Source organism: Gouania willdenowi, chromosome 18 (assembly GCF_900634775.1).
Source record: "Gouania willdenowi chromosome 18, fGouWil2.1, whole genome shotgun sequence".
NCBI lineage: Eukaryota > Metazoa > Chordata > Actinopteri > Blenniiformes > Gobiesocidae > Gouania > Gouania willdenowi.
In genome coordinates this window covers 9,218,327-9,290,415 of record NC_041061.1, presented here as the reverse complement: position 1 = coordinate 9,290,415, position 72,089 = coordinate 9,218,327, and the positions used below count along the sequence as shown (strand labels likewise).

The 72,089-nt window shown below is 37.4% G+C and overlaps 1 protein-coding gene across 1 annotated transcript; it reads right to left on the bottom strand.

Annotated features, from left to right (window-relative positions):
• Nucleotides 1-19,202: 19,202 nt before the first annotated feature.
• LOC114480465 (protein Dok-7-like) lies at nt 19,203-70,705 on the bottom strand. The gene is made up of 12 exons (XM_028474618.1): nt 70,570-70,705; nt 70,399-70,444; nt 68,507-68,737; nt 65,110-65,310; nt 51,975-52,094; nt 44,966-45,064; nt 43,938-44,635; nt 38,809-38,857; nt 36,414-36,502; nt 33,746-33,812; nt 22,642-22,788; nt 19,203-20,139 (listed from the first exon to the last, which is right to left on the bottom strand). The coding sequence occupies exons 1-12, from the start codon at nt 70,621-70,623 to the stop codon at nt 20,003-20,005; spliced, it is 1,938 nt and encodes a 645-aa protein (XP_028330419.1). The 5' UTR covers nt 70,624-70,705; the 3' UTR covers nt 19,203-20,002.
• Between the last annotated feature and the right edge of the window lie 1,384 nt (nt 70,706-72,089).

Here is a 72,089-nt window from a genome sequence, read left to right as displayed (position 1 = left end):
CAATGTAGGATTAAACATTCAAAGACATGCATCATAAACTCCAGCATGGACCTCATTACTACTCAACCAGAACCAACCGAGAACCCTGAAATCTTAATCACTCAGAATGTTGTTTCATAAACACTGTAGCCATGATTATTCTGATATTCTAAACCACTGATTCATCACTCAACCATCAGTTCATCAGGTCCCACTGGAAACCATAAATGTGAGCGATGAAGTTTTAAACTGACGTGGATGTGTGATGTGTAACAAACACAGAGCACAGTTACAGCGTATGGGGAATTGTGCGTCTCAGTGCTGAGTTGTGCAAATTCTGCTTCAAACCTTCGACTGGAATATCAGTCATAGATGTGAGCAGCAGCTTCAGCATCAGCGTATACACCATCGTTTCAATCCACTGGGCATGAAATGGGATCTAAACACATTGAGAGGACCACTGTGTCCACAGATTATCTACAAATGAGTCGATGGGGAAAAATAAGGATGAAGTTGATGAGTGTGTGTGTGTGTATGTGTGTGTGTGTGTGTGTGTGTGTGTGTGCTAGATGTAGAACAATGTAGGAGCATCTTGTGCATGTGTTGGTTTCTGTAGATATTGTGTTCTGTCTTGTTTATTTAGATCAGTGGTTATCAACCTTTTCAACCCGTGAACCCCAAAATAAAGGTCCCAGAGACCGGGGATCCCTACTGTACCTGAAGGTGGTTGACCACAGATATGTGGAGACAGGGCCATCTATAAGGGGGAATAAAGGGGAGAGCTTTATGGGTCCCATCCATGAAATCAGTAAAATGATGGTCCATTGTTCTATGAATCTGTGATAACCACATTTATTTATATATCTGAATAATATCCAGGAAGTTTATTATTTGCACCATAGTATATAGTCATCTTAAAGATGTAAATCATTGTTTTAATCAGAAATAAAATTTGTTAATAGTGGAAAAGGTGGTTTAAAAACCATAGAAATTGGTTAAAAGTTGCAAATTAGAGTGGTAAAAAACAAAGAAAAAAAAGTGGTAAAAACGTGTTGAAAGTGTCAATATTGGCTTAGAAGTTGGAACAATTAGTTTAAACTGGCAAATACTGGGCGTGACAAATTGTGAATGTGGTTATTTTGGCAAAAATAAGCACGAAATATGGTGTAAAGAGGTTCAAAGGGACAATAATGTGCGACACTAGGTGAAAAGTGGTGGAAAGGGTTTATAAGCACCGATAAGATCATAAAAGTGGTTGAACAAAAAAAAAGCGTAAGTATAAGTAATTTATTTATAAAGCGCTTTTTGCAGATAAGTTCACAAAGTGCTGTACGGAGCAGTGGAGAAATTAACACAAGTGCAACATCATAATAGCATAATAAAACATGGGTGCATATACATCATACCAGCAGCATCATAAAAGGATAATACAACTTTAAAATGCAGTTAACTAAAAGCTTTCTGAAAAGCGGTGTTCAACAGTTTCTTAAGAGTCCACACAGTTAATCTCCCTGAGAGACTGGTGCAGGTTATTCCAGAGTCTGGGGGCCACAGCCTGGAACGACAGGTCTCCTCCGGTTTTAAATTTAGTTTTTTGGGATCTTTAGGAGACCCTGACCTGAACACCGAAGGCTGCGCCCTGAAGTGTAGGGGCACAACAAGTCTGAGATATATTGAGGGGCCTGACCATGTGATGCTCGGAAAGTAAGAACTAATATTTTGTATTCTTTTCGAAACTTAACTGGAAGCCAGTGCAGAGTAGAAAGAATGGGGTAATGTGGGATGTTCTGGGAGCACCAGTTAAAAGTCTGGCAACAGCGTTCTGAACGATCTGGAGTCTGTTTAGGCTCGACTTATTATAACACGGAAAAACAGAATTACAATAGTCAATGCGTGACGATATAAACGCGTAGCAGAAAAGGCATTGAAATGTGATGGAGAAGTGAAATAATGTAGCAAAAATGCATTAAAAGGACCAAAAATATGGCAAGAAAAAGTGATGAAAGTAGGTTAAAATATGGCAAGTTTTGTGTAGTTGCAGAAAAATGGTTAAAGGAAAAAGCAAAAATCGTCTCAAATTCTTTGAAAAAAAAATATTCTTAGTTTCTTGAAGGCATCTGGTTGAGAACCCATGATTTAGAAATGTGTGTTGCTCTGTGTGGCTTTTTATTAGGCCTTGTGAAGGTTTTGGTCATGTGTTTTGGGCAACCCAGTGGGTTTATCTTAATAATATGAATACCAGTCCAATTCTACCTCAGCTACACAGTCCTTGATTTTGTTTTTTTTTGCCTTTTTGTTTTCATCTGCACTCGATCACTCATTTGATTCGTTGCTTATCTCTGACGAGCAGAGGTTGAAATTTTTGCTGGTGTTTGTCTGTGAACAGTCTAACTCAATAACTAATATGAATAAAATGGGATAAGGAATGAGTGATTTATTTTCCGAGTCGTCTTAGTGTCCGTGCCAGCTGCTACATGTTTAGCACTGAGGTGGTAGCGGAGGCTGCAAAGCTCCAACAAAAGTTGTCAGCCATTTTGGAGGGACTGTATCAGTTTGTGTTCATCTGAAATGCATTTTAAAACAGAACATACTGTACATTTCATCAGTTTCGTATGCTGTTATTTTTCCTGGCTGCGGTCGGGCGACCATTGTGGACCGATCCGTGGCGGTGTACTTACCAGTTCATTGAGCGATGAGCAGCTCAGCCTCGCTTTATCATCCGAAGCGTCTCTATAAATAAGGTCTGACGCTGCATTAGTATGAAATAATGAATCGCTGCCATCCGATCTCATGTCTCACAACTCTATACTCTCGGCTGCTCGCTTCAGTGCTTTTAATGCATTCGCGGGCAAATGTGTTCTTCATCACCTTTATCTTAACCGCAACTTCACAAATGGAATTCCTCTTGCGAAGGCGCACTCTGCAATGATAATAGAACACTCGTGATGAAGCGAATGCTAATGGCTGTCGGGCTCACTTGCGTTAGCAGCGTTGCTACTTAGCATTATCAGACTCGGCCTAAATTAAAACTTAATTGCATTGCATTCCTGACACTCTTAAACAGGTTGGACGGTCTTGTAATTGACTTGAAGGGAATAACTAATTCGTATTCACGTACCACTGAGCCCTGCCCCGAATCGTATTTACTTGCCATCACGTCTACCATTAATGGATGAAAAATTTGCATCCCCATAATGAATAAAACCCACGAGTTTCTGCATTAGAGCGGAACACAAAGACACTTGTCTTGGCGTGTTCTTTGTCCTTATTGAAGACAAGTATGAGTCATGCACTGGGATACTTCAAGCTCACCCATGTGAATGAAAATAAAAGTGGATAAGTTATGCATGTTAAGGATGTGCCCACTCAGAGTATAAAAACTAATGAATGAGAACTCAGATGTACATTTCCCCATTGATTAATCCAGGCCTTCTCAACCTTGGGGTCAGGACCCCATTTGAACCCATTTTTACTTATTTTTACCCTTTTTCTGCAACTCCATCAAACTTGCCATATTTTAACCTAATTTCATCACCTTCTCTGCACATTTTTTCACTTTCAAGTAGGGATGGGAATTGATAACAATTTAGCGATTCCGATTCCATTATTGATACTGCTTATCGATTCGATTCCTCACCGATTCTCTTATCGATTCTCATTGGGTGAGGGAATTAAATAATACAAATGGATTTGTTTGTTTTAATTATTATCTTATCTTTGTCCCTTTAATTTCCTGCAGGAATGTCAGCTCTCTTTTAATCCACCAGGTATAGATTGTTTTCACTGGATAATAATATATACAAAAGTGCTGAATTATCGTTATTACAACATATGACACATTTTGGCTACAAACATTTTAGAATATTTATAGTACTCCTTTTGAACTAGAACAACTCGATCCAACACTAATTCAGACATAAAACAAATAATTCTTCTGTAAAAAAGAACATATTAATCAAAAGTACAGCTGCACTTAAGTATTTAAATGGTAAAGCTTTAGTTTAGCCTTTGTTTACATTTCTATAAATGGACCTTCAGAGACGCCGTCCCCGTTGTTACAGCGTAAACACAATATACATGACCTGGAGGAATTTATTGTTACGTATTTGTGACGTAAGAGGATCCGATAAGCGGAATTGAAATACAAGCAAACAAACGATTCCTAGGAATTGGATTATTGGGAACCGATTCTCAGTATTAAGTTGCTTATTTTTTGCCAACTAAACCACATTCACGATTTGTCATGCTGATTATTTGCTAGTTTAAACTAATTGTTCACTTTTTAAATTACTTGATTAATTAGAACCTCAAACATCAACGTGGATGATGCTTTTCATTATCCCATTGATGGAGAATTTAAAACATATACTCAGAAATTGGAAAATGAAAGATGACACAGATTAGGGATGACGTGGCCAAATAACCTAGAACATTTTACAACAGTCCGTAAATACAGTAGCATCTGCATCAACAATGTGAAAAAGATTTGATCTTTTTTCAATTCTTAGTTCAAAGTGCTGTTACATGATCAAACCCTTTCATTTTCAATGTAGGAAATAAATCATAACTTGAGTCTTATTCAGAGCCTGAAAGCATTTTTTTTATTTAAGAAAAATGTTTACAGAAACTATTTAATGGGCTTATTCTTTTTCCACCTCCATCTTTTCATAAAAACTGCTTGATAGAGAATTATTCTCCTTTTCTCAGCTGATTAGAGGAACAAATACAGTCAGTTGATTATTAGTTGATTAGGCTTGTTATGAATAATCACACATTCAATATCAGATTCTTTCTTGAGTTTTGTTGAAAGCAAACCAACTGATTAGAAGAAGAAGTTTGAATTTTATGCTCATTTTCAAAATAAAAGCTCCTGACCGTAACATTGTGTAACTAAATTCTTTCTGAGCATCCACGCAGGATGCTTTAAATCCTCAGAGGGATTACTTTCTACGCTAAGGGCAAACATTCTTAATTGGAAGAGACGAGGCAGCCATGGAACGAGAAGGATAGTGCATCAGAGACCATAGTGCCACCTTTTCTTCAATGAATTACTTCATTAAATGGCAAGTATCATTATTGGCCATGTGTTTATTTGGTAATTAAACATCCTGATTTTCGCTTTAGGCAGCATCCGGTTTTTGAATTTTCCTATCCGTGTGCAGTTGTACGGCTGTATACATGTATGTAAACAAACGACGTTTCCAAAGCACATCAAACTGTCTCTAGCAGAGAATTACATTTCACCTTTCAATGTTGGGAAGTTAGCGTGAGTAAGGAATAAACATTTAGCTTGAGGGAGTCAGTCAACCATATCACTATGAACCTCATCTGTGTGTTTATCAGCGTACAGACATATACTGTGTATTTAGAGACCAACAGTTTACCGTTACTGTAAATACACGTGGTTCGCCCTATACAGTATCAGTTAACAACACACCTCAACAATCAGACTCCTGGATGTGTCCGAGACCCGGAACAAGAGGCTGAGTCTGGATCAGAAGGACAACAAGTGTATTCTATTTATCTGTCGACATGGCAGAGGCAAAATCCTCAGCAGAGAAGCCCAAAGGGGAGCAAACTGGCCACTGGGTGGGGACTATGCGCTGATCTTGTCCTTCTTCGCTTGCCTCTACTTAGTTTCTTAGTAATTTGCTTAAATCCAATGGTTCATACGTGATCTGAGGTTGTGCCTGAACAGGAATGAAGACAAGGAGCCAGTGGTTCTCAGACTTTTCTTCATGGGGCCCCTATTGGAGAATAAAAGATTTTCAGGCTCCCACTTCCCATCACAACCAAATTGTGACAATTTTTTACTTGTGCAATCACATATTTTAGAACAGTAATGATAAAGTTATTTTAATGCAAAGTAAAACCAATGAGGAGGTTGTTTCTCATGGAGAGAACTAACAATAAATGTAAGTCAGGGGGTCTCAACGTGACCCCATTTGGGGTCGCAAGACATTGGGAGGGGGTCGCCAGGTGCCTTCAAATAACTAAGAATTCTTTTAACAGTTTGAACCAATTTTGTGCTTATTTTTACCCTTTTTCTGCAACTACACCAAAATTGCCATATTTTAAGCTATTTTCGTCGCTTTTTCTTGCCATATTTTTGCTTCTTTTAATGTATTTTTGCAACATTGCTCCCATTTCTGCCACCTCTCCATCAAATTTCAATGCCTTTTCTGCACATTTTCGGCACTTAAAAACCCTTTCCACCACTTTTCCCAGCTAATGTCATTATACTGACCCATTAGTGTTACTTTTAATCTCTTTTCACTATATTCCATGCTTATTTTTTGCCAATCTAACTTCATTCATGATTTTTCATGCCCAATATTTGCCAATTTTAAAGTAATTGTTCCAATATTGACACTTTGAACCTTTTTTTTATTTTTTATTTTTTATTTTTTTTTTTTACCACTTTTAACCAATTTCTGTGTACAGTGGGGGTACCCGGTTTTGTGGACTGAAATGGTTGAGGACCACTGATCTAAGTCCTAGATGCCCAACCTGCGGTTCATGTCTTCGTTTATTCACACTCATGAATTTAGGTTTATTGCGTTGACACTTTAAGGCTCTCTGTATCCTCTTCGGTGTAGATGCTGGTGTGATTTGAGTGCTAAACCATGACTGTGCAAAGACAAGTCACACCACCGAGCCCAAGGATCAGCAGTCAAGAGCTGTTTGCTCTCTCATTGGGGACCAAGTGTCCATCTGCTCTTTGCTGCATGACTTTGGATGGATTCACCACTTTACTTCCAAAGAGTGAAAAAAAAAACGTATGGTTTTGACTGTCAAGCTTGCAGAGAATCAGAACATCTATCACTAATTTTGAAATTATAATATATACATACATACATAGATAGAGAAAATAAAGGATTACATAGAAACAACAATCATTAGATTTTGTGCATCCCTTATCTTTGAAGAACTCATAATAAGACACTCTCTTACAAAAACCCGCATATTTTAGCTACAATTACTCCTTAGAAACTTCATTAGACTGCGACGAGTAGCATCATCATTGCATAGGTTCATTATCTAAATCTGTATTTGCTGAAAACACCCACTTATCTGTGTGTGCGCAGAAAATAATTAAGAAGTAGAGAGACTACAGAAGACGGTCCTAAATAACAGCTCGTGCGTCAGCCTCCTCTAAACAATGACCCTGCCATGTGACAGTTTAGGGCATTCACACTCTTAGATTACTCCGTGCGACCAGTCTGTATTCACTCAGTGAAAAAGTTCATCACGTTTTCGGATGTTTAAAAAGATGCACACACACAAAAATCTATATTGAGATTGTCAATAGCAACTTTTCCTTTGAAGCATGGCTGTTGTTGTTGACTGAACTATTTAAAGGGCACCTATCACAAGCTCTGTCAAAACTTCATTGATAAATTAATACAGGAGGTTTAGTCGAGTTTTTGACTGGGAAACAACTTTCCTACACATTTTATGTTGTATAGTGTACTACTTAGTATTTCTACATCAGCTATGTTGCATTTTTGGATGTTTTACATTGACTGGTTGGATATTTTGTATAACACAAAAAAGGCCAGTTATATACTGTATGTTGGTAATTATTTTATAGTTAGTCCTTACGTTTCATATTTCTAAACCAATGTTGGTACCAGTTTGTTTATGGTTCGAAATGGCACGCCCTGTACGCCAGCGGTCCCCAAACCTTTTTGAACCATGGACCAGTTTAATGTTGGACAATGTTTTCTCGGACCGGCCATTAAGATTTGGCCAAAAAAAAAAAAAAATAATAATCAATGTGAATCCACTGTGTATAGAACTTTATTAGCAGCGTCAAGGTTAAACATGCCTTCAACAAATAAAAATATAAAGTGCATGAAAAATACAACTCACCATTACGCTAAATCAGTGGGAGCCCAGAGCTTGTTTCTCTGCAACGAGACGGTCCTATCGTGAGCTTGGTGTGTGGGAACGACCTGTTGCAATGAATCCATATTTCAAGTAGGACAATTGTCTGTTAAATGCAGCTTTCTTTTTTTGAAGTCGTAGAATCTTCTACTGTCTTCTGACTTTTACCCTGCGCAAAGACGCTTGTTTTTTGTTAATTTTGTAATCTTGGAGATTTCGCTTTAGCTGTAATAAAAGTTACCGGCCGGTCGGTGACTGAGGCAGGCACCTTGACACGCGTCAACAGTGAGGGATAGACAGATGAAGCAGAGAGAATGCGGTCATTTTCCAATATCGTTCAGGCTCAGATCATAAATACATCAGAAATAATGTAAATTATGTATTCTTTCTGTTGCGACCCGGTACCAATTGACCCACGGACCCCGGGGTTTAGGTACCTCTGCTGTACACTACAAACTCAATGAGTATTTACTGTCTGCTATATGCTATGAATATGATTATAAGATGAGCGTTCCCACTGACGTATACTTCAAAGTTTCCTAAGATGCATTTCAAACTTGTGACAAAAACCTGAAGCACACTGAGGCTAAATATCTCTGTTAATTCTCCACCTTTCAATGTTATGAAAGCATTTTAATTGAGAAAGTGACCAAGTGGAATATGAACATGAGCTCATTTTATCCATAAATCTCACGGAAACACCTTTCATTCCAACATTTCAAAGATTTTCTGAGACCCGCCAAAACTTCTGGTTAAAGCTGATACCCGGAGGATGAAAAGAGAGAGAGAAAATTCATAAGTCAACGTCTCGACGTCCCTCCCTAAACAGCTCCACCTCCTTCCGCTGCGTCTGCCAATCTACCAGAAGCCACGCCTCTACTTTTGTGCACGCGCATGGCGGAACATAACAACAATGTTTACCACACCAACACACGTGTAGTATTGTTTTTCACTAAAACATGTTTATTTAACGTCCATGAGAAATGTCGCCAAATCAGGGTCAGAAACTCCGGATATCAGCTTTAACTTCAAAACAAGAGCCCTATTTACAGAAGTGTTCAAAAAAAAATAACGGAAGACAAGAAGAGATGCTTTTGTTTTGAAAAGAGGATGTTTAATGTTTAGTTTGAAGCCGGTCCCAGGACAATTTTACATTCCGCTCGCAATGCATCATGGGGCAGGTCAGTATTGGTGCACTCTTAAAAACAGTCCCGATATAGTATAAATCCTGGTATTTCTCGCGTACTTTCTTTTCATACTATCTAATGTGAACGCACTACATACTAATTTTGACGTCAAACTTATTATGAGCAGTACGTTAGTATGACATTTATAACACAGCCTATGTAATTGCATAAGGCCCCAACGAGCCACTAGGGGGCCCCAAAGCTGAGTCTTCATCCTCATTTGAGGAGAAGGAAATGGACCTGTCTGTATCTCCAATGTACTTAAAAATAAATATAGGTGATAGATAAAAATAAAATATAACATCACTTGGTGTGGTTCATGATCAAAAATCATTGGAGATTGGACAGCAGCCTACAGGCATTATGGGATTGATTGACTGCCACCCATTATTAAGCACTTCATAGATCATTTATTTAGTTATCAATGTCTCCAAGTAGCATGTACGACTATTTCTAGTAGCTTCCTAGCTGCAACCTCTTTAAATAACACAATATATTCAAGGTTGAGTAAAGGTGTCAGGCTGAATAAAACTGTTTCCATGACTATTTTGCACAAAGACACAACCACTGAGCTTTGCTTGGAAGCCCTAATCAAGGCAAACAGCAGGAAAGCTATGGAGCATGAACCAGTCGTGCATTTTAAACATGACACACACTTTTTCACTGACATATTTGCAGTGCACGTGAGTCCCAGTTAACTCACATTTTGCTGAGTAATGATTCTGTTTTGTTTTTTTTTTATCACTAACCCTAACCGTTTCAAAAACACCAAGTCTGTGTGTGATCAGAGCCTCTGATTTCATTTTGCCTTCAACAGCCAATCAAAGACCACAATCCTGCTGCATACTTGTGTGCAGGGATTTCTTCTGTTTACTTACTGACATGAATACTGATATTTAAAAAGTTTTAGGGAGCACTTAAGGACATTTTTTACATACTTGCATGCTCTTCCAGCTTCATGAATGTTTTTTTTATTTAAATTAAGGGCACATTACATGCTTGGACATATTTATATGCAGTTCATTCCTGGTTTCATTGCATGATAGAGATAAAAAAAAAAAAAATGTGGAAGGTAAAGACGGACAATCCAAATTTCACTCAGAGAAGAGGACAGCAAATGTAAAAATTCACATTTAAAGTGTAATGTGGATATCAAGGGAGGGGGTCTCAACCTCCCTCAGCCTTTTCTGTGGAAAACGAGGCTCAAATTGCAGATGCGCTGAGCAGAAAAGCTCTACATAAGAGACGCTTGTTTTCTTTCATCTGCAGTGTTGTACTTTACTGGAGCGAAATGGTCAAAATTTGCTCTTATTGGATCCTTTTTACTCATTCCTGCACTTTCCTAACCATTAGTTTTCTACAAAAGCTTGTTCTGATCGTCTTTTTAGGGCAAAACTTTGTTCTTCTTGTTGTTGTGTACACTCGTTAAAATCGCTGCTACTCTTTTATTTGTGAACGGATCAGTGTGTTAAATGTGTTAGGTATAACCTACTGTATGAATGTGTACGCATCGACGCTCAGAGCCCGATTTTTGAAGAGTTGATTTCTCATTTGCGACTCAAATATTATGAGAATTGGTGGTATATCAAATCATTGGCACATATCAATATATACGTACGTGTCACGAGCCCCTCGCACCCCATTTTTCAACTGACTACTCCTCCGTTAGTTCTTATTAGATCGTAATGCAGTTTGCTATGAACTCTATGAATTAATATGATGACATGCTCTGAGCCCCTTTTATGAAATGGCGCTCGGGCGGCCCACCCTTCATTTCTGGTAATTTCCAAATTTATGGGAACATAGTTGTGTGATAATTGTTTCAAAGGTAATTCAACGTAGATTACCATTATGCCGTCAATTAGGGCCCTGAGGGCACACCCCTCTTTTTTTTTGGCAATTTCCATTATAGTCGTTTTATCATTTATTTGTGAGTCAAATATTGAGACATTTGGTGGTACCGAATCATTGACGCAAACCAATATGTGAATGGAAACCATTACTTCGTTTGTGTCACGGGGGTGCCAGGGGGCCCCCGTGGGCCCAAAATGATAAACATCTGCTCCTAGAAATTAAAACTATGACAAAAAACCTGATGCTTACTGAACATTAAATAATCATTAAATATACACCAATAAATTACTGCAGAAGCTTGCATTACTGTACATCATCCCATGCTGACTCTGAGCTTTATAGAGGGGTTTCACCGACGTCACGTTCTGGCAGTAACCTGGATGCGCGGCCATTTTAGCAACAATCGGAGCTAAACAATACATGACGGAGGCACTCGGATGTAAACACTGCGATAGATAAACCACAGAAAAGAATTTAAATGAAAGTGTTCCTGAGATGCGTTCAGGGTTCCTCGGACATTTTGACGAGTTTTCAAAATCTGGCCGGACTGTCCGGACAAGACGTGAAAAGAGGACGTACAGTCACCCTAACTTCCGCCATCTCTTTGGACTTGACGGAGCAGCAGCTCTACTCTGAGCTCCTCTCAGATGTCTGAGCCCACCTTGCAGAGAAACCCTGATTTGGCTGCTTGTCCTCCTGATCGTTTGCTCTGTTACCACAACAAACACGGACAATCCCAGTCAATCAGCAAGTCCAGTGAGCGAGTTGCAAAAGCCCCCGCCACTCCTTTCATTCCGATACCAATATACTCCTCACATCCTTTTCAGAATGATTCCCAGAATCAGCAAGTCTTCTAAGCATCATTGGTTCCCTGCTGGGTTGAGTCATACTGTCACGCAGATGCGACTGTGATAATTAGTTTGCATTGACAAAAAAACTTTTCAGATGTTTCCTGTTCGACACAAAGTTTAGTTGAGTGAAGGCGAAGAGCAGAAAAGTGGAGCTAATGCAGATGTGAGTGTAATTTGAGACGATATTACTGATCAAACAGCAGGAACCAGTGTTTTCTCTCTTTTAGAAAGAAGTGAACTGTGAGGAAACAGAGGATGGAGAAAATAATGGAGGAAGAAGAAAAAGCCTTTTCCACCTCTAACTAGTCATCAAACGTGCATCCATTTTCAGACTGGAGAGTGTTTGTGTTTTTCTGTTGCTGAGAAAGATCAGTGCAACATTCGGTGTGTTACGCATCGATCCCACCCAAACACAGCGTACTACAGTAACCCATGAGAGGTCAGACGTGTGCTCGTGTACAGTAGATGTTGGTCTGCTTCAGAGTAAGTGCAGCGCACACGTTCTTTGGCGCCTCCGTCGTTTCGCCCACACAGCTTTACATCCAGTGAGTGAATCATGTCTGTGAGGTGGAGGCACAGCCGGTGGCTGATTAATCACTTTTGGATTTACAGATAGAATTTTGTTGGATGAAGTGATTACACCTAAATGTGTTAATCAGGAACCGTTCAGAAGTGTGATCCTCTACAGGGTTCTCTCATTTTCTGTGATGGCAGAAAAAAAGATTGATATTGCGGAATTTACTTCCTGAAACGGAAATGGATATATTATTATTATTATTATTATTATTATTATTTTTTTTTTTTTTTTTTTTTTTTTTTTACAAAATCAAGTGACATTTGAAATATGACATGGACTATTGGACAATAGCATGCATTCAAAACCAATTTTCAACCATAAACGAATGGGCAAAGAGATACGTACGGGTACATGCAGGGACTGGGACATTCAGCCCTGGTATTTTCTGTTACCAGGCTATTGGTCAGTGATGCTCAACATGTGTTTTTTTTTTTACATATTAATTTGAATTATCATTCCCCCTGAAAACCTTAAAATGGGGAAACTTTTAACCCCTTTTTACCTATATCCATTTGCCATTTTTCAATTTCCTTTGTCCAATTTTTTCCTCTTTTCAAAAGATTCTTACACTTTTTTCAATAAATATCATTTTAATCCATTTTAGAGAGTTCTTTTTGACCCTTTTATCCAATTTTTGCCCTTTCTATATTTTGTTGCCCAATAAATATCACTTGTTTCCCTTTTCTCCTACGTTTTGGCTGTTTCTGTTTCACATTTTAGCCCTTTTTTGACTATTTCTTGCCACAATTTGCCCATTTAATCTCCCTTTTGCCTTTACATACCACCTGGTTCTTCTTTATTTGCCCCTTTTTGGGGCATTCTTGAGTGCTTTTGGCTCATTTTAGTCACTTCTCACTCTTTTCTTGCCACGTTTGGACCATTTTTGGCCACCTGTTACCATGTTTGCCTCCTCTCACTCGTCCAAAAAAAAACGTAGCGGACCGGACAGGGCCCACTTCTAGTCCTGTCCACCCCTGCCTACACGACACAAACTACCGTAAATATTCACATGTTTTGGGACAATATCATGCAATTCTGCAATATTTTTCTCCTTAAAGCAGATACTAGCTAGTGAAGCAAAAACTAACTGATGCATGTAATGTATCATTTTAGTGCATACTTTTACAGCAAAGACATTTTTACTACTTTTTCTGTCTATTTTTGCCCATTCTAATTTGCAACTTTTAACCAATTTCTGTGCTTTTTAAAATCCCATTTCACCACCTTTTCTACCATTTTTTGTCCCTTTTAACCCATTTTATTTCAGATCAAAATAAGTATCTAAATCTTTAAGAAAACTATATACTATACTATACTATACTATACTATACTATACTATACTATACTATACTATAATAATAAATCTTCTGCATAACGGTGGATATTATTCAGATAAATAAATAAATGTGGTTATCACAGATTCATAAGGACAATTGAGCATCATTTTGCTGACTTTATGAATGGACCCCAAAAATCTCTCCCCTTTATTCCCCCTTATAGATGGTACAGGTACAGTGGGGGTTCCTTGTCTGGCACCTTTATTTTGGCCGTCGTGGGCTGAAACGGTTGAGAAGCACTGGCCAATCCAATGCTCTAAAACTGTCACTGTTGAATTTCGGGTGTTTTATTTTTACCCTAAAATAATTCTTGTCGCGAGCCAATTATAAAAATATTTTGAACAAGGGTGAGTGAATGAAGACATTAGGTGAGCTAATGTAGCGTCACTGATGCGGGATGTCGTGCGTACATTAAATGTGTGTTTCGTGAGGTCCTGCAGAGCTAATGTCTATGTTTGCATCCCTAGTTGTCCTTAAACCACCATCAACACCCAGGCTACTGGAGTCCTGACTCTAATGTCATTAAAATCAAACTGTGATACACTATTATCAGCACATGCACCCATTGGAGAATAAAATGAATGCTAAGTGCATTAAGTAAAGGAGGGCGAAGGCTGCAAAGGGAGGGAAATAAACATGATTAAGGCTTTTCCTCCATACGATGCCTTGTAGGCAGCCACTGCAGGAGGCACTTTGTGTGCTTGTGTGAAACATTAGGGATAATAATTGAGTTGGGCTGAACAAGGCCGATGACCAGAGCCGAAAGGTCAGTGGTTGGAGTTTATTGGGTTGGCGTTTGGAAATGCTACCAGACCCTGGAGGCTTTGACTATTTGCAACAAATCACTTCCGACAAGATAAAGCCATCAGCGGCTATTTGTGGCTGCATAACGTTTACGGTGCTTTGGAGCTGTGAGGTTGTAGGTTCAAGCGTCAGCGCACAACGTTTTCATAAAAGAGCGAGTTTCATCATTTGGTGAGACCAACACAACAACAAAGAAACTGAAAACAAACACTTTCTGTTTGTCTTAAGTCACAAGCTAAGATCACTGTGATCAGGAAGGATGAGTGGAAAAACTTATCACGTGATCTCAAGCTATAGATTCTCATGATTTATTTGTTATAAGCTTCCACTGTGGTGGTTGCTCATTTTCCAATTCTCCATTTAAAAAAAACAAAAAACAATTGAGATTCTAGTACATGTAAGTACAGAAACATTACATCAAGACCCATTTTCATTACACCAACAATCAAATCTAAAAATACATGATATATACATTAAGATTGGTTAAAAAAAAAGATTTTAAAGAATTTTTAAATATGTGTAAAGTTGACATGTCTTTCACGTCCCACAATTTGTTCCATAAGTGAAAAGCTCTTTAAAAAAAAAAAGTGACATTTTTGTAAATAGCTTATATCAGGACGATTGGTGACTAAGTCTGAGTTTGAAGCAAGTGGTGTATTGTACAAGTGGATATGATGGGAGAATTTGATCTTTTCTTGAAGTAATCTCGGTTGGCCTGTTAAAATAATCATCTTAATAAATATTGATAAATTATATAATGCACTTTAGTTTCAATGAGGGGTCATGATAGTCAGTATTTTGTGTCATTTCAAAGGTCATTTGTGCTTGAACTGCTACAATTTATTCCAGTTTGATGAACAATCTGTTCAGAGGACAGAAACAAATAGTACATTATTATTCTAAATTTCCTTTTGGAATGAATGGGAGCTTGGTTCTGTTCGATCGATGTCGAATAACATTGCAATAAAATGCTGTAATCCTGCAAACTTAACTAACCACATATTTTCATCATATAAATATAAATATAATTATAAATAATATTTATTCCACGTCATTTCAACGAATTTTCAGGACGTCCCACGCACTTTGGTCTAAAAAAATTCAGAGGTTTTAATCAATTGTTCCGTGATTATTCACACTGTACATTTTTTGTTTGATCGGATTAATAATTTTTGAGATTAGGCCAGTTTAGTATTATTTTTTAATTAATTGTTTTATATCCCAAAAAAGGGTAACCTTTATACTATAAATTAAACACATACATTCCCTAATGCAGTTATGGGCCAATGAAAATTGTGAAAAAAGTATTTTTTCTGATTTCTAGAGACTGTCACCTAGCAACCAATGCATATATCTGACTAATCATTAGTGTGAACAGTCTATGTACATAGATCAAATTACAGTGAGCTGAGAAATATGCAGAGTTGTTTACAAGCAAACTTTTTTCCAATGTTGAGCTGTATTATATAAAATTTCAGTTTCAAATGTGATGTAGTTCCTGAGATATTGGAAGTTAAAAATAGAAGAGAAATAAGGATACGCAAAAATGGCCATATCTCAAAAAGTATTCATCCGATCAAAATAATAATTTACAGTGTATCTTGGTAAACATTTCAGAATTTTTTTTTTAGACCAAAATTTGTTGAAATCACATGGAATTACCTTATTATGAATACAATACTGAACAATTCAATGATGTGACAACTGTCAAAAATGATGCTGATTGCCTGAAAAAGGGTGATGGAAAAAAACAAAAACAAAGAATGTATTAATTATTGCTAAAAAATATCAAATCAGGTTCCTGAAAAAACAGAAAATATCTTACAATTACTGTAAAGTCTGCATTGATGCTTAAATCTACAGTCTTTGTTTACTATAGGTTGACATATATCAGTACAGTGTATTTTAATACATCTAAAAACTAAATTGTTTCACCCACAGCTGACTGAGTGTTTTATCCTCCGACAAACAGCGTCTGATGAGGACGTGCGCTAGAATCTAATCATCTTCTGTGCACCCAGTGAATCCGAATCCATTTAAAACAAGAGCGCCGCAAAAATGAAACAGTTATTTGTCTTAATGAAAGCAGTTCAAGTACAAAATGATGAAATAGATGTAGCATATCATGTAAAGGTGGAATAGATTATAGGATGAACACTTAAAACAAAACAAAACTTTTGTCTGCGCAAGATAATGATTCATTCCCAGACCAAAGAATTTCAAAATAAAAAAGAAAGGAACGGTAAACAAAGCTGATACTTTGTTATCCTTGTCCATCAAAACATCAGGTGACAAGAAGAGTAGGTGGCGACAGTTTGTCACTTTATAAAAATGTACAAATATTTACCCGTGTTTAATTTGAACGGAAGCATATTGCACCAACAATGTTTTTCATGTTTTTTGAACTATTTTTTGACTTATTCATTAATTTTCAGACACATTTTTTTCTATTTTTCTTGTCATTTTCCACCCGTTTTTTTTTTATTTTTTATCTTCTGAGGGCATTTGAAACAACAGATACATGTATTTCTTTGAGAGCAAACATGGCCAGCTGGATTGATTTAATAAAAACGTACCTTCAACTTGGTTTGACATTAATTACTATTAGTCTATCAACTTTGAGGACTTTCATCCAAAAAACAGAGGAAAAAAACTAATTATTCAGAAAAAAATGATTTTTTTTTTCCCCAAAATGAATGCAATATGCTTCCATAAATTTGTATAAATATTTTTGGTATATTTTTTCCTCCTCTTTAATCAAGCATTAATTATTTCAGCTGTGGAATCCCGTGTTTATCATTAAAACACTTTCACTATGAATTGTTTCACATTTAAACATCACCATATTTTCATTGAATTATTTAAAAACGCTTTAAATGTTTTATGAGTTCTTTCTGGGCGATCAGTAGATGCCTCTGAGGAAGACTGACAGTTGGCAGGAGATCAAATTAAATTACCTGAAAAAAAGTTGTCTGAATAAATTAAAGCATAACGTATTATTTTAAAAAAAAGAAGACAAAATGAATTTGCTGAAATTATTGTTTTTGCGTTGCTTCTTGTTTTTATCATGTTTGATGGTGAGTCTCATGGACACTCCAGTTGAGAACCACTTCATTAATCAATGTACGGTGTGAGGTCAGGCCTTAATAAAAGCACACAAATGCAACCGTACATGGCATAAGTCCTTTATGTAATCCATCACAGTTCTAGAAAAACTTAACACTTAGCATTTGTGGTGAAGTATTTACAGTAGAAATAGTTAAACATGGAAAAACAGTCACTGAAGTCATTCGTTACATAATACACATAATACACATAATGGGGGGAACAAAACCAGTGTTGCATCTAAAAAGATAGCTTGAAAAAAAAAAAAAAAAAATCAAACATTAATAAATAACTGCAATAAAAAGCTCTAGTGTGCACACTACAGTAGATAAGGAATAACAACGTGGGAGACTTGGCCAATGATGAATGGTTCAGGGGGAAAACATTTCAGATGTCTTGTTTTACACAGCATTGAAAACGAGCAGTGGAGAGGCAGGAACCAGGAGTGGATTTCAAAAAGCTTCTTCTCAGCTTTGCATTAATTACCACGGCTGCCTCTCACTGTTTCACTCATCTGTGGGAATTTTTAAGCAGAAGTGAACTGCAGGATTTAGATTCTCATCTGCTGTTAAAGATGGAACCATGGTGGGCACTGTGCGCTGATGTAGGGCCTCCAATTTTCACTTTCAAAATTTCCAAAAATTGTGTTTCAGGATTTACCAATTTCCATCTCACGTGCGCATCAGGTTACACTTTTCTGTTTTGTTTCCATTTCACCATCTTTTCCTGCTTAGAAGACTTTACTTTGCTGGCTTTTAAACTTCTAGAAATCATACTAAATATGCTAAATAGTTATTCATTTTACATTTTTCATGCTTCAGATGATTAATTGCTATTGCGAGGCGCATGTTAATGATAGGCTGGGTGATTGGCTGATGCTGGGTAAATGCTAATGTTAGCTAATACTATGCTAATGCTAGCTAATGCTAATGTTAGCTAATGCTAATCACTAGTCTTATCGTAACACGTAGCAAGGGTTTGAACAGGATTGTGTTTTGAATAGGACTAACAATATTTGTTCTTTGGTCATATTTTCTAAACATTCAATCACCCGTTTTTCGGTGAATATATATCGTGTAAATGTAATTTATTATCCCAAAACATCCATGTGAGACATTTCTGTGTCATGTTGGGGCCTGATTTTTAGATAAATTGGGTCGTCTGCCTTTTCCGTTTAAGAACGTGAATTCTGTTTTCCGTGATCGCAGAAAATCAGAGGCCCTACTGATGTCGCGGGGAACTCTCAGCGGCCAACCTTAATAAGGGGAATAAGGTTAAAAATCATTATTTGGTGCCAGGGGGGAGTGGGTCAAAAATTCAGCCATGACATTTTCTTTCCAGACCAGACGTTATCAGCTGACACTACGTAGAAGCTGTTATTAAGTCTGTGATGCTCAACATGTTGATCTTTGTCTTATCATTATTCCCCCAGAAAAACCTTCAAATGGGAATACTTTGAACAACTTTACACTCTTTCCTTGCCATGTTTTTGCCACAAAAAAAAACGTAGAGGACCGGACCGGCCCACCAGGATGATGCCCGGTATGCCAGATGGCCAGTCCACCCCTGTTTGGTGCCAGTTTCATCGATTAGATCTTGGTACTTGGTTTTCTTGAGCTGGTGGATGTCGGCGAGTCTTATCTTCCCAGAAACAATGTTAGTTAAACTATGACTATCCTTTTTTTTTTTTTTGGACGTTCTCAAGAGCAGAACGGTGGCGTGGTTATTTCCACCATGTACAGAAAGACCGGCCTTCTCTTCAGGACCACAAGCAGCTTCTAGTCGGATGCTTTATGCAGGATGGACGGACAGTTGTTGGATCTTTTATTATTCTATAGGAAACAAATTCAAGCATTTCGCCCCAAAAAACACGGAGCGACAGCATTGTAGCTAAACGTACACGATGAATCGCCAAACACTGAGGAGAACATAAGCATCTCCACCGGTGCTGCCACCCTGCTTCTTTCTTCTAAACCAGGACCCAAACAGGACATTGCATGTTACTGTATGAGGGATGGTCCCAGCGAGCCCCAAAATGTTAGCTTTAAGGGCTTTAATCTGAGACGATGACTCAGCACATTGCAGGGACTTCTTTCTCCCTGTCTGCTGGAGGCTCCAGGACTGACATAATGGCATTAAATTAGATTTCTGTAGTTCAGAAAAAAAAAAGGGCTGAGGATGAAATGTTGCTCCTGGTCCTTGTGTTAAAACACTGAAGACGCTTCAGCTTTGTCAATTCATTAGTGAGAATTCACATCTGAACACTTTACAGGTGAAATTTCACCACAAGAAACTCACCAAAGTCACTTTTACACCGACTTCTATATTAGCGGGAAAAAGTTTTAGATTATTGGGATAAATGACCCTTTAATTGGGTAAGGCTTTCCTGCTGAGATCAGCATTTCTGGGAAACACGAGTCAATGTGGCGTTGCTTTTCTTCTCAGCTCCAAAGCGTGCAGGCCCTCCTGCCGACCCAGTGCATGCTGGGTACCCACTTTGTGAGCCGTCTCAGTGGCTGTGATGTCAATGTGGGCGTATTTGGTTGAGCTCTTTCCTGTCGAGACACGAGAGTAGAAAGAAATACTTTTATATTCCAAAAGTTCATGAAAATAATTTACTTAAGCTTGAAAGCACATTAAACTTCCTGTTAAATGTCTTTAAAATGACCGTGTGCACAAAAAAAAAACATTTTAATTTATTCTTGGGTCTGCTTCTTCCTAATTATATGTTCAAAGTTGTTGTGTGATTAATAAGCTTTGTTAGGTTGAACAAATGGCTTTACGAGTAACCTTTCACAATAAGAGCCTTGGCTGTTTTGCTAAAAATAACACCTATGTTACTATATTAACATAAAATATAATGCATTTATTTTAAAGAAGCACATTAACCTTATTTATGAAGTTTTGAATTATTTGTTACATATTAGTAGGGTTTCAAAGGAGCAGCAAATTTCTGGTAAAATTCCAAAATATAATTTTTTTCTTCATGGAAATTAAAAAAAAAAAAACAAAAAAACACAAACATTTTAACAGATTTACTTGCATGTAGATCTATACAATTATTCAAGTTTTGTAAGTTTTAGGGACTTGCAGAAAGTAACAATCTTTAACGTCAAAAATGTGATTTCAACTAATACTACTAAAAGTCAATACTAAAGTCACTACTAAATGCTAATGTTAGCTAATACTATGCTAATGCAAGCTAATGTTAATGCTAGCTAATGGTAATGTTTAGCTAATGCTAATATTAGCTCATTTTAATGTTATTGCTAGCTAATATTAATACTGGTTAATGCTAATGGTAGTTAATGTCAATGCTAGCAAATGCTAATGCTAGGTTAATGTAAATGCTTGCTCATGCTAGGTTAATGCTAAGCTAAAGGTAATGTAACGCTAAGCTAATGCAGTACAATGCTTTTTCTTCAGGAAATGTAAATATTCTAGTTCCTGTTAATTCCCATGAAAAGTTTTTCCAACCCTACATTTTAGTTGCTATATTAGTTGCTCATTTAAAGAATAATCCAACAACTATGATGACTATATTCATGTCCCTTATTCAAAGATCTTTCGCATCTCTTATCATCCTGATGCAAAAATGAGTTCAAAGAGCAGAGAATCTTTTTTACCTTCATGTCAATTTGATGTCTTTAAAAAAAAAAAAAAAAGGCGAGCACGAGCAGACAATGTGCAAACGCCTCATCTTCATGCGGGGAGATTCTCCTCATGCACCACGTGCACAATGCACATTACTTTCATTATCATAATTTGATGTCCTTTCTCGAGAGAAAATCAAATGAGCAACATGTCACAGGGTTGCAGTTGAATCATCAGCAGCGCTGCTTTAGTCCTGTTGGTTCATCCATTTTAAAGTCTGGCCCAGTTTGAAGAATCACAAACACGTTATCAGTCACTGGAGATGGTTTCCCAGTAATTTAGCGGTGAGATGGGATGCTCGTCTGTCCAGGCGACATATCACTGGCTTACACTGTATTTCTGATATCAGACATTAACCTTTGAGACCTTAATATTCCCTGCAGAGCATCAGCGCTAATAGCCGATGCTTTTTGTCAATTATGGCTCCATTCAGCTACTCCGGTGACAAGGACTCAGCTGTCTTTCTTTATACGACAAGAATTAATCTCAAGTTGCTTGAGAGTGGCATACGTAATGTGATAAGGTGAAGACAGATGGGTTTTTTTTATACATTAGCTGAATTCAGACCATATTGATGTGTATTTCAGTCAATCTACAAATAATAGAAAATACAAATGAAATAAAACATCAGGGCCGTATGAAGTGCTATAAGTTAGCACATAATGAACAGAGCAATTTTATGATCAATATAATTGATGAACACCAAACTTGTTGCTTTTTCCTCTCCTTCAGATAATATATAATAAATAAAACGCACCCATTATTCACCGTGCTGTAAATTAGCACATCAAAAATGACATTGTTCATCACAAAATAAAGTACTGTAATAACATCAAGTAATCACTTAATAGTAGTAGTAGTAGCCCCACATCTTCTACAACAGCCACTCGGCCTAGTGTAGCATTGGAATAGAAGAACCGCTGTCCGTGCTAGCTGCTACATAGTTAGCGTTACCTCCGGTGATCCACAAACTCTTTCTTGCACAATTTGCACATAACTGGGCTTTAGCTTTCCATCCGTTGTGTTTTTATTTAACTCAAAATAATGCCCACAAAGACTTCTCCTCAGGTTCTACTAATAGATTCGGTGCATCAAAATTATGGATATACCAAAAACGCGTGCAATGGAGTAAGGTTCCACGTTGTTTGGGGAGCTAAAAAAAACAAGCAATTAAAGGTATTCCTTTTTTAGAGCGTTAATTTTTCCTGTAATTAATTAATTGCAATTAGCGCGTTAAAGTGACAAACCTAGTCCCGATCCCAAGGTTGAAAAACCTTGCTCTAACACTCAAATCACTTTTATAACTTGTGCCAACACCTAATATTAATGTTCCCGCCTCCATTGGGATCCGACACAGATATGCACAATGTAGAGAGTATTAGAAACCACCGCGTCAGTCTTACTCTGATGTGCTGCAGGTCCTCTGCTGCAGTGTCCAGGCTCCTGCAGCTCCAGCTCCATGTAGTTCACTTGCTTTTTGGATGTGGGACTGACTGGAATATTCACATACGTAACGCCTTCAGTACGAGGTCTTTCAGGAAACGGATTCTCTGCAGAAAAAGCAAACACGGTTGCATTAAATGCACGGATAAATGACACTTCAGTGCATTTGGTTATTGTTTAAGCTTTTTTGGATTAAAAGTTCATTTTGTGATTCCTCTTGACACCCTAAGCCTCCAGTGGCATTAAAAACTATTAAAAACACATGACGGGGTTTGTGTGCTCATAATGATTATAAACATGACAAACGACGTGCAGTGCCTCGTGTTTTTATGTGTCTAACCATTCATTTCAACAACCCTGTGGCTTTTTTTTGAGTGGCTTTAATTTCACCTCAAATGACCTGCAACAAAGAAGCTGAGACCACTCGAAAACTCACACCACTCGCTCAATTCACGCACGCTGAAAACAATTTGAAACTCCACTAACATACCCCCTTCTTTGACCCATTTTTAAAAACTGGCTTTGCTTTTTTTTTTCCCATCACAGCCTTTATTATAGAATCCTAACAAAGTACTTAAAGAATAGTTCAGATAACCCTAATCAGCTGCACTTAGTCCCCAGGCTGAGCAGCTCTTAACTACAGCAATATGTTAATTATAGACAGCCACAGTACAAAAACAACAGGGTTTCTAACAGCTAACGGCAGAGACAAGAAGCATTCAAAGGCAGTCGGTTTTATTACAATTTCCATCATTTCAACTGGTAAAAGTCTTTGTGAAAGTTGAATGCATCCTATGTTTTAAAGTGATGCACAACCCATCACATGCACTTAGATGACAGTACTTTACTTTAACCAGTTGACAGTCTCTAACAAGGGCAATCCGAAGGTGTTATTTGACACTATAAATTCTCTGGTGTCCAATACCCTACCTGCTACCTCCGTGCCTTGTAACACAAATAGCAATGACTTTATGAACTTTTTTCTCAATAAGATCAGAGACATTAAAGGTAAAATCCCAGCACCCTCTTGCTGTGGCCCAGCCATTGCTGAACCACCCCCACAAGTCTGGATGGTATTTGAGCCAGTGTTGTTGGAAGACATCGCTGCACTTAGAGCTAAAATGAGTCCCACCTCTAGCTTGTTTGATGTTCTCGATCCCCTCTAAGCTTTTTGTAAACATTGTTGATTTGGTTGGGCCATGGGTCATTAAAATGTGCAATCTGTCTTTTTCTTCTGGGGTGTTTCCCAGCGCCTTCAAACATGCACTGGTAGAACCAAGGCTAAAGAAGCCCAGTCTGGACAGCTAGGAACCTAAGAACTTTCGGCCAATATCAAAGCTCCCTTTCTTGGCGAAAACTCTGGAAAAGGTGGTAGCAAAACAACTGACATCCTTCCTTGAGCATCACAACATCTACGTCAGATGTCAGTCCACTGAAACAGCACTGCTGAAAGTGACTCAGGAAGGTGTCCCGTACTGGTTGTGATAGACCTGTACTCAGCTTTTGACACAGTTGACCACTGCATCATGGTAAATCGGCTATGGGATCTGGTGGTAATGTCAGGTCCTGTACTAGAGTAGTTTTCCTCATATCTGATGAGTAGGAGCTTCAGTGTGTCAGTCAATCACATCATGTCGAGGTCAGCTGAGCTATCCTGGGGTGTTCCGCAGGGGTCACTCCTAGGTCCACTTTTGTTTTTAGTGTACCTTCTCCCTATCGGACAGATAATTCAGAGGTTCAGTGATGTGTCTTATCACCTGTTTGCAGTTGACATACAACTGTACTGCTTGTTTAAGATCTCCAAAGTCCACAAACTTACCTCTTTACTGGACTGCCTGTCCCATGTAAAGCAGTGGCTGACTGAGAACAGTCTCCAATTAAACTCAGAGAAAACTTAGACACTCATTGTTGCCCCTGACAGTGTCATCTCTGGTATTAAACAACACCTGGGAGACCTGAGCGTGTCAGTCAAAACTAGTTTGAGTTATCTTCAATAAAGACATGTCCCTAGTGCAGCATTCGAGACAGTTATTAAAGAACTGTTTCTTTCAACTGCATAATATCGCCAAACTGAGACAGATGGTCTCAGAAAAAGAGCTGGAGACAATTATTCATGCTTGGTTGGACTATTGTAACAGCCTATTCACCTGCCTAAATAAAAAAGAGCTGACCCGCCTACAGTATGTTTAAAACTCTGCAGTGAGGCTCCTGACCCGCACCAACAGAAGAGACCATATTAGTCCTGTTCTGAAGTCTCGCCATTGGCTCCTTGTTGACTTCAGAGTGAAATTTAAAATTCTGGTCTTGACTTTCAGAGCGCTTCACGGACAGGCTCCAAATGATATCACTGATCTGATTCAGCCCTACACTTCAGCTCGGAGTCTGAGGTCCTCAGGCCAAAACCTGCTAATGCGAACCTGTCACAAAACCCGAGGAGACAGGTTTTTTAAAGCCGTTGCGCCCCATCTCTGGAATGAACCTACTCAGTTATTGCGCTCCCTTGAGTCTGTGGAGACTTTTAAAAAGCAGAAAAAGACTTCCTTTTTTAAACATGCTTTCCAGAGCCAATAGAGCTGCTTTTATGATTGTATATTTTATTGTTTTGAATTTCATTCACTGTTCATTGTAAAGCACTTTGTGACCTCTGTCTGTGAAAAGCACTATATAAAGTTTACTTACTTACAGCTCTAAAGCTGAATAATACAACTTTTTTTTAGCAATTTTATGTTAAATTTTAGTCATTTCTATCAATTTTTAGCCTACAATCACACATAAAATCCCTTTGTATGTGGGCATTGGCATTTTTGAGATTTCGACCAATCAGCATTTGCGCCATGTCAGGTCTCCATTACAAAAAGTGAAATCTTAATAAATAGATACAGGTATTTCTTCTTACCTGTTAGTTTTGTGTGAAACTACTTATTTACTTACGATATTTTTCTTTTACTTTAAATTATCTTGGTAAGCCAAATGTTCCAGTTCTGTTTGGCAGATAATTTTGCTTATTTTAATAAATCCCTGATTTTAATCCCTTTTATGAGAGTAGAAGAGTTTGGTAAATTATTCAAGGCTGACGGTTGCAGTCTGTGTAAAATATGTGCATTTTTTATTCTGCGTAGCTCATTCTTCAGTCCATCAATAATAGCAAACATTTTAAAGTAGAGGTCAAAGTTCACTCGAGGATATTCAGCAAGATTTGCATTGCTTAGACATTTGTTCCTTTCTTTCATAAGAAAAACCGACTGAAAAAAATATTAAATGTGCAATATTTCTTAATAGAAGTGGTCAAATGTATTTTGTTGGCAATTTTGGAACAGCTTTCTTCTACCTTATAGCATATTTACTTAAAAACGTAAGAGTAGGGAGACCACGCACATCATTTTAATGTGACAGTTCGATTCTAAAAGCTTTTGGATTTAATTTCAAACAGAAATTCAATCTATCGATACTGCATGATGAGTTTCCACTTGACCCAAGATAGTATATATTAGGATTATTTCCAGAAGGATCTATGGACAAAAAGAAAAGCTCAACTGTTACATATCCTTTTAATAGTAGCCAGGAAAATGAGAACAATATATTGGCCTAAACCTCTACCTCCCAACCTTCTCCAATGAAAAGAGAGATTAAAGTAAATGGTAATGGGCTTGATTTATATAGCGCTTTTATGACTACACTGAAGTAATCCCAAAGCGCTTTACAATATCAACTCATTCACCCATTCACACACCAATGGGACTGGGGTGCCATGCAAGGCGCTGGTCAACCACTGGGAGCAACTTAGGGTTCAGTGTCTTGCCCAAGGACACTTTGAGGCATAGACGGGTATAGACTGGGTTCGAACCCCCAACCTCTTGATCAGAAGACGACCCCTCTACCACCTGAGCCCAAGATGGTTTATTTCTTCTATGTTGAACAGCTCAGCGTGGATCAAGATGTGGATGGGATTGATGCCATGTACTCGTAAAGAAACACCTGCCTTGTTCTTTTTAGGTTTTTGGTTCTCTTATATGTATCTTGTAACTTTTTAGATGTACATCTTTGAATAATAATTGTTTAAAAAGAAAAGAAAACATGAATGTAATATACAAAGTCTAGCTTTTGGACTGTGTAGCTTCCATCATATCTAAAACAAAAACATAACTGACGTAGGTAACTTCCTATCAAAATATGCAATAATAAGGTCATAACAGATTGTAAAATATAGAAACATTTTAACCATGTCCACTAAATTGCTATTAAGTACATGAATGGAAATTTTCCGCTGCTCGAACTATTTCTGCCGATTTTATTTCAAATTGATCATTTCTGTGAATCGTATAACTCCCTAAAGAAAATTTCAGGGATAAAGGAGTGAAGTACCTCAAATAAATCTGTCTTCGTCTTTTCTGCGAATAGGACGCAGAGCGGGTTTGTTAATGGATCAGCGATTAGATAAATATGAAGCGATTTCAACCAGTGAAAATGCTTGTTGCATTTTACTTCACAAATTCATGGTGGCGTGGCGTCAAATATTCACCGTAAAAGTAATGACTTGGTAACCTGGTAGATGTGTTGCATTGCTGGATCATGGCATTTCATGATCTAGCAATGCAACACACAACACTTTCCGAAATCAAAGCCACAACTGGGGATAATATCTAATGAAACAACTTCAGGTGCTATGACGAGAGACACTGTTAAAGAGAGTGAAATGGCTACACGGCCCGCACTCAAAACGGAATTAAAGAAAGCGGTGCAGAAGTTGACTGTAAATAGTTTAAATAATAACAACCTATAGCTAGAAAACATTTGAACTGCAGAGTGAAGATTATGAGAACCAGTGCAGAGCATTGAAGAACGCAGGGGCCGAGTATCATAATTAAAAAGAAAGTAGACTTCTCAACAAATATTTTGGCTTATTTTAGGTTTATGTATTTCTTTGATCTAATCCATAATGACACTCTAAACAGGTTGTAGCTCCCCTTTGATGCAATCACAAACACCTTTCAGCTGAAAATACATTTTGCTCTTACCATCACATATAACTACATGAATTCTAATAAAATTATCATTACCAGTTTTTAACTAAATTATTCCCATCACTCAAACAGCCTCTTCTGGCTCTCAGGTTGAAGACGTTTGCTGGTGTTTCAGTCATTTTTGGCCTTTCTCTGTTTATTAATGTATTTTTAAACAATGTTAAGTGGATGCTAAATAGTGAAGTTCAGTTCAGTCGGGGGCATTTGAATATGCAGGTCGTAAAACAATTACCAATTGGTTAAAGCAATGATTTCCCTTGCTATTGCTTCCTGAATGGCATGTGCATTGACCCCAGGGAACACTGTACAATCAGTGAGCAGCCGTTAGACCTCAGACACTTGGTCAGTTTGCTAACCTAATTGATCGGACTCTGAGTAGTGTGATGTTTACTAATGGTTGTCATTACAGCAGTGGGTTTACCCCAACACTGAGAGTTTTGGGGGATAAAGCACTTTGAGCGCAGTTTGGATGATTACACTCTAATTGATCTCAGTTATTACTGCAACACTTAGTGGAACCAGTGTGAGAATGAGAACCCATCCTGCTTGGTTTCAACTCTCGACGTTGAGATGTATGTATTCATGATGTGGATGCATGGCTGATAAATCTACAGCAGCAACACTTCAACGCTTTAACGTCAATACACGCTAAAATATTCAAGAAAGGCTTTTAGCACCTTGTGGACAAAATGCCATAAGAAACTACAGCTCTAATGAGATGTATCTAATAAAAGTGGCCAGTGGATGGAAGTTTGGTATTGTTAGAATGGGAAGAGGTGTCCTTTCTAGTTTCTACTAGTGTAGAACTCAAGACCAGACTATCTGAGGCTAAGAGAAGTACTATGCACTACTAACTCAATGAGTATACAGTATACTGTATCCTACATACTATAAACTATAAGTATAATTAGTATGATTAGGATGATGACCGTTCCCACTGAAGTATACTTCCATGTTTCCCAAGATGCATTATTAACCAACAATGACCAAAACCTAAAGCACACTGAGGCTAAATATCTCTGTTGATTCTCCACCTTTGAAAGTTCTGCAAACATTTTAAGTGATAAAGTGACCAAGTAGAAAATCAACATGTGATCATGTTTGATCTATAAAACTCACACAAACACATTTCATGCCGACATTTCTGAGATTTTCGGAGACCCGCCATTGTCCTACTGACAAAACTTCCGGTTAACTTTGTAGGGAACCAAACCACATCAAGCCTAAAGACCCTCTTTCTAACAGGAATTAACCAAGGAGCCTGTTTCTTTATCACAAACTGTTTACAACATAACTGCCCCAGCAACTTTGAGGTGCATAGCTAACCGCACTATGCGGCCTTTTGAACACCAATAACACAGCCGAAAAGACTGGCCCAACACTTGAAATATTCAGTACGAACTCTTTTTACGACTCCACACGGGTGAAGAACATCCGTCTTCTCCCTCCTTTACAAACAGATACTTTTGGGATGCTGTAAGATCACAGAACTGTCCCCTGACCCCCTGTGGTGAGCTGTCACACAAGGACACTGCCCAGGCCTTCTCTGAGATGTGTCCCAATGAAGAAGTGAGAACAAAGAAATTATATTATGTTTGAAAAGTTACAAATGAAAACATTATTGGAATGATTTCTGCAGAAATTGAAAATGCAAATATTGTCTGTCCTATTCCACTCTTTTCAGATAATTTTATACCCACATAATGCTATTTTAAATGTTTCATCATTTAAAAAGTGCTTAAAATACCAGAAAACATCACAAAAGTTAGTTTAAGGTATCTACTGCAACCATATAGTAAAGAAGAGGCATAACATGATTTTTGACATTTATGTTTACGAGTAATTACAAGTAAAATTAATTAACCGGTTCGTAAAGTAATGCTAAGCTATTTTCCAGTCGTGTTTGGTATCAAACTCTTTCGTAATACATGATATTTCAAGTCGAAAAGATAATTTGAATATGCTGAACTCATTATTATGGTTTATGTGTAAATCTAGGAATCATCCCTCCTGTTTATCATTGTCTCACATATAGACACACCCCACACACAACCACTAACAGCCAGCTGAGATGCTGACAACTTTAAACCAATCAACGAAGCTTCCCTCTTGGGAGGCGAGTCTCAAAGATACGCTTTTAAAAGGAAGAAAACCGCCCAAAATTTCAGTTTTGTGACGCTGGCGTTTCATGCTCAATGCGTTTGCCTTTCCCACCTTTTCATTTATTTTTAGTTGAAACAGTTAGATTTTTGGAACCAACAGCTGCTTGGTTCGGATGAATCCAGCATCGAGTGACGTGCGTAACAGCCGAAAGAAGCCCGGCCCGCGACCCATTAGGGTAAGCCACGAGCCATTCTCTAACCCAGCTGCGAAGGCCAGAACCGCCTGGAACGGCTGAAGGGGCTTTACTCTGTTGAAACACAACAGAACTCAACGGTGACACGTCCTGCTGCATTTCTTCAAACAGCACCTCCAGGTCCAACCCTGACATCGTCTTCAAGGTACCAGAATGAACTTTCATCAGCAAACTTCATCCACAATAGATCACATACATACTTCCATAACTACACACTTACACACACACAGTTCATCTCATTCATGTCTGTCCGTCTCCCCTGTCTGTCTTCCCCTTTGTTTTATGAGCTCTCTTTATGATTTTATGATATTATTTTCGAATATGTATCCTACATTTTTATTCAATATTTAGTAGACTAGCATTCTCCTAGAATAGTGATTTCACTTTATTACATATAATCCTCACTTTTATTAGCCTAGAAATGGATTTGATCATGATTTAATTATCCCATTTCAATTGATATTTTGACTGTGTTAATTGTTAAATTTTGAATAAAAAAATTACTAGTTTGACTAGTGTGCCCACCGTGCATACTTGAAAAATGTGCTGATATAGTATACATCCGGGTACTATGTAATGTGAGCGCACTACATACTACATACTTTTGACGTCAAACTTTGAATGAGCAATAATTTAATAACAATTAAATTAATAGTCTTTTACTTAATTATTACTTTATTTGTAATATTTCTCGAGCATCTGTACTACAAGCAATTTTTTCCGGGGATAAATAAAGTATTTATGATTCTGAGTAGTACGTTACTATGACATTTCGAACACAGCACCAAGACCGAAAACCATGACAGGTAAACAGTTAAAGAACATTCTCTCTTTAATTGTAGTTTTATTTTAAACACATTTGACAGACAAAAAGAAAATGTTTAAGATATTTAATTTTTTTTAAATGTTTAAATTTAAAAGCCACTAGGGATGTAACGATTCACTCAACTCCCGATACGATTCGATTCACGATACTGGGTTCACGATACGATTCTACGATTTATTTTACAAAATGGGACTGTAGACAAATAATGATTGAAAAATATTCCTTTATTTTTTTTGGAAAAATACTGTACTCTTTTCCTTTTATTTTTCATTGTCAAAAGAATCCCTTGATAAACTATTCAGAACAATGCAATTTAACTAAAAATAAATCTAAATCTAAATAAATAAAGAAATAATACAAATGAAGAAGAAGCCTATTAATTTAAATTCTGGTTCTATAATAAACAATGCAAAACAGCATAATAGATATTTTTCTTTTTAAAAGTGCAACTGAAAATGTATTTTGTGCCTTAACAATTGTACTTTAAAAAAGACACCAGTCTGCAATGTATTTACGTCAGATATTTGTTTGGACCAGCAGAGGGTGCTGGTAACCCAGTGGGTTACAGATATTCACGTAATATTACAGATATTCTTTCGGTGCTAAAGGGGTAATGAATCATTTATAAACATGTTTAAGAGTATAAGGCGGCCAGAAAGAAAGTAGTAGCAGATTCCGCCCGCAGCCTACACTCCTGGATTAAAAAAAGTACTGCGATTCAATTTTCAGAAAATCGATATCAACCGTGATACCTATGAATCAATTTTTAACTGCCTTACGATTAATCGTTACATCCCTAAAAGCCACTGATAGGGTCAGAATTATATTATATTATGTTATTTAATTATCTAAAGTAAATGATCAAAGACGGACTGATGTCCCAGTTTTTGCAGGTCTCATAATGCACTGGATAAAATTTCCAAGGAGGAAGAACAATCAGTGATAAGGTTAGGCTCAAAACATTCCTCTTTGATAAAGCTTTTAGTTAGGAACCAGCTCATAGCTCATAATTAAGATGCAATAGGCATAGACTGCCGGGGGGGGGGGGGTCTGGCATGCTCGGTTGGAGAGAGGTTGGAGAGGGCGTTAAGAGAGAGGTCATTTAGGTTAGAGAGGGACCGGAGAGGGTCCCATTCCTCTTTCAAACACTCCCTCTATGTCTGCTTCTTCCCTTGTGTGTTTGCTCCTGTACTCCTTCTGGCTTTTGTCTCGCAGGTCCGTGGGATCCTTAGTGTGGAGTTACAGAGTCTCAACAACTCTGTCTCCACCCTTTCCTCTGCACACACCCAACACAGCATAACGTGGATGGCTGTTCATCATAGGAATGGGATCCACACAAGGTTCCTGCTGCTTAACAGAAGGTTTTCCTTGCCGCCATGATGAATTCATGTTGGGTGTGGGATACATATGTATGTGTATATACGTATATATGCATATGTGTGTATCCATAAAATGAAGAGTCCGTCCTTAAGACTGCTCTACTGTAAAGTGCCTTGAGATACCATTGGTTATGATTTGGCGCTATACAAATAAAGATTGATTGATTGATTGATTGAACGAACACTAATGCTAAATGTCTGAAGTCAGATTACAGCATGAATTAATCAGGAACAAATCCAAGTGCTTCTCTTTCTTACCACATTAATGAAGTTGAAGGATAGCAGTTCAGTGCTGGTCACGACTGATCGTGACGGTACTCGAGACCATGACCGGTCTCAAGTACTACAAAACTAGTTTCTACAGCTAAATCGTTAACTCCAAATGCAAAGTCTTTTTCCATTTTTCAGCTTAAAAATGAATCTTTTGTGCAGCTTGATGTTTTTTGTTATTTCTGTATTATTCATCAATATCACACAACCCTACTGTGTGTGCATCAGCCTGTGTGCTTAATTTGAGCTGCTTGTTACACTCAATTGACCTGAATAAAGCACGCAAGCCCGTATTTATGTTTCCATCTCAAAATGAGTAAAGGTTTGCTTTGATACATGCAGCTCTCCCAACAAAGTGAGGCTTTGTGACGCCGTTTCAGCTGTCATGACTCATCAGTTTAATGTCTTTTCTCTAAGCGAATGCTGGGTTTTCCTAAGAGGTCTGGGAAATGCACAACTGGAAATGTATAAAAGCACTTAAAAACCTAAAATGGCACATTGAGGATAAAAGGCCCAAAGAATTTGTGCAGCCACAAGCCAATGTTTGAATGAACTGAGTGAGAATGCTCTAGTTCAGACATGGACAACTGGCAGCCCGGGGGCCCCCCCAAAACAAATCCCCCAAAATTCTAACTCAAGAATATGGAAGCAATATGAAGCCCACAATAATACACAAAATAACTCCCAACATACACAAATCGGCAGCAAAATGCATAAAGTGCACAAAATTCCTAAAATACACAAAATGGCTCATAAAACCTAAAATGACAAAGACGTACACAAAAACCACTTAAACAAACAAAAGGACTACAAAAACACACTAAACAGGTTACAGAATAGCTCCAAAGACACACACGTTGTTAATAAAATTACACAAAATGCAAGGAATATACAGAAAACAACAAAAATCCAGAAAGTGACCCCAAAAAGGCACAAATCGACAACAAAAATGCATAAAATGACAGAGAAAAATGCAAAATTATAACAATGACACAAAAAAATAACAAAAATCACACAATGACTCAAAAAAACATACAAAATTTCTAAAAATCAACAAAACATCAAAACCACAGACAAAAAAATTGATAAAACCCTTTCCCCCCGTGTTAATGCCGACATGAATGTTGATCAATCACAGTTTTGTGGCCCCTGCTGTGATAGAGTTGCCTATGCCTGCTATAGTTAGTAGTGATGATGATGACGATCACTCACCTTCAGTCTCTGATAGGAGCCTCTGCTGGTTGTAGCTGCCCATTAGCTCATATTTTTTTTCCTCCATCTAGACACACACACACACACACACACACATCCTGGTTTATTGACTGTGTTGCTTTCCACCGAGCACAAAAGTTCATCACATAAGAAGCGCGACACCGACCCATTCCTCACCCTGTCAAGAGTATTCAGAGATAAAAGCTGATGCTGTGATTCCACTGAGATCTCAAGGCTACGGCTAACATACATGTTAGGGACTGTGTCTGAAATGTGCTCTGATGGTGGAGGGATAAACACGCCTGTCAGACTCAGTCACATTAATCTCTGAATGCAGACACTGTGTTGGCTAAAGTCAGTGACCGAGTGAGTAGCTGCATTAATCTGAGCCACTGCTTTTCACATCGGGATAAACCTGGACTGTGTTCAAAATGTCATACCAATAAACTACTCATACTGTCTGACATCAAAATACTGTAAGTTTGTAGTGCATTTCAATTAGATATTATGGGAAGATTGAGTATGCAAGAACTACCCGGATGTATACTATATCGGGACATTTTTTAAGTGTGCGTGGTGGGCACACTAATCATACTCAACTAACCTTGCCTGCAAGATGGCTTTTCCTGGTGTTCACAAACATCTTGTGCTGCTCGCGCCTTCGCCTTTCGAAACAGAACCGAACCATTTCGAACCAATCATGAGGCAGTGTTGTGGTTTAGGGCGGGATATCCGGGTGTGACGAAGGCAGAAGCGCCAAAGAAAAACTAGCTGGGCTACCGCTATTAGCATAGCTCCGAATCAAAATAGAAAGATGTCGACGCAGGAGGATGAACGTGTGGAAGCTGCTATACACAGTTTTAGAAGAATCCAGCATTTCCTTGTTGAAAGAGCAACAGCGGGAGGCGGTTTGTGCATTTTTTGGACGATAAAGACGGCAATGTGGAGCCTTGTCATTGTTGTAGCAGCGTCTCTGCGACGTATGCCGACGATGACATCATTTGTTACCGTGTGATTGGCTAAAACAAATCATGGTGGACAGGCGCTTTGCCCAATCAGCTTCAAGCATTCTGTTCATGTCCCTCACTGGTTTTGAAACAATTCACCAGACACAGACCCAGAATGATGTGGAGAGGGAGGGCTACACATCAATCTGGCTCATGGGGCAGTTAATACTCACCTGCCCCATGATGCGTGGTGAGCTGAATGTAAAATTGTACTGGGACCAGCTTTAAGCTAACAATCAAACATCCCCTTTTCAAAACAAAAGCATCCCTTATTGTCTTCTATTAGTTTAACGCTTTTGTAAATAGGGCTCTTGTTTTGAAATTAACCGGAAGTTTTTTCAGTAGCACAATGATAGATCTCCAAAATGTCGGCATGAAATGTGTTTCCACGAGTTTCATGGATCAAATGAACACATGTTGATATTCTACTTGGTCACTTTCTCGCTTAAAATGTTTTCAGAACTGTCAAAGGTGGAGAATTAACAGATATTTACCCTCAGTGTGCTTCAGGTTTTTGTCGTTGTAGGTTCCAAATGTATCTTGGGAAACTTTGAAGTATACTTCAGTGGGAATGTTCACCATCCTAATCATAATTAAAGTATATAGTAGACACTACAGTATATACTCATTGAGTTTGTAGTGCATAGTACGGGCTGAATGGGTGGAGAATAGCTAATTGTAACACCTTGACTGCGTTCATGATGCATTTTTGGAATCACTCCAAACTGACAGTCACAGCGCCACGTGTGCATTATTCATGTTCTTTACATAGTCATCCCATTAAACATGTGTAAAGCTGGTTATTCCAGTGTGCGCTCTTTGTCAGAGCGGTAAATTTGTCTCCAACCACTTTCAAACTGCTCTTTCTATCCGCAGTACAATTAGTTTCTCTGTTAAAACTCTAGACTGGGGTTGAATGTTCTCACGCGGCAAAACAAAACAGCCAAGAAAGGTTTAAACGAGCTAGTATTCACTTCTTGTGAACGTGTTCGATGATGACCAGCCTTGACCTAAATCAAAGAAAATGTTCAACTTCTCAAATGCATTTTTTGAAAAGATAAGGCAGTTTGAACCTGATAAGATAGTGAATATCACAGCATGAAATCCTATATAATGACAAACAAAACTATCTAGCAGTACAGGTAATGATGTCAGATAGGTAAATATTTTTTAATTTACTCTCAATCTGCAAGTTTTCCAAATCAACCAAAAATCGAACATTACGCTATAAGAAGTGCAATCTATTTAAGTTTAGTCCTGGCCTAAGGGTAAGAGGGATGAAGAGGTGGACCAGTAAACAAAGCACTCCAATCACACCCTGAACAAAAGTTACTTCTTTTTTCAATGTATTGCCAGCTACAAACCCTTTTCAAAATTAAAGTACAAAGTATTCTTTCTTTTTTCTATTTGTCATTAAAACATTGAGAACACATAATCTCTCATCCCTCAACTCCTCATTGTAGCCCATGAATAAAATTACTATTGATCATACCGTTTGGTTAGCTTAATGCTTTTTATTCCTGCCGTCTTCTGAGGAATACTTAAAAACTGTTTTGTGATTATCATTATTTTTAATCCTCGTTGAAGGATATTAAGCTGAGCTCCAAACATGCGTGTTGTCGATTGCATTAAGCGGATTACAAAGTTTTTCATTGGCCTACCTCTGGGCTCCTCTCCAGCACCAGACTCTCCATGACCTCATAAGCAGGATCCACTTTGCATCTTTCCTCTTTAATGTGAAGTCGTTTGTCTTTAATGAAAAAAGAAACAGCAAAATCCTTATTATTTTCATACCTAGTCATGAAAAACCCGGCAATAGGAGAAAAGGTTGTTGTTTTTTTGCACATTTGAACCACATAACATCCCTTCATCACGTTTTATTTTTGTAATTGGGTTAACACAGGTCATCACACACTCATGCTGGTTACTGATGCAGCAATAATTCATGATTTCATGATTTATTTGTTCTTACGACCAAATTCCTGTTTGTCAAACAGTGAAAATTGAATCATTGATTTATTCATTAAATTTACAATTTTGAACATTTAGTTTAAAAATGAAATGCTGCACGGTCACCATGGATTTCAAGAAGGTGAATTCAGACATTGTGAAATAAGACATTGGAGAACAGTGAGTAGTGCACACGTTGCTGCGGCAACCAAGGACTGAACTTGAAACAAGCCACGGAACTCACTCACACGTACTGTCCCTTATGAGAATAAAAGCCAAAAGTGACGCAACATGTTGATAATGTTCAGCTGGCAGTGAATTAAAGTCTTTCTGGTAAAACTTTACTGAGCAAAATATGGATTTTTGTTCCATGTTGCACATATTTTATGACTTAAAAGCAAGGACTCGTAAGTAAAGAGATGAAAGCTTAGTTTGAGGTGATTAAGCCGAAAGTTTTCTATTTGAAAATGGGAGAAATCTCATCCTTCTTAGAAAGTCCCACACCGGCTGATTACCACCAGGTGTTGGATCATCACAGACATAATCAATGACTCCTGCCGAGCCAGGATGAACGGAGCCTGAAACCAAACATCCTCATAATCTCTCACAGCTCCGAGGTCTCGCCAAATTTTGTTAATTACCCAGAACTAAGATAAACGGGAAGGCATGGCAAGCTGTTAAACTTCAATTTGGTTCAAGCTATGCTCACTTTTCACCTGGATTACATTCAAATAAATACCTTTTCTAAGCACACCTGCACATGACTCTCAGATTGATGGTTTTTATCAGATCTTGGCATGAGAGCATTGACCAACATCCTCCTTCCCTTTATTATCTGTTCATTCATTCATACATTCAAAGTACTTTTTAGAGTTTAAATAATGACGTAATCTAAACCACATATGTCAAATCAGGCCCACCAGAGCATCTACTCAAGAAATACAACAAAAACAGGACTTTTTGTAAATTACCATGTAAGTTGTAGATAAAATATGACAGGGGTTGCAGTACTACATTATTTACAGTAATATCAAATCGCAGTTTTTTTTTTTTAAAAACCTGGAAAATTTTTGAAAAGTATCCCACAGAATTCTGGCAAATTTTGAGAAAATTAGTTGCAAAGTCAAGGAATTTTCACCAATTGCTTAACATTCAGGATTTTGTTTGAAATTGTGCTTTTTCCTTCACATAAAAATAGATTTTTCTGGTCCCGCCCACTTGAACTAAAAATAGTTTGACACCCCTGATCTAAAACGATGCAAATGGTTCATTGTAAAACATTGTTCCTTGTAGAAAGTCTACTGAACCTCTCTTCTCAAGGCAGCACATCAAGAAGAAACAGTAGTATAGTATAGAAACGATTAAAAAGAAGAAAATTTTAGTAAGTCATTTTGTTGACATGAAAAGAAGGAAATGAAGCAAAAAGATCCAGAAGAGGAAAAGCAGTCGAGGAAGTCTTGAAGCGTAATTCTTCCAGTTTAAGAGCGGTTGAAGGAGTTTGTTTCTTACCTTCGTCAGTCTGTGGTCCATCACTATGTGCTTGATCATTAAGTTCTTCGTGCTGTTGGTTTAGCCCAAAAGGGACGGTTTGTGAAGTGGAAAGGTTCCCGTTTAGGAAGGATTTAAGTGGGATAATCCGTGGAGGAAGGCGGCAGTGTTCTCCTCTGCACTTCAAACAGTTCTCATAAATGACCGCTCTCTTTTCCTGCTGTAGATTTCCTAACTGTTCAGCTGGTGTCACATGGAAATGACTCATTGACTCGTATGGAGTTGGAGTCTTGTCCTCTGTCTGTCTACTGAGCAGATCTGCTAACAGACTGGATAGCTTCTTCATCACTGGTGGCATGTCTGTGCTGTTGGTACATCCCGTTGGGCCAAAGTCTTCCTGAAATGTCTTTGTGGCAAAAGTCTTTCCCCATTTGTGAAGTCTGCGTGATGCTTTGTCATCAGACGGATCTGCTGGGTTGAAAACATGTCGTTCTCGGGGTGAAAACCCTTTAACACTTTAATAGCTTTACTCCCATGACAACAAAAGTCTGTGACCACTACATGAAGGTCGGGCATGCAATGAAGGACACATGCAGCGTGCAAGTTGACTGTTCTCACCTGGTATGGCTGGGACCAACGAAGAGTTTGTCACCTTAAGAGATGTTCCCTGTGAAAAGAGGAAAATCAAACGTAGTTTACCAAATATTAGTTTGGTTTAAGGTGTCATCAAATCTCAACAACAGGCTTTTTGTTCCTTAGAGCAGTGTTTCATAGCCATTGTTGTCTCATGTACCCCTTTGAGCCTTTTTCAATCCACAAGTTTCCCTTACCATCACAACACAATCCCATTGCTTCAGTTATATGATTACATTGTTTTCATATTTACAAGCTCCTCTAACTCCTTATTTTACAGTTGTTTTTTAGAGTAACAGTACTAATAAGGCATTACTCATTGTGTTGTTCTCATTATCTTAGAAATTAATAACGTTTCCAAGCAGAGCATAGGCAGCATTGGCAAATGCTAAGGGTGGCGTCCTCCAAAGATGGAGGATGTTTTTTTAATATACAAAAACAAGGCTAAATTAATTTTACTACACTATTTTGCAAAGCCTTTAAAGATCTGCATGGTTCCTGCTGCCTCAAAAAAGCGCAGAACATCTTCTCACCATGGACACACTGTTTGAATTGTTGCCATTAGGCAGACGTTACCGGTCCATTAAGACAAGAACAAACAGATTTAATTACAGTTTTTTACTACACTCAACCTAAAAAAACACACCTAAGGTGCAATATGTTTAGGGGGAGCACTGGTGTGTGTGAATGTGATGGGTTATAACTAATTTATTGCTTATTCAATATGTACTGTATTTATGTTATTGTGTTACGATTCACTCAACTCCCAATACGATTGGATTCATGATACTGGGTTCACGATACGATTCTCTCACGATTTATTTTACAAAATGGGACTGTAGACAAATTTTTTTTTTGGGAAAAAAACTAGAAAATACGGTACTATTTTCCTTTTATTTTTCATTGTCAAAAGAATTCCTTGATAAACTATTCAAAACAATGCAATTTAACTAAAAATAAACCTTGAATGAAATAAACAAAGGAATAATACAAATGAAAATGAAGCCTATTAATTTAAATTCTGGTTCTATAATAAACAATGCAAAACTGCATAATAGTTCTTTTTCTTTTTAAAAGTGCAACTGAAAATGTATTTTGTGCCTTAACAATTGGACTTTTAAAAAAAAATTTACGTCACATTTGTTTGGACCAGCAGAGGGCGCTGGTAACACAGTGGCCGGTTGCCATGCTGATATCTTGCAGTGAAGAAGAGAAGCTATGCTAGCAGACAGAGCTAATAGAAAAACGTGACTTTTACAGATATTCAAGTAATATTACAGATATTCTTTCGGTGTTAAAGGGGTAATGAATCATTTATTAACATATTTAAGAGTAGAAGGCGGCCAGAAAGAAAGTATTAGCAGACTCCGCCCGCCGCCTACACTTGTGGATAGCGCCCTCTGCTGGTTAAAAAAAGTACTGCGATTCAATTTTCAGAAAATCGATATCAACCGTGATACCTATGAATCGATTTTTAACTGCCTTACGATTAATCGTTACATCCCTAGTTTGCACTGGGCGGCACTTCTAAATCTCATTGTATCTGTTGCCGTGACAAACATATATAAATATATTCTAAAAATTGTAACATACAACAATTAATACAATTAATCTCAAATTGGAATGTACCTTCTCTCTATTGTGGATGGGGCATATTTAAAAAAAAAAAAAAAAAAGGAGTTTTGCACAATTATCCTAATTTGTTGTGTTTATCTGGTTTCCAGAACATCTAATTTTGTGCAGTGCTTATTTCATGTTTTGTTTGGATTATTTTTATTCTGTTAATATATTTCAACAATATTTAGTGTTTATTTGGCTTCATTCATTAGTTAATGTGTATTTTCTTATGTAACTATTTAGGTTCTTGTTTTGCAGAAATGTTCAAATACATTTAGGTTTTTTTAAATCTGTGAGTTTTATAATAAACAGGCGGTGGAATTCACTGTGACGCAAAAGGCAGCTACTGAAAATCTTGCCTTGGGCACCAAATTGCTTAGGGCTTTTCTTGAAGTATCCCGTACAAAGTAATCAAGTACCCACTAGGGGTGCACATACCCCTGGTTGAGAAACTCTATCTGAGAGAATAACGTATTCGTGATGATGTGGTGGTGAATATTTTTTCTCAGGGAGACAAAATACCTCCAAATATTTCTCTCACACTTAATTTTCTGCTAAATATTGGCTTGTGTTGTGTGGCAGTTTGATCGATGTGGCAAAGTGGTGTAATTCAAAGGGTTTTATTCCCCTGTGGCCCTTTAACTGTAACACTGTAAAAGCCTGCAGGCATTGGACCGTGTTGTTACCACTGAGGAAGATAAACAACCTCCCACGGATTCATGTCTGATCCACCAATACGCTCATGTTTATTTCATTCCCATGGAGAGTGAGCAAGTGATAAAACGGGAAAGTCCGACTTTTTTTCCACCTCTACAGTTGTAATCAAAAGCTGTCTGTACGGTTGACTGAATACACCACCAGCAGGGGGCGCTTTATGGTTTTGAATGAAAGTCTGTTGCAAAGGCAAAACACCTTTTCTTATATTGCTGCATATGGAAATACAGTTGGTATCCATCGATATTTGTTCGTGTTTGTTTTATGTATAGAGTATATTCAAAAATATTTCAAGTAAAACCCAGTTGAAATCAAAATAAATTTTCTCATGTTCTGCAACACAGCATAGTTCTATAGATGTTCTTTCGTATAGAGCAGTGGTTCCCAACCTTTTTTGGACCGTGACCCCATTTTTTATCACAAATGTCTGGCCACCCAAAATTATTTCTTCTTTTACTTTTTGATCATGTTTGTTATTACTGCGTAACAAAGTGACGAGATGTTTTTACGCTGTATTTTATTTTCTCTTTCTTCTTTTCTTTATACTGGATTTTATTTGAACAACATTTATATTTGAGAAATTAAAAGTATGGAATACAGTTGTTCAGGATTGTGAGTTTAAAAAAAAAAAAAATTATTTGAAAAATAATAATTAAGAAAAATTAGAAAAACATTTTTAATCTGTAATTATGTAACACGTTCTAGGCACAACCCCAAGGTTGAAAAACACTGGTATAGAGAATATGCTATTTATATAAACTTGTGCTTTTATTTTGAAGGTGATGTTTAATCTCATCACAGTTGTGAAAGGGTTAGAAGTTCATTTTTTTTTTTTTACAAACTAATAACAAAAAAGCTTGATTTTCTTCCTTTTTAATATAGTTTCATGATTTTTGAATATTTTCCTTTATTTGGAGATTTGTCAAAAAACACTTTATTTTCTTAATTGGGTTATTTGTGATAAATTCAATAAATTAGATGTCGACCATTATAACATGTTGCCCTGTTGTGATATTCAGTATTATCTTTGGTTGCATAGGCTTGTTGCTTTGGTTGCTTGGTATTTTAAGGTGATGTTGGGTCTAGAATAGATTGATCAGATATCGTCCTGTAATGTGTCCGTTATGTAATAAATTCAAGCCAGAGAAAACCGCAAGTCACTGTCACTGGTCGGAATCTGCTGCTTTCATCGTGGTGTGAATCAGGTGCTGATATGTTGATAAGTGCTTAGACAGATGGACCGTGGGACTGTTGGTTACTCTGACACCCAACACAGGGCGGCATCACCGTCAGCCAAAGGTCAAATCAGGGTGAGGAACAGATGCAGGAGTGAAGCTAAAGCCTGCGCGCTCAAGCTGCCACAGCATGGCAGATACACAACAAACTATGTTCAGTAGGTGGATGGAAGGAGAGCGATGGCATTTTATGGGAGAAAATTCATAGCCAGGGAGTGTAATACAAGGTTTGTTTTGGACAAATCCTCTGTTTTTATAAATGTGGCCTCAAATCTTTTAAATGCACTTATTAGAAAATATATGCCTAACAAAACGCATTATTTTGCATCATATTAATTTCATTAACTTTTAAAAGTGGGACTACTTTGCAGTTTTAAAACCTGTATCCCGCCATCTTGAAATCACGTGATTGATGATGTCACAATGCCCCATTTGCCTGTAAACATCCCATTGTTTCCTATTGGAGTGAAGCATTCAGTCTGCTTTTTAGATCATTTAACTGCGTTTTTGGTCAAAATGCCAATTTGTGCTGCTTCTGGTTGCTCTAAATATTCAGGAAAAGTTAAAGATGTCGATGTAAACCTCTTTTGTTTACCGAAGGAGGATTAAAACATTTCCTACTCTGCGGTTTGGTAGTAGACAATGAAACAGAGAAGTCCTTTTGGGTGAAAGTCCTTCAACAGTTCGTGATTTACTCGCTAACTTCAGCCATCAGAGCGCCAGCCGCGCACTGTTTAAGGTCTCAGAGTGAGGTATCAGGAAAACCAGTTTTCTATTTATTTTCAACGGTTAAGATATATCAACTTTTAATTTAACTGTGTATTAATTAATCAAACAATACGTTGATATATCTCAACTTTAAAAAAATATAATAAAATAACTGCGTTTCAACTTACTTCTTCGTTCCTTCAAAATAAAACGCCATGTCGTTTTTTACGGACTGAGGCCGTTGAGTCTGATGACTTTTATTTAAGCCTGATGTCGTGTCATTTGACGGCGTTTCATTTCACTGAGACATGAGTCAGTTTGGTCTGATAAATGACAGGTTTTCCTGCTACCTCACTCTGAGACCTGAGGATGTCCTAAAATGTACACCGTACTTAGGAGAGCTCTTCTTCTCTGCTTCATCATTGTCTACTACCAAACCGCAGCGTTGGAACTGTCACCCGGTTCTGTTACTGTTTTTGTTCTTTTTCTTTAACTTTTCCTGATTTTTTTTCTAGAGCAACCGAAAGCAATACAAGTTGTCGTTTTGACTGAAAAAACTGCTAAATGATCTAAAAAGCAGACTGAATGTGAATGGGATGTTTACAGGCAAATGGGGCCATGTGACATCATCAATCACGTGATTTCAAGATGGCAGAAAGCAGGTTTTAAAACGGTGAAGTAGTTTCATTTTTAAAGTTAATAAAATAAATATGGTCCAAAAACATGTCTTTTTAATCAAGACATTTCAAAGATTTTAGGCCACATTTGTAAAAACAGTGGAGGATCCCTTTCGTTAAAGATAAATGTAAAGACCTGAACAGATGGTGTGTGCGTACGCACCTTAAATCCACCACACACTGAGCAGATGGTCACGATGGTTTTTGGGACGTTTGTGAGAGAGCTGCTGGCTTTTTCAGGAGCTTCTGATTGTCCCTCATCATTAGCTTTGTTCCCTTTTATTGACTCTCCTGTGAGGCCCAAAGGAGCCAAACTGTCTTTACTGGAGCTGGAGGGTTCATTTTGCATGACACTCTCACTTGTCTCCTGTCGGACGCTCCTGGGGGTGTCATACAGGTACCTGAGGGATGTGGGCACCTGGTACTCATGTCCGGCGACAGTGGGGCAGATACAAGGGCTCAACTCTTGCACCAGATGTGGAGGCAAACTGATCACAGAGCCAAAGTCCTCCCCAGAGGAGTGGTTATCCAGGCTCCCTGTGTAGGAGGAGAAACTGCCCGAGTATGAGGAATGGCTGCCGGTGGCGATGCCGCTGTCTGACGAGCTCTGACGCCCGATTTCCTGCAGCTGGCGGGGGGGCTTGGCTACGGGACGACTTCCTGCTGCCTTTTCACTGATCAGCAGCTCTACTTTACCTCCCACGTGGTTGACAACTTCAGGAGCATTGGCGACGGGTTCGGCCCAAATGGTGAGCCGGCTGCCGATGCTGCAGTCTGATTGGCTGGTGTCAGACGTGTCGGAGGAGCCGGAAATGCTACGATCGTCTCCCCCAACGCACGGGCTGTACGACGTAGACGAGGCTGCAAAGTAGAAGATGACATTTAAAAAAATTCAATTAGCAACAACATTGCGTCCATCAATAAAGCCTCAAAAGATAATTACACGTTTTTCCTCCCTGGTCTTCACCGCGTAATAGAAACAATAAATCACCTGTGTGAATCATGACTCAAATTAGATCCAATTCAGCATTATTAAAAGCCATCGTAGCATTTTCACCATGTGGAGCAGATGAGGAGCCACATTGGCTTTAAAAACCCTGCATTGGGGAGCTTTGGGGATGGAAAAATAATGAGCCACTCACATCAAAAACAATTTCAAATGAAAGCAGGGAGAGTTAATGCAATCTATACCTGTGCTACTCCCGTGGGACAGCATGCTGAGACGCTTCTCCAGCTCCTGGGCCTCATGGTTCAGCTTCTCCTCATAATTCGTCTGGCTGCCACTGGGATCTGTGAACGAAATCATCACAAAAACGTCACTGATTAAAGAAAGCAACAAGAGGATGATTAAGGACATGATAGGGCTGAGTGGTAAATATAATATGTGTGTGTTGGATTAAAAGTGACAAAGGCAGCACAAAATTCATTTTAGTTCAGGGGCCAAATACGGAGCAGTTTGATCTCATGCGTGCCACAGATTTTATGTGGGAAAACGAGTCATTTTAACATTATTGTGTCCTAGTTTGCACTTCTACGTACACATGAAATACAAAATATGTAAGAAACCAACAATATCCAAGAAATAAGTGATAGATATCAGTCCCAACAGGATCTTCACTTTACATTTCCTAGATTTTGTGACTAATTTCAATAAAGGGAAATGTTATGTAACAATTTGAGGAAAATTAAAGGATTTTTAAAATTAATGCCATCATGTGATATAAGCATCTGTAAAACTGTGAAGCCCTCTAAATATTGTTGAGTTTCCTTCACACAATGACTCATGTTTTCTCTGTAATTTTTATTTTCTCCTGCGGGCCGGATCTGGACCCCTGGCCTTGAGTTTGACACGTGTGCTATTACGTCCTCTAATTAAAACCATGGATTTAAAAATCATACTATTCTGTTTAAATCGACCTTAAAACTTTCATTACGGAAGTTTATTTTTTAGGTTTCATTGCCTTCAGAGGTTCTTTAAAGCATTTTTGTTTTGAGGAAGCAAATGCTCTTATTGGCATTATTGGAAAAGTTCTGTGAGTTCTTGTGTTTGCCTCCAATAACTGCCAAATGGACTTTCTAACACATTTCTGGTGTTTTCAAAGACTGAAACTTGCAGCAAAACAATGACGGATGTTTAGTCAGGCACCGTAGCTGCTGTGAAACCTCTGTTAAAAAAGAGAACACTGGTTGCCTCTATACTGGCTAACTGTAGACCAATCAGCAACCATCCATTCATGGCCAAGATCATTGAGAAGGTGGTCTTCAACCAACTAAGTCAATTCTTAACCTTCAACAAAATATTTGAGAAATTTCAGTCAGGCTTTGGTTCTCATCACAGCACTGAAACTGCTCTGATCAAAGTGATCAATGACACTGATTCAGAAGTATCTGTTCTCGTTCTATTGGATCGAAGTGCTGCATTTGACACTATGGACCATACAATTTATGTTGAACAGATTGCAAACATGGCCTGGACTGAATTTATGTCCTACTTGGAGGAGTGAAGTTATTTTGTAAGCATTGGAAATTTTGAATTTGACAGATTACCAATGTCATGTGGGGTTCCTCAGGGCTCTGTTCTTGGACTCCTTCTGTTTAGCCTTCATAAGCTTCCTTTAGGACAAATTTTGCAGAACTGTTAGGTTGATTATCAGAGCTACGCAGAGGACACACAACTATATCTATCACTGAACACAGATGACTATGGTCCCATTGAGGTGTTGTGTGACTGTTTAGAAAAACCCTGATTGACTCAGATCTTACATTCAGCAGTCAGATCAAATCTATCACAAAAACAGCCTTCTACCACCTAAAGAACATCTCCAGAGTGAAAGGTTTAATGGCTCAGAAAGATCAGGAGAAACTGGTCCATGCTTTTATCTCCAGCAGACTGGACTATTGTAATGGTCTTCTGACAGGAATCCCCCAAAAGAGCATCAAACAGCTACAGCTGGTTCAGAACGCTGCAGCTCGGGTCTTAACCAGAACAAAGAGGTCAGAACATATTACTCCAGTTTTAAAGTCTTTACACTGGCTCCCAGTCAGCCTCAGAATAGACTTTAAAGTTCTGCTGCTGGTGTATAAATCTGTGAATGGGTTTGGTCCAGAATACATCAGTGACATGTTAGTCAGGTATGAACCCAGCAGGTCTCTCAGATCTATGGACACAGGTCAGATAGTGGAGCCCAGAGCTCACAGTAAACATGGTGATGCTGCTTTTAGTTGTTATGCTGCAAAGAAGTGGAACAAACTGCCATCAGAGCTGAAGTCAGCATCTAATGTGAACATTTTTAAATCAAAGTTAAAGGAACTTTTTTTCTCTGCTGCGTATGATTGAGAGAGAGATTTTTCATCATATCGATTTTGATCTAATGTTTGTTGATAATTTTAAATATTTTTACTGATGATTTTAAGCTGTTGAGTGTTTTCTGTTGCACTTTTTGATGTAAAGCACATTGAGTTGCCTTTTGTATAAAATGCGCTGTACAAATACATTTGCCTTGCCTTATTTTGGGGTTAAGATGAATATCTAGCACAGTGAGGTGATATCACTGGGAATACTGGGAACAAATTAGAACAAAAAATGTCAAGCAAATCACTGTCGTCCTTGTCTGGCGAAAAAACACAAAAAAATACAATAAGGATGAAGTAAAAACACTTCTATGCATCCGACTACTGTACACCAAATCCCACAATGCAATTGCTGTTTTCCAAAAATAGTAGTTAAAATCCAACTTTCAAATGGAAATTTCAACCTTTTACATTTTTGTTTAGCAAATTACCTTTGATTTACTGATCTATGAGGCCTGAATTATGTCTTTGTCTGACTGATTAGAGAAAAAAAACAAGCTTTGAAGAATAATATCATCACCAGTAGCATCACAACACATTTTCTCGTACATAAAACGATAGATTATATCATAAAGTGTCTGTCTGTGCCAGTATTCCACTGTAACAGGGCCTTAAGTGGGTAAGAAAGGCTCTTTGATGGACCACCTTGCAGTATTTATGTAACACAACAGTGGTTATTATTAGCACTCCCACAATGCTAGGCTAGTGTTTGTTCGCTGTGTTGGTGTGACTGTGAATGGCTTTAGAAGACCCTCCGAAGCAGCTCAGGGGTCTCATAAACCACAAGACCACGAAAGGTCAACACCATCTCACACCGAATCGATTTCCTTATTGAATGTTTTCAATGTAGCACTAAAGCTTTATGGCTAATTTGTGCTCATTTAACTTCCTTTGTCCTCAAATATGGCAAAAACACACACTGCACATGAACCAACAGTATCTCCTTTTTTCCTCATATCAGCCTTCACTATGTAAGAAATCCAAACACAACGTGTTAAAAATAAATCTTTATTTACACACAAACACTAGAAAAGCTTATTTGTAACCATGGAAAGAGTAAAATAACATAAAATACAGTCGATTGAAATAAGACAAAAGCAGTGGAGAGCGCAGCGGTTTCCAAACAGGCCTATGTTGCAGGGTTTTTTTTTGGGCAAATCACCACAAACAAACGGCACTATTGCTCAATAAAATACTATATTTTCTTGTTATTTATTGAAACGGGATTATTTTATGCTTTAGAGGCCATTTTATCACACTTCTGACAATAGAAGACAATAGTTGGCTACATTTTACATAGGAGGCCGTATTTACTTACTACTGAAGTAATCACATAAAAGTTGCATTGGTGATTTTTTGGAAATAAATTCCACTTTAAATTCCATTCATTGTTTATGAATTTGTACATTCAGCCTTGGAACCAATTTGGGGTTTAAGAGAGCCCGCTGTTCCAAGAATGAAACAGTATATACAAGTATATACAAAAAGGGGTACACGGGACAAAAAGATTGGGAACCACTGGCGTAAAGTGAGACAGAAAAGTAAAGCTGAGTGCTTTGGTGTGTGTGTGTCTGTGTGTGTGTGCGTGCATGCGTGCATGTGCACTGGAATCCTTTGGATGAGGTTACATACATGCCCAGAGTGATTAGGAGGCTTTGGCTGCTCTGCCTGTGTGAATATGACTTTGACCCCTCCCCCTCACCCCCCTCCTCGTCTATTTACACTGCTGCGCCACAAAAACAGAAATACATACTAAACCTTTGACGGCTGGCTAGTGGCTATGTTTCCTAAAAGCCAGAATATCCACGAGCTCCCTCAGCTGCCCACTCTGCATTTCCTGCTAAGTCGCACATTAAGTGTTGCATTTTTTTTGTCTGCCAGTGTGAAAAATGCAAAAGGTGTTAAAATGGACATCATCTGATGTGATGGGTAGCAGCTTTATTATATTTTATTTTGTACTCACTTGGTTAAAATTGGCTGGAACAGAAAATTTAAGCCCATTTAAGCCCAAAATTTTGATTTGTGCAACTGCGTCTGATTTTACTTCCTTTTGATCGTTAAATAATCAGGTTTAAAAATGTATCTTTGCAATTTGAGAAACGCATTTCTGTAGAGATGTTACGCAGGGTATTGTTGCTAGGCAGGCTCCTGCAAAACAGGTACAAAGTGTCCGTATTTCAAAGTGTTGTATTGTTTTTGTTTCAGTGAAATGAAGTAAAATAATGAATCTAAAAAATAATAATTTTCCTGTTTCAAAACGCAAAGTGGCACAGGATATTATTTTACTAATGTACATGCAGCATGTTTGCATAGATTTGGACTATTGCTGTATACAATGATTATTATTATAGGATTTTTTTTCTCTCAACTTCTCATCTAAACATATCAGTACTTGTTTATAGCATTTGTATACATACACACAAATTAAAAATAATATGCATTAAATATCTTGCTGAGATAAAAGCTTGGATTGTTAAACTTCTAAAGGTCTCTGCATGGCCCTGCTAAAGTTCTAAAGTTCTAAAGTTAAAGTTCTAAGATTTTAAAAAACTTCAAAATCTAATGTTCTAAATTTTTGAAAGTTAAAATTATAAAGTTCTAAAGTTCAATTTTCGGAGTTAAAATTTCAAAGTTCTAAAGCTAAAGTTCAAAAGCCCTGTTTTTCTTAAGTTTTTAAGTTCTAAAGTTAAAAAATTCCCAAAGTAATAAAGTTAAAGTTCAAAAGCTCTGAAGTTCTAAAGTTCAAATTCTGAAGTTCTAAACTTCAAAAAAACATAGAAAATTACAAAAATTACAGAAAAAGGAAACCTAAAATAATAACCCAGAAACCCACAAGATGACTACAAATAAATAACTGTAAAATGTACAAAAACGACAATAATAGAAAACCACACAAAACAACAACAACAAAAAACACAAACCCTTTGTTCTTTCCTGTATTAATGCTGACATTAATATTACTGTGGCCATCAAATCACATACAATCACATTTGTGTGACCCCGCAGTAATACAAGTTGCCCATTTCTGCTTTAGCACCAACTGTCCTTTCATCAATTCATCCTCTACATAATTTCATAACAATAAAAAAGGCCTGAAAGGTAATTTGGTTTCAGTCAAAAAGTAACTTTTTTGTTTTTGGTTCGAAGGGATGGAAACTAACTGAAGAATTCATCAGCATCAAGCACACGGTGTTTTTACCCAAAGCATTTCTTATTTTAAATTAAAGTTTAAAAAGGAACATGTCATCTGAACATTCCATTATTCATTCAAATTCAATTCTCTTAAAATTATTCATGACATAAGAACAACAAATATTTTAATTAAATATGCTTGCATGTTGCTGCGTTCGTGGTATGAATGACTGTGAAAGTCAAAATATTACTTTAGTTATTTTTCAAGGGTGTGAACTTAAATGGAGCTAAAATATTCAATCGTAGTTTTATTATGAGGCGCCGATTGTAAAGATGTGCGTGTGAAAATAAACAACATTTAGCAGCAAACCACGTTTAAAAAAACATCTGTGAATTGTTTTATAATACTTTTGGCCAGATTTACAGCAATATCTGTAATATTTTTTTCTTGTAAAAATATGTCAATGAGCTTTTATTTTGGTACTTCAGGTGAATTTGCATATTAGCTAAATATTTAGTTTCACTCATTACATTTAGATTTTAGATTTAGATTTAACATTTAACATTTAACATTTAGATTCAAAATTTTAAAAATTTTATTTTATTTAATTTTACATTTAGATTTAATTGTAACATTTAGAGTTAGATTCACATTTAGATTTAACATTTAAGATTTACATTTTGGTTTAACTTTTAGCATTTAGATTTAACTTTTATATTTCAATTAAAAACAGTAGAAAAAAATATTGAAATTTACATTTCGATTTAGATTGATTATTTAATATTTAGATTAAACATTTAGAATTTAGATTTAAGATTTTAATTCCAAATTTAAGATTTGACTTTTAGTGTTAAGATTTAGATTTAACATTTATATTTAAATGTAACATTTACATTTAGATAATTTTTTTAACATTTAGATTTAGATTTACCATTTAGATTGAACATTGACATTATATTTTTATGAGAAAAAATAATCACGAATTTCACATATATTACTGTAAATCTGATTAAAAGTAATGTACAAAATGCTAATTTTTTTTACTAAAGATTGCAAAAAAAAATGCTGTTTATTTTCGCATGCGCAACTTTACAATCGACGCACTATAGCTTCATTGACATATTCAGTTAAACGTATTAAACTTCCACAACAAATAAACATATCACAATAAACTGTCATAATTCTATTTATGAAAGATGCTGCAAAAGCATAGCTTGTGATGTTTGTGATGACAATGGTACCTCTGATGGCGTTGACACACAATCCTCGCTACAATAATAGCTTAAAAATGAGCTAATGGCTATTTGGAACTGTGCCCCAGCAGCACTAAATCCACCACTATACATAGACTACAATTGAATTTGCTGCTTCTAATCAGAGCAGAAGCACTAAGTTTATCTTCTTATTGATGTTTATAAGGTCGAATTGATCACGGGATATTTAAGTTGATTAAAATTATAAATTGCTCTTTAGGGATCAGCCAGTTACAGAAAAACAGCTGTCACTCATAGTTTAAACAGATCAAAGCACATCTAGGATCATTCTGCCAAATAAAGGTTGGGTTCCAGGAAAGGCAGTAACGCAGAAGGATCAGCTTTGCTAACATTCTTAGTAAACGTTGACGTAACTTCTTTTGAAACAAAACTAGTCTTTTAAAAGTAACCTTCTGAGAGGTTACCATTCCCCGGCTAAGCGTGTAACACCTCTGAGACTAACCTGGCAAAACTGGCCGCAGTCCAAATGGGCCCCGGGTTGGCGAGATGCCTCTGACGATGCAGTCGAACAGAAAGCTGATCTGCTCGCTGTCAGCAGACGCCAGCAGAAAGACACCGGCCCCTGGAGAAAACAGAACACATATTCATCTCTGCCACACACATATGGATTACCAGCACAATACATGGCTGGGAGGAGAGTTTATTACGTGAAACGGAGGAAAAATTATAGAAAAATACTAATTATGTACAGGTTGGAAGGTTATTTACAATATTTAAATACACTCGTTTTTACAAATTAAAAGATCTCTAAATATCTGGTTTGTTTACCAATGATGACAAATGTTTTCTTTAAATTCTCTGGTTTCTAAATATAAGAATGACTGTTATCACTGTTAATGAAAACATTTAATCACTTTGTAATTAAATATGCATCTGTATAGGTTTTGCAGTAGTTAAATAAAATGAACCCTTTAACAAAACAATGGCTGTGTTCGAAATATCATACTAACGTACTAATCATACTAAGTTTAACTTCAAAATTAGTATGTAGTGTTTCACATTTGAAAGTATGAAAAGATTTAGTACTCAAGAAATACCCGGATGTATATTATATGGGTAAATTGTAAGGAAATCCCATGATGCATTGCGGGCAGACGTTCAGGGAATGTAAAATTATTATGGGACCGGCTTCAAGCTAAAAATCAAACATCCCTTTTTCAAAACAAACGCATCTCTTCCTGTCTTCCATTAGTTTAACGCTTTTGTAAATAGGGCTCTTGTTTTGAAGTTAACAGGAAGTTTTGTCAGTAGCACAATGATGGGTTTCCGAAAATGTCCGACATGTCGGAATGAAATGTCTGTACGCGAGTTTTCTGAATCAAATGACCACATGTTGATGATGTTAATATACTATACACTACACGCTCAATTAGTTTATTCTGTCTACTAAAATATTAATATGATTAGGAGGATGATGACCGTTACCACTGAAGTCTACTTTCAAGTTTCCCAAGATGCATTTCGAACCTCCAACGACAAAAACCTGAAGCACACTGAGGCTAAATATCTCTATACTTTCCACCTTTGAAAGTTCTGAAAACAAGTGAGAAAGTTTTTATTTATTTATTTATTCAGTTTATTTCTGACATGGTTGCATTCACAGAAGTTTTATTCTTTTTTTTTTTTTTTTTTTTTTTTGTCCATGCCAAAAAAGGAGACCAGAGAAGCAGTTTGCTTATCCAAGTCCCGTCCTCTGTTTTGTACACAGAAAATTTACATCAAAGCTTGTCTCTCTGGTCAAACAGTCTTAGGTTGTTCTGAACACAATTTAATTTTTTTTTTTTTTTGTCCTTTTTTATGTAAGATTTATTCTCATCTGTAGTCAGTGTTGTCTTTTTTCATTCCTCCTCTCCATCGTTGTTCGTGTCGTCCTTGTTCCCTGCAGATTTCATTCCCCGACTTTGTTTGCGTTCCTCCAGTTCAAAAGAAAACTTCATCGTCTTTCGAAGTTCCTTGTTTTGTCTCTGCATCAAGGTTATTCTAGCTGTTAATAGCTATTGACAGTACTGTGTTTTCCAATGTTAGATTTAACCCTTTCTCGTATAAACACAGTTTATAAGCAGTAATTTGAATGTGACCCAATAAGGGAAGAATAGATTATCTTCAGTGATTTGGTATGTAGTATTTGTTGTAATTTCCATAGGATGTAGTTCTGTTTTCAATGTTTTGTCTTTAAGATGTTTTTTATATAATGTATTTTTTTTTTTTTTTTTTTTTTGCATGTGTTTACGTGTGTTTCTGGATGGATGTTGTCGTTAGTATTAAATATTGTAAGTATTGGTTAATGGTCGGAGATGTCATTTATTAATATTCCATCTATTATTTTGGTTAGGTTCTCATTAAATATGTCTATTTTGCAATCAGGATACAAACAACAGATTAATATGTTTCTCTCAAGTGACAAGTGACCATGTAGCTAAACATGCGGTCATTTGATCTATAAAACACGAGGAAACGCATTTCATTTTGGACATTTTCGCAGACCCGCCATTGTGCTACTGACAAAACTTCCGGTTAACTTCAAAACAAGAGCCCTATTTACAAAAGGGTTAAACTAATGGAAAACAAGAAGAGATGCTTTTGTTTTGAATAGGGAATGTTTGATTTTCAGCTTGAAGTTGGTCTCAAGACTTGATAGAACTGTATCATGTTTTTCTGCAGTCAGTGTCTTCTCCTCACCCTTCTCTCTCTGCTCTGTTTCAGGTGTCGTGAAGCTGATAATGGCAGTTTCTGATCTGTGGTTCACAGCTCAACTAGTCTGAGACACTCTGATGTTCTATGACTCTATCCTGTTCTGTTGGTCCTTCTGTCCACTAACCCTAACCAGTCGACGCAGATGGCTGCCACCTCTGAACCTGGTTCTGCTGGAGATTTCTTCCTGTTAAAAGGGAGTTGTTTCTTCCCACTGTTGCTAAATGCTTGTTCACGTGGATCTTGAATTTAATATATTGATAGCACTATGAGATGGCCTTTGTTGTAAATTGAATTAAAATACGATTTTACATTCCGCTCGCAATGCATGATGGGGCGGTTGAGTGTGAGTAGTGTGCCCACTGTGCATACTTAAAAAATGTCCCCGATATAGTCTACATCCTGGTACTCCTCACGTACTTTTCATACTATCTAATATGTATGCACTACATACTTATTTAGACATCAGTTAGTATGAGTAATATGTAAGAATGAAATTTGGAACTGACTGAATGAATCTGTCTAATTAGGAAGCAACACCGATTGTGAATCAATTTCACCTGCTGTTCTAATAATGGAACAGACAGCAGGTGGGAATGAGAGGCAATTATTAAGACATCCTTTTTAAAGGAATGCTTCTACAGGTGGTGACCAGACCACAGACTGTTTCTATGTAATCAACCTTTCTGGCTGCATTTTGGTCACTTTTTACATTTAGTCACGAGACGGCGTCTACAATCCACAGAAGTTGCTCAGGTAGCGCAGCGCTTTTATTTTCTTTGAAATCTCAACCTTGAATAGTCAAACCTTTATTGTTTTTGGTGGAAATGCATGGACTCATGGACTAGCTCTCTGTGTGAAAGGACAGCTGATTTAAATACCAATAATTATCCATTCGTTTATCTTCTATCCCAGGGGCGTCAAACTCATTTTAGTTTAGGGGCCAAATATGGACCAGTTTGATATTATGTATTATATATAAATCATGAAGTATGTGAGTATATCAGTCTCTGCAGGATCTTCACTTAAAATTCCCTGATTTTGGGACTTTGGGGAATTTTGTGGAATAATTTGAGGAAAATTTGAAAGATTTTTTTAGATTTTGAGATTAAAAATGACTGCCATCATGTGTTATAAGAACTGGAAAACTGAGCTCTGCAAATATTGTAATTAGTGTTTGGACGGGCTGAGATATATACAACTGAATTAAATGTTTAATGTTTTATTCTGTCCTTTTTACTTTCTTGATCCTCCAAAGCAGTGTTTCTCAAATGGAGGTATGTGTACCCCTAGGGGTACGCAATGGCATTACAGGGGGTACTTGAGAGAGAGTAGAAAATTCACAAATAAAGTGTAAGTCTTGGTCCCACACCAGACATAATATGACTGAAAATGATATAAACTAATGAAATAAATCTATTCAGGAGCCACTAAATCAGTGTTTTTCAACCTTGGGGTCGGGACCCCGTGTGGAGTTTAAATGGGGTCGCCTGAAATTTCAGAAAAATTAAAAATTATTTTTTAATTTTTTTAATTATTATTCTTTATTAAATTAAAACAACACACAATCTTAAACAACTGTATTTCTATACTTTCACTTAAATATATACATCTAGTTCAACTGAACTGCAGTAAATCTGAGCTCAAACATGATCAAAAACTAATTCTAGACACAAAAAAAAAAAAAAGGTCTTTGGAGTCGCCAGAAATTCTTGATATCAAAATGGGGTCAGGATCCAAAAAAGGTTGGAAATAAACAGTATTTAATGCAGTGGTTCCCACTTATATTTACAAAATGAGATTCTTTAAAATGTGTTATCACTCGTTCATTCCATCTTTATGCTCTATAGCTGCTTTTAAATAAGTTTTTTAAGCAAAATGTGGTAGTCGGACAAAAGGGAGTACTTGGATTCAGAAGTAAGAGAAAAGTGGTACTTGACCCAAAGAAGTTTGAGAACCACTGCTTTTGAGTTTGGCACATGTGTCGTATACTGTTGGAATCTCTCCACGTTGTAGTTTTTGCTGCCATCCTTTCCTTCAGTTTCTCCCTCTGGTATAATTCAATTCAAAGAGGAAATCATCATCCAGATGTCTGACCTTCTGACAATACAAGGCGCCGCCAATAAAGGATTGCCCTCCCCCCCGGAGACCACCCATGTCAGTGTGTCACAGTGGACTTCAATCACTTTTCCTACACAAAGGTCAGCAGTGATGTATGCTTGGATGTCTGAAGCATAGGGAGCAGGTGGTTCAGTCTGCTACTATACAGAAGTGTCATGGTTACGAATGATGCTGTAACATGTGACTGAGCGTCAGGTATATAAGCGAGTGCTGCGGCACCGACACGGAACAGATGGCAGAGCTTGTTCAGTTTACATCACTCTGTAGAACAACAACAACAACAGCTCAAGTGGACCCTTCTGGTCTTTGTGATTAAACGCGGCATCCATACAAAGTAACGCAGCTTATTTAAAGCATGTTCAGTCAGTGGGAAGTGTAAAAGAGCTCCAGAGCCAACGATGGTCTTGTTATTTTTAAAGCAGTAAAGTCTTCTGTAATGTAAAACATTTGTCGTCTGCTACCTTTTGTCTTCTTGAAACATGAGACGCTTAAAAACACAATACTGTCGCTGTGGGAGAAGAAAACGGAAAGGTTTCCCAAAAAAAAACACGACGACCAAAAAAATGTTGTAGCATTCACATTGGTTCAAAATAGTGAAATTAATAACAGTGGTTGGTGCAATTGATCAACAATACTTCACCTGTTTGATTCAAATACTCTTCATATGTATAAAATTACTATTGTGTGGAGTAATTTTCTGTATCCTCAGAATATCCATCATTTTAACAATTTCCATTTTATTTGTAATGACGTGATCAGGTAAATTTCTTGGTGCAATGTCAGCTCACAAGTGGCTGGATTCCTCCTTTTGACCCTCTAGGACAGGTGTTCCCAAACTTTTTCAGCTGCGCCTCCCTTTAAAGGTCCCATGTCATGCTATTTTTCACCCATCAAGAACCCCAAAAACATAGTATTTGAGGTTTATTTTCCCAACTTATTTTTCCAGAGTTTTAGCCTCTGAAAAGTCACTTTCTGAGCAACTCCACACAAACAGGCTGATTTGCAGCCGACTTATGCATATTCATGAGTGGGCGTGTCTATAGACGGGATACTGACTTCCTCCTCCCCGCACGGTGACGTAGGGCCAGAGGACGGCCCGACCTCCTCCCATCCACTCCGTAGCAGAGCTCATGCTGCTTTATAAACACGAGACAGAGTGTGGGGGCGGGGCGTTCACCGGTACATATAGTACATAGACTGTAGAAAATACATACATAGCATTGTTTACATGTCAATCACGGCAGAGAGCTTCCTGGAGGCGTGGCTTCTCCAGCTCAGTGCTGCGTGAAATTCGTCATCAAAGTGGGAACGCGTCATCAAATTGGAACGAGGTGTTTGGGCTCACCCTGTAGTGAGAAAGGAGCAAATTACCCTCTAACTAACGATTGAGGGAATCAATGAAAAAAAACCCACTTTGGGCACATGAAGTCCAAATGGCACTTTATGATGTTTAAAGCACAGAAAAGTTAATTTAGCTTAACATGGGCCCTTTAAAGAATAAACCCCCCCACCCCCAAAAAATAACGCACTTTAAGAAAAATAACGCTGTTAATCGCTATTTTTTTTTTTTGCACTCCACACAGCGCGGAACCTTCTCATTGCACAAGTTCCCAGTATACCAATAATACTGGTGCACAGACCACAACACAAGAAACCAGAGATCCCGAGGGCCGTGCATCATGAGCACTGGATCGAGAACAAAAGTCCAGTTGTGTGCAATTTGTGCAAGAAAGAGTTTGCGTATCGCTACGCTCTCGGTGGTAGAAATAGCATCATCTGACACAACGTATGAACGGCTATCCAGAAAGACCATTTCAAACCAAATTCATCAGCTTCATCATCAGTTGGTCTGTTTATTTCATGCCACTGATATTCCAACTATTTTGCACTGTTCAGTTTCCACATCTCCGTAATGTTCTGTAAGTGCTGATTTTTTTATTTTAAAACACAAAAACAAAAATTAGTTTACAAAAAAATCCAGAAGAACATGAAGTGTTTGTGCCTTGAGAACAACACAATCATAATATTTTTCATTGATTCACTCATATACCAAAATCCATTTAAATGGAAAAACGTTGCTTTTTGTGTCAAATATTGTTGTGAGATTAAGTCTCTAATTAATTAGATACATTTTTCAATCGAGTCCCACCACTGATGCATACATTTCATTGATTGATTGATGAAGTGATCGATTGCAGGAGTGGTATTAATACCATAGTTAAACTGGGAATAAATAGGACTGCTAAAAACATCATAACTTAAGTTTACAAATGAAACTTTTTTCTATCATCTCACTTCATGCATCATGTCACTTTAATGTCAGGAGTACTGTCGGAGCTTAAAAAGGAGCTAAGAATACTAACACCTCCCTCATTGCATTCTCCAGAGTCTTGTTTCCAGTGCAGTCATGGTGTGTCTGCGTGTGTGCGTGCTCGTGTCTCCGTGTGTTTGTCCTGCTCAGGTGTTGACGTGCAGTCCTGTTCACTTTAATGCTTTCACTTCTATTCCTAGATGTTAACATGTGCCCTCACCCAGTCACGGTCACGTCGCAGTTTAAACAGAGTTCTGGGACGGCTCATGTTATGTCGAGGCATAAATTTTGGGCACGGCTGGGTTGATTGTGCTGCGAGCGATTAATTAGCCTGTAGCAGATGTTGCTCTGATGTGAAATTGAGGACAGAGCTCTACAAATAAGACCAAGGAAAAAAACAACTGACTTCTGTCATACATGCTTTATTCCTTCCAACCCACGCCGACTATTAGAACTTTATTAAAGCTCAGACCAGGGTTGGGGTCAATAATGATTGTAATCGCGTAATTGATAATAAGCCTTTTCACATTCTGGAAGTGTGCATGTGCGACCAGCGGGGGTCATAGGTCAAGACACTGTAAACAATGTAAACACGACGCTGTTTGTGCTATACGCTGAGATTTTCAGCTGATGTTTTGTATGATAAAGGTAGGCCTAATCTATCTGGCATTCAATATATTGCAAGTGCAACACTCAGACTGCAGTCACTCACTTATACTGGCTTTCAACGAACACGTTTCAATGAGTATTTGCGCTTTTAATGGACATTTTCTTTAAATGGGCAGTGTAATCTTTTGCCTTGCTCTGTTGTGATAATAAAACAGTATTTTTGTTTCCCACATCAGAATCAGAATAGTTTTACTGCCAAGAAGAGTTTAAAACAATACGAGGAAAGTGACTTGGTCTTATCTTAATGTGTTCATGATTAACAATTCCATATCACAGACATGTACAGCACATATATATAAACGAGCCATTATATGACACCTGGGATGTGGACCAGGCAGGTATTACAGTATGAGTTCTCACTTTGTAAAAGTACATTTATGAGGTATACCATTCATGAACCAGGTCCATATGATTATTTTTTATTAAGCTATTTCAATTTACAAATTTGAAGGAAGTGCACAATAGACAGGTCATTTCATTTGGACATTTTCTTTGTGTAGTCTTTTCTCCTTTTTTCTGCGTGTGTATAATTATCATCATTATTAATGTTTTGTATTTTTTAATACACCGCTCTTTGCCGTTTATACTATACTTATACATTATTACACCCCTCGGTGTTTAATAAAGTATTTTCTAAATCCAATTAAGTGAAACAGCGCTGATCAGCTGATGCATATTTACAAAATGTGACTATAACCTGGGTCACTGTTGAAACGTCAGGCAAAACCGGAATTTTCAGCTCGTGTGCAGCATTAGCTTTAGCAGCATTAGTTTTAGCAGCTAACTCGGTCTTTCTGCCTTGGAGACTGATGCCACGTTTGCGCAAAAATATTTTAAGGAATCAACGCTCCAACGGCAAAAATAATCAAAATCTCTATCGGACTCGCTTCCTACATCGTCAGCCGTGGGGGGTTTATCCCTCTTGACCTTTGACCTGATGCGGAAGAACTGAACCAAAGCGAGAGTGTAAAAAAACTTATTGATTTAGAATATGTCATATATAATCGTACTTGTGAGAATCTGTTGCAGTTGTAATCATGATTGTATTGTCATTGAGTTGAAGTCAACTCAACTTTATTTATACAGCAAAAATTGCAACAATAGTCATCTCAAAGAGCTATCAAAATATAAAATTCTTAATAAAGAAAAAAAACCAACAAAATCCACATGAACGAGCATCAGGTAATTGACTTTGTATTTGGAAATGGAAATTAAAATTCTATAAAAACTGTCAATTACAAATTAATTAAACACAAAACCGGGAAACCAAACGTAGTTAAGAAATATTAAAATTTCTTTCATATCGACTTCTCTTGAGGATTATTTTACCATTTGAAAAAAAGAAAGAAAGAAATCTCGTGGTATACTGACGCCCACACCAAAAATATTAATAGCAACATTTACATGGATAAGAAAGCCTAACAAGGTAACCAAGAGATGAGAAACTAATTAAATAATACATTTTAGTGTATTTTACAGCTGATTTAAGACATGGGTCAAACCATAAATATAAGTGAACCCAACCCTGGCTTAGAATCACTGGCACTAACCACCCACACACACATATCCGAGCTGCAGAAGATGGATAGATGAGTGAACTTTGTACATGTTGAAAATGAACGTGAATCCCAAATGTTTTAAAGACACAGCCGAGCCACGGGATTTAATGGCAGCGCCAAAGGCTCGTATGAAAACATCTGCACGTGTAGAAACTGCCTTCTGGTAGAGGTTATAAAAAGACTTTTTAAGACCGATTTAACGTTTCATAAAAAACAGAACATGTGCAAGAGATCCCGTGAACAAGATCAACACAACAAAGGCAACGCTAACACTACAGTTAATGAGGGAGGCCAGATTGAGGTGCTATGATACGCTATCATACACAAACATTGAGAGATTACTTCTTCAACCAATCATTTTCCTCTATTTTAATCAGCTACACAGAACTATAACATGCATCTTAATACAGAGAGACTACAGATGAGTTTTTCACAGTTTTCCACAACAAAAAAGCAATATTTCTAAAGTTTCGACAATGTATTTTGGGGGAGGAGCCTCGTAACTCCCGTGAAATCTTATGAGACTTCTCTGCAGGAAGATGGACGCTCCAAACGTCCTTATAACACTCCTTATTACTTTGTTGTTTGCTGTCTAATGTGGCAGTAATAATTAAGTATAGTATTAAGAAATGGCTTGTTTAATTGCGGAAAAACTGTTTCCATTTCATACATTTCATTATCGAAACATCTGAAATTCCACCTCATGAAAGCGCAAATTTTTTTTGCAATATTTGAGGGTTTTTTTTTTTTTTTAATTCAGATGTTTTTATTACCAGTTTTTATTGCGCTATTTAGATTTTGGTTATGCTCACATTCGTAAGGACTAAACCGCACTCCTTTCCACGTCTCAGTTAACAGTAACATCTTGGAATGTGCGTGGCATTCGCTCGCAGGCTAAAAAGATCAAGATATTTGATTATGTATCAAGATTAAATGCAGACATTGTTTTCTTTCAAGAAACTCACTTACTTAAATCAGAAGAAAAATCTCTGACAGACTCAAATTTTAACAAAATATATAATTCGTGTTTCAATTCCAGGCAAAGAGGAGTCTCGGTTCTTTTCAACAAAAGGTTGCTCTTTAACATAATCAACTCCACCATAGACCCAGAGGGTAGATATATTATTATCAAAGTGGTAATCTATAATAAATGTTTCACAATTCTAAACCTCTATGCCCCGACGACCCTGAATTCTTCCATAGAGTTTTTTCGGAGCTATCGGACCTTTCTGCAGATTCATCTGTAATCATCGGAGGTGACTTCAATCTGACACTCAACACATCATTAGACAGATCCAGTAAGTGCCCAAATACAAAACCGTCTCGATCTGCTAAAGTATTAATGAATTACATGGATGATCTTGGAATAGGAGACGTATGGAGACTGAACAATCCAACTAAAAAAAGAATACACCTTCTTCTCCCCTGTGCATAAATCCTTCTCCCGAATTGACTTTTTTCTCTCAAATAAATCCACTGCACATAAGATTTCCTCTAAAATACATCCTATAATCATTAGCGATCATGCCCCGATATCCCTCACCCTGAAGTGTGACTCTAATCAGAAATTATCCTCTCTGTGGCGCTTTAATACTCCATTACTTAATGACAGTGAATTTGGTATAATGATAAGAAAAGAATGGGAGGACTTTCTATTAACAAACGATTCTCTGGAAGTGTCACCGTCCTTACTCTGGGAAACCGGCAAGGCTGTCATCAGAGGGAAGATTATATCATACTCTTCTTATAAGAAAAAACAGGAATAGATAGCAGAAAAAACGATTGAAGAAAAAATTAAGAAACTTACGGAAGAATACGCAGCTAACCCGTATGAACTTTTATGGAAAAAACTCCAAAATACAAAACTTAATCTGGACATAATTTTATCTAAAAAAACGGATTTTATTTTACAGCAATTACGGTACAAAAACTGACTACAACAATAAATCAGGCAAATATTTAGCAAATCAGCTTAAACACAACAAAGAAAACTATTTCATAGTGGCAATTTCTGATAATTCAGGTCAAACTTTAAACTTACCTCAGGACATTAATAAGGTTTTTCATGATTACTATCAAAACCTATACTCATCAAATTTAAACCCTGACCCTGAAGATATGAAAACATTCCTCAATAACTTAAACCTACCACAGCTCACCATAGAGCAGAAAACCACCTTAGACTCACCATTAACTTTACAAGAACTACAAAATGCTTTGGATAGCATGTCAACAGGCAAAGCACCAGGTCCAGATGGGTTCCCTGCTGAATTCCTAAAACACTTCTGGTCAATGCTGGCTCCGCTCTTTTTCAGAGTAGTAACAGAGATTAAAAATAAAGGTCATGTAGGAGGTCACATGAATACAGCAAACATTAAATCACTACTTAAACCAGACAAAAACCCCATATTACCCTCAAGCTACCGTCCCATCTCACTTATTAACACAGACATAAAAATTATTTCCAAAGCACTCACTTCTAGGTTAGAGAAAGTCGTACAGTCAATTATATACCAAGACCAGACAGGATTTATTAAAAATAGACACTCCACAGACAATGTTAGAAGGCTGTTTAATTTGATCAACATGGCACAGAACTCTAAAAAGAAAACAATGATCTTGTCACTAGAAGCAGAAAAAGCATTCGATAGAGTCAACTGGTCATTCCTCCTTGCTGTCCTTGGCAAATTTGGCTTTGGAGAATCATTCATACAATGGATCTCCACCCTATACTCTAAACCTAAGGCCTCAGTAACCACAAACAAAATAACATCCCAAAGCTTCACACTGCAGAGGGGAACCAGACAAGGTTGCCCACTCTCACCTTTGCTTTTTGCAATATTTGTTGAACCTCTCGCAGTAGCTGTTCATCAGAATACTGTTATTAAAGGAATCCAGAACACAAAATTAATCTTTATGTGGATGATATTTTACTCTATTTGGAAGAACCCCAATCCTCATTAGAAGAATTATTTAAACTAATAAACAGCTTCTCTAAACTATCAGACTATTCCATTAACTGGTCAAAATCATCAATCCTTCCTTTAACGAAAAATGTTTTCAGAACTTTCAAAGGTGAAGAATTAATAGAGATATTTAGCCTCAGTGTGGTTCAGGTTTTTGTTGTTGTAGGTTCGAAATGCATTTTGGGAAACTTGGAAGCATACTTCAGTGGCAACGGTCATCATCCTAACCATACTTACAGTATATAGTAGACAGTATATACTCATCGAGTATGTAGTGCATAGTTCGGAGTGTGCCATTTCAAACAGCCATGGTCTTGGATTTGGTTATAATCCCTCCTACTTCCTTTGCATTAGGTCTACTACTGAATCTTTTTGCTTTACTCATAGTACTGGTAAACTAAAACACAGTCTACTACTCGCAAGATTTTGTGTATACCAGTAGTACTAGTAAACTAAACTTTTAATTAACGAGTAAAGCAAAATCATCTAGTCCATGTACTCCACATGTGAGTACTAGTGGAGTTTACCTGTGGTTGATAACACTGATGCTGATACTGTTTTCCAGAACTATAAGACTTTCTCTTCACTAGTAAAAGAGGACTATTAATCATAATAATTTATCTATTCATATGTGATCAATTATGCATTGCTCTATTAATGCACATAATGCCAGAACAATCCTACTAAACTACACTATTACTTTATAACAGAAGCAAGATTTTAACCAAACATTTCATTTCGTTTAAAAATACCCTAAAGAATCAAAGCCACAAAAAGACTCATTCACAGTTTCTAATTTCTTATTATTTCAAGCACTTGAGCTCCCCGAGGCTGAACAACTGAATTAAATCTAAATTAAATCTATGTCTAATACTTGACTTCCTCGTTCGTCTGTGTTCGTCAGGTTTGTCCCTGCAAAGAGCTGCTGTTTCACCTATTGTTGACGTAAAGCAAAAGCTTTCATTAATACCAGCCGGTGATTTAGTCTGTTTGAGACAGACGTAGTGAAAACATGACTCGATGCACAATTTAATGAGCTGTTAGTCTCTAATGATGTAACAGCGGTGCATAAGATGACGAAGATGAGCAATGCAATTTTTTTTTTTATCAGTATCTTATTGCAGCTGTTATTTACTTTATTCCATTGAATGTGTTGTTTTGGTAATATTCATTTTAATCTTTAATCATGACTGAGAAAATGTCCTACAGCCAAGTGTTCCAACACTGATATAACAGCAGATAAAATAGGAGAAAACTTACAGTAACCACATCTGGTGCCGCCCTCGAACACAAATCCGTTGGGTACAGGCCCATATCTGCGCAGGTCTGGAAGGTTCCAGTGGCCGATGATAGCGGGGGGAAGGTCCCGGGCGAGGGCCAACAAGTTGTTACACAAATGGAGAGTCGCAGGTCCGCTCTCTAATTTGGTCCCTGGTAAGACTCCGACAGCAAATCTGTGAACTGAGAGAGAAGGAAGGATAACAAACAAGACAATGAAAGTTACGTTCGCTGTGAATAAAAGACATCATTGTGATTGTGTGCAGTAGCCTCATTACGGAAGAGGATTAGGGACAATTTTGAGCAAATGAAGAATAAAGTCAAATTGTCTAAAATAAAGTTGAAATGTCAAGACTAAAGTCAAAAAGATGAGATTAAAGTCGAAATTGCAAAAATAGATTCATACAATATTGTGGTAAAAGTTCAAGGTTTTATTATTGAAGTCCAATCTACGGAAGCTGACTAGGGCCAATTCACCATATACAGTACAACAGTCTCCATTAAAACTGGCCCTAATCTGTTTCCGTACAGCTCCACAGACGGGACTAAAGGCTCCACCTTTTCCAAACTTTGCTTCTGAACAGATTGAGTTTTTGTCAAAATCTCTTCAAAGGCTTTAAAGAGATTCCAACACTATGTTAATGAGATTTAAAAAAAAAAAAAGAAACTCTTTATTAAACGCAACTTTGAAGTATAGTTTAATTCATTCACGGATGCACAACATTTTGTCGACGGCCACAATCTGCTTTTTTGTTGTCATTTGGTGAATTGGCCCTCGTCAGCTTCCATAGCTTTGACTTCATTAGCAAACCTTCGGCTTTCATCACATTATTGTATTTTGAGTTTATTTTGGAAATTTCCACTTTAATGTCAAAATTTCAACAATAATCTCAGCATTTCGACTTCATTCTCGACATTCAGATCATATCCACACTTTCCTCAAAGAAAAATTTACATTCTGCCACCAAAAACAAAATGGTTGTGGGACCATTGAAAGACCGCCATTTGTAAAATTGTTCACTACTTAGTTTCAGCCTCTAACGTTCAATGGTATGGAGGAAAATCTTCCAGTGATAGGGATGTTTATCGCAGAAAGATCCAACAGTTGCTCTTTATTTTTGTAATCTTTATAAAACATTTTGTTGGTAAATTCTTATCCTTTTTCACAACTTTCATTAATTTTTTAGGTAAAGACTTGTTGCTTTTCAAGGTTCGTTGTGAATACTAAATAGGATACTTGTCAGTTTACTTATTTAATGACTTTACATCAACACTTTCAATTCAACATTGTGTCAAAATCATGGATATTTAAAAAAAAACTAGACCTGTTGGTTTTTTAAGTGACTTTATGGCCGTTTTGTTGGCTTTTTAGCCGGCTGTTGGCCAGAAATGATGAGTTGTAGCTAGCAACGCTGGTGAGCTAGCGCACACGTGGCTGCTATTACACTGATAAACTCTATATCCGTGTGAACAGGACTTGTGGGATGAGATGTAGAGCTGTAAAAACAAAGTTTCAAACCGTGCCAAAGCATTGGACAGTGTAGCGCAAAAGGAGATCAGTGTTTACAAGTGTTCATAACACGGCCTTGGATCTGATTTCAATGGCCAATAAAGAGGAGGAACAGCAGAGCATGGAATGAAATCAGGGAGGTGAGCTGTGAACACAACAGGGCCAGATGTAGAGCTTAAAGCAATCAATCAAACGGTGTCCAAAGTCATCTGTGTGAAATCATCAGAGACGCTAATCAAGACAACACTGGAGAACCAACGCTGAAATAAGAAGCCCACAGGAGTTTTGGTGCAATATTAATTCGCACGTGTGTGTGTGTGCGTATTCCGTCATTACTCAGGTGGACAGACCACAACAACAGACTATGGACACACACACACTGGCTATAGTGACAGTTTTGTACTGACTGTGGCTACACAGCTGAAACTGAACAAACACAAATGCAGCAAAGCTAGCACAACCAGGAGCACAGACGTATGTTTAAACAAGAACAGACACCAAATGTGACCATATAATCACTGTCAATAGTTCCTGCTTTATAATTCAGCTGTCGCCATAGCAACACACACACATATATATATATATATAACTCCTATCTTAAATGATCTTATGCAGCAGATGGTTATTCATTACAGAGTTTCATAAAATCTAATAAAAAAAAAAAAAGGTATTTTCAACACAAAAGGTTGATCAATCAGTGCGTCATTTAGTTTTATGACTATTTCAGAAACACTTAAGCGTTCCAAAAAAGTTAATGTGGCCAATCTATATCTTAGATTTTGAATAAAATTAAAAAAAACAGCCCAAATGTACTGATTATCGCATGACGCATCTGTAAACATTGATTAAATTTGATCGATATACCTAATCCTGATCAGGGACAGAGGAAATCTGTCTCAAGTTACTTCTAGAAAATTGGAAAAACAATTTAAAAATCCTGGCAACTGCACGTACATTTTTTGTTTGTTTGTTTTAAACAAACATTTGTATTACTTCCCAATCAACCAACCAACAATTTAAGGACGTTTATAGCGTTTTTGTAACTTTCTGCTCACACACAAAATCTTTCTAATGTCAGGAGGATACACACGTAAAGACAATCCGACAGCATCTTTTATAAGATTATTCTGTGGTCTGAGGTGTGTTAAGAGTAAATTTGTCCTGATGATAAGTTCTGAGTCATTCATAAATATTAAACTTTGTTCAGTATTTATGACCAAAACTCCTCATGTGTGTGAGAAAAGTCGACGACTCCAGACTCATGGCCTTGTGATTTGTGACGTGGAACTGAATGTAGCCGACTGAGGAACATGTAATGCTGCATTCGAGGCAACTCGGAGCATAGCATTTCTGTGTTTAAATTTCTGGCTGACATGGCTGACTGATAGAATATTAGGTTTTTTCCCACCCCCAACACTTTACTGAGTCAGAGCTTTGACTTCAGGTCTCTAGTCACTATTTTAAGTAGGAGGTCAAAAATACCCAAATTCTGAATTGTGTTGTTGGATCTTGTTTGATCACGTGAGATTTTTGGCTTGGAGTTACATCAGTGGTTGGACAGAGATGTTTTGTGTGTGGTTTGCTTTTGTTGAGATTATCAAAGCTCACTCTGATTCAAGATGGTGCCGTGTGTTTGTGCACATTGTTATGTTTATTATTATTATTATTATAGTGTTTCGTCCACCAAGGTAAATTCCTTGTATTATTTTTAAACTGTACTTGGCTAATAAACTTTGTCTGATTCACACAGTATGTTTAAAACTGTTCTGTGTATATGTATAATATTAACCACATTCTCTATCAGGAGTCATAGTCACAGCTATGATGGTCTCTAGGTTAGAAACAATGATGATGATGATAAATCCTCACCCTCTCCCAGGCTGTATCGCAGACGGGCGTCCCACACCTGCAGGACGTCCCTGCTGTCGAAGCCCAGCAGAGCAGCCTGGTTCAGGCAGAGGATGAACAGAGTGAAGGTCACGCCTTCATACCACTGACCAGCTTCCAGGCCACAGATCTCCTCCAAGGTGACGCTTGCCCTCTCTTTGGTTCCCTGAGCCTTTTCTGATTTGTCTTTGAAAACCAGCAGCAGGAGACAATCTAGAAGAGTCAAAGAAGTTCATGTAATATCATTAAATACACAATTAAAAGTTAAGATAGTGCACGAACATCTAATGGGCTCCACCCATAGTGTGGTAGAAATATGTTTTAGACCTGCTGTAGTGAACACTGCAGCATCCTGATCTGTTGACTTATCTCAAACAATCTGTGTCAACTGACAAAACAGTGTGTGTGTGTGTGTCCTTCCCACCCATGTCTTTACACACATAACTGAGGCAGCTGTGATAACACTGGCATCAAAGAGAGGACACAAGCTGGATTCAACCACAACCTTTGGGGCATGTGAAGCTGCCTGGCACCAAAGACACAATTACATTCAGACTTAGCTTCTTATAAGGACGTTGTACTTCAAACTTTAGCTTGTTAGGCATTACATACGTATTAACTCTGACGGCGATAGGCAACTATTCTGAAGATGATTGAAGTATAAGCAAAATATGCCTTGAAAAATGTTGTAGATTTCTCATTTAAAGTGTGAGCTCAAGTCAATATAAAGATAAAAATTAAATTTACAAATGTACTACTAGAGCTTTGACTAGAAAGATAGTTACTGTAGTTTGTGTTTTTGTGCATACTGTTTTCGTTATTTGAGTTTCCTTAAAGTGGTTTATTAATAAAATTGATTAAATTAAGAACTAAAGTCTTATCAAATCATACAAGTTTTTGCCTTGGAAAACTTATTTTATTGAAATAAATACATATATGTATATTTTAGCTGCAGATTCTTAAAAAAAAATAGACACTTGGACCATTTTCCGCTGAACTACAACAGATCTTTTTTTTTTTTTTTTTTGGCACAGTTTAAAATACAACAAAACATAATATCAATAGTGGGCAGAAATGAACACACATTAGAGCAGTGGTTCCCAACCTTTTTTGGATCGTGACCCTGTTTTGGTATCAAGAGTTTCTGGTTAAACCTTTTTTTGATAAAGTGAAAGTATAAAATACAGTTGTTTTGAAAAAGAATAGTCGTTTAAAAATCAGGATTTTTTTTTTTTTTCATATCAATTACTAGACATTTCAGGCGACCGCACATGGGGTCCCGACCCCAAAGTTGAAAAACCAATGCTTTCGAGGCAAACCCAAAAAGAGCCTCAAGGGGCTTGAAAAAGAAGGCTCCTGATATAACCTTTCAACTTTAACTAAAGAGAGAGAACAACAACAACAACAACAACAACAACAATAAAATCAAGACGAGCAAAAAAATTGAAATTGAAAACTGGAAAAGGAAAAACTATTTTAACATCAAAAGACAAGCAAAAAAAACAACAAAAAAGCAAAACAAAAAGCAATCATTGTTTGGTTATTCATTAAAAAGTAGGTTTTTTATTGAATTTTTAAATACGCACAGAGGAAGTTTGATCAGATGAGGAGGAAGTGAATTCCATATTCTGGGACTTCTGGATGTAATGATGCTAAACTAAGAAGTAGTGGTATACGTAAGTTCAAACTGGAATGCTTTTGAACACGTTTCTCTCTCAGGGCCTCTCAGTGCAGCACCTGATCTTCCGTGGCGCACACACACACACACACCGTGCGCAATGGCATATTTACGCACTGCAATAACACATGTTACACATAGACGTATTGCTATTAAATATACTTTGAGTCCATATAATTTAAAAACACTTTCTTACCTGCTACTGGGGACGGCTTTCGAAGAACAATCCACCTAGTTTTCCACTGCAAAGCAAAACACACCAAACTTTGTTTTTAGGAAAACGACACCAAAAAAAAAAAAAACGAAAAAAAAAACCTGCAAAAAAATGGCATGAGCTTCTGAAAACTAAAGTCAAAAGTTAAGCCACCTTTTTCCCTTCTCTGAGTCTGGCGTATCCCTCCACGACAACAGAATCCGTCATCTTCAGTCATGGTTCCTGACAGCTGCAGAGCCGCTGCCCGAATGAGGGTCACTTTGAAAATAGCTGCGCAACGACGCCCCCGGCATGGAAGGCACATGGAAAATGGCATGACCACCACTGTGTGTGTGTGTGTGTGTGTGTGTGTGTGTGTGTGTGTGTGTGTGTGTGTGTGTGTGTGTGTGTGTGTGTGTGTGTGTGTGTGTGTGTGTGTGTGTGTGTGTGTGTCCCACCTGGACTATTCCTCAGCACCTGCTGTAGAACAGACACAGTGATTAACATTCCATAAACACCACATTTGGTCTGGACACGTATCTTTACTCCACTAGAAGTACTGTCACTTCATTCACTGTGAACCCCAATAAGTTACCAGAATAAAAGTGAATAACTTAAAAGTCAAAACATTTCCAGCACTTAAAAGGTTGGATCTGGCTACGTGTGCTTTTTTTGATAACAGTTAAATTAAAGTGTTATATGAATGAAGTTTATTTTTAAAATAATCCTCATTTGAAACAACAGGACTTTGTCATTCTTAGCGTGTAATTACTTCATTCTATGAAGTTGAACTGAAGTAGTTGTGCTTTTAAAATAAACAAATATACAGTAACTCAAAAAAGGAAGAAACATGTTTCACCAACTTGACATAATTACCGTACGTTACTTGAACTTTTTCTATAATGTTGAATATAAACTAGTTAATCTATTTAATTACTTTGAACGTTCGGGTTTACAGTGTTGAAATGATACTTGAGTACGAGTAAGTCATCCATAAAATACAAGTAAAAAGTAGCTCAATTAAATAGTACTCAAAGTAAAAGTTACGAGTCACAAAAGCATTCGTAGGAAATAAAAGGTTTGTCAAAATGTACAGTTTAAAAAAGAAAAAATGAAATAACACCAATTATTTCAGTTATACAAAAAAAAAATGATGAGGTATAAAATATGACAAAGTATAGCTAAATTTATGAACTCTAAAACGGTGATTGGTGATTGGCTACGACACCCAAAATGATACTGCGTACATTTAGTTTGTAGTTTAAAATTACAGAAGCAGATTAGGGCCAATTTTAATGGAGGAAATAATTGGGCAAATCAAGAATAAAGTTGAAATGTCAAGATTAAAGTTGTAATTTTGAGAATAAAGTTAAAATATAATGTTGAGATTAAAGTTGAAATTTTGAAAATCAACTCAAAATACAATATTGTAATAAAAGTCAAATGTTTGCTAATGAAGTCAAATCTACGGAAGCTGATGAGGGCCAATACACCTTATATAACAACATACAGCAGATCGTGGCCATCTGCAAAATGCTGTGTGTTGATGATTGCAATAAACCAGTGTTTTTCAACCTTAAGGTTGAGACCCCATGTGAGGTCACCTGGAATTCAAGTGGGGTCACCTGAAATGTTTAGTAATCAATGATACAAAAAAAATACTGATCAAATAACGTATATTTCTCCAATTGAAA

Bases quoted from the DNA above. Each gene is read 5' to 3' on its own strand.
- LOC114480465 (XM_028474618.1), bottom strand. From the start codon at position 70,623: ATGACGGATTCTGTTGTCGTGGAGGGATACGCCAGACTCAGAGAAGGG. The intron at 45,065-51,974 runs GTTAGTCTCAGA...TTTCGTTCACAG, and splicing joins ACTGCGGCCAGTTTTGCCAG to ATCCCAGTGGCAGCCAGACG. The intron at 20,140-22,641 runs GTAAGACTGACG...GTGTCTCGACAG, and splicing joins AGGACCTGCAGCACATCAGA to GAAAGAGCTCAACCAAATAC.